The sequence below is a fragment of the Panicum virgatum genome, chromosome 7K, assembly GCF_016808335.1.
Source record: "Panicum virgatum strain AP13 chromosome 7K, P.virgatum_v5, whole genome shotgun sequence".
NCBI lineage: Eukaryota > Viridiplantae > Streptophyta > Magnoliopsida > Poales > Poaceae > Panicum > Panicum virgatum.
The window spans coordinates 24,595,130-24,667,218 of record NC_053142.1 but is presented as its reverse complement, the minus strand read 5'-3'; the positions used below and the strand labels follow the sequence as shown (position 1 = coordinate 24,667,218).

The 72,089-nt window shown below is 47.9% G+C and overlaps 1 protein-coding gene and 1 pseudogene across 1 annotated transcript; one reads left to right on the top strand and one right to left on the bottom strand.

The window, feature by feature from the left end:
• Positions 1 to 1,520: 1,520 nt before the first annotated feature.
• On the bottom strand, positions 1,521 to 5,174 carry LOC120640593. The gene is made up of 4 exons (XM_039916470.1): positions 4,653 to 5,174; positions 4,460 to 4,565; positions 1,926 to 2,029; positions 1,521 to 1,829 (listed from the first exon to the last, which is right to left on the bottom strand). The coding sequence occupies exons 1-4, from the start codon at positions 4,781 to 4,783 to the stop codon at positions 1,826 to 1,828; spliced, it is 345 nt and encodes a 114-aa protein (XP_039772404.1). The 5' UTR covers positions 4,784 to 5,174; the 3' UTR covers positions 1,521 to 1,825.
• Positions 5,175 to 18,902: 13,728 nt separating this feature from the next.
• Positions 18,903 to 57,839, top strand: LOC120640036 (annotated as a pseudogene).
• The last annotated feature ends 14,250 nt before the right edge of the window (positions 57,840 to 72,089 follow it).

Here is a 72,089-nt window from a genome sequence, read left to right as displayed (position 1 = left end):
CAGGGTACCAATGATCAAGGAGGACAAAATTCAAATTAAACTTTGGCTCAACGCACCATGTTCAAATTTGAATTATCTTTAAATTTGAATAAATAAAACTAACCAAGAAATTTCTCCAAAAATATCTCAAAATCTAAAATTATCTAACCATGGGCTAAAATCCTTTTGTTCTCTAGTATCTAGTATAACTTACCAACTTATTTTTCTCATTCTTAATTTTCTACTTTTGATTCACACCCAAGTCCCTTCTCTCGTTTCAGCTAGGTCTAGCTATACCTGTTTTTTTCTTTTCAACCCTTCTCACATCCCACTATAGTTGGCCAAATGGACGGCTCGAAACCCGGCTTGGAAAAGCACGGCCTAGGCGCGGTCTAGCATGATTGCAATAGTGCTCGGGTCAGCCCGGCACGACCGTGCAGGCCATGCCTGGTCTGCCATCCCGGCTCGTAGTGCTAGCTTGGGCATGGCACGACCAAGAGCCAGACTCGATAGAGGCCCACTAACCGCCCACAATCTATCCTTCTCTGTATATATATTCTCTTCCAACCCTAATTTTCACCAACATTTCTCCCTATCCAGCCAGCCAGCCACCAGCCTCCTCCCTCTTTCTTCTCTCTCCCTACAACGCTGACACCGCGTAGCCGCTGGCCTTCTCGCGCTATCGCCAAGGCAGCCGCCGGCCTCTTGCGTCTTGACCGCCGTGTGGCCGTCGGCCTCCCCTCATGGCTCACGCCATTGCCACGGCAGCCAGCCGCCTCCCCTCGCGTTGTTGGTGTGACCTCCACTAGGCGCCGACCTTCCTACATGGCGCGCGCCCCGTCTTCATCACATCGCGTGTTGCCGCCCGCCACACCCCGCGGCAACCTCAAGCCGACACGGGCACGAAGGCTTTGACGTGCTGAGCAGCCCAACTCGACCCTATTATGGGGGCTTAGGGTCGTGCCTAGGCTGCTGAGTCAGCACACCAGGCAACCTAGCACGACCTGACTAACTGATCAGGCTAGATAGGACCGGACCGTATTGTGCTTGGGTCGAGCCGAGTTAGGGCCTGTTCAGGTCTGGCGGCCCATTTGGCCAACTATACGGCCCACTATGAATCTAACTTGAACTCGCCTACATTATTAAGCTCACATCATATTTCTCCTTTCGTTCACATTGCAACAGCAAAACGACATGATTCATGTTGCCGGTTCACTGTGGCAATGGTCGCCCATACATGTCTGGCCACTACATGAAAAAGCCTAATTGGTAACAGGCATAGATTGCTATTGGTAACGTGCATAACGCTTGTTACCCTTTTTGCGTTACTAATGACCCATCGTCGATAACCAATAACAGTCATTTGTAACGGGCATTAAATCAATGCTCATTACCAATAACAAAATATCGGTAACGGACATCAATTACACCCATTACCGATAACAAAACATCGGCAGCGGGTATCAATATGCCCGTTACCAACAACAGTTATAGGTAATGGGAATGGGCATTATGATAATGCCCGTTACCTATGTGGAATTAAAAAAAATCAAAATTTCTTCTATTCCTTTATTATATCCATACACAGTTACATCCATTACCAATGACCATGCAGCCATGCTTCAAAAAAAAAACATCTACAGATCATATAAAGAAAGAAGCCGGCAGCAGATGGTATATGCACTTAGAAAACAGAAAGGATCAGGAACAATACAATACAAGGAAACACATGAATGATGAAACTAGTGAGTTGAAAATGAACTGCCTACATATAAAGAAAGAAGGCATAACATAGTATATGCACTTTCTTGGACACTCAGCGAGCTGAACAAGGCCATCTTCACCATTACCTGCAAATAAAAGGTTGTGTTGGTTTCAAAGAGAACACATTTGTCACTAACAAGTATTGAACTTTTTTTTATAAAAAGATAAAGGTGCAGGCATACCATATATTGCTCAATATAACTACTCCGTAGGTTCCTACAAACTTAAGCCAAAGTGTCTGTGGTGGACTTAGCTTGAGATATTGCATGAGCGATACCAATATCATCTGAAAATGAAAATACATGAGGTGCCCTTTTAACACAATAAAACTATAAAAGTATGCACAAATGCAGAAACCAGTGTCATAAGAAATTGAAAAGTGGACAAAGAACATAAATCTTCAGTGGGTTTGGATTTTGGAATATGGATTGAGAGAGGACTTGGTAGCTAAGCCCATGGATTAATTACCAGATTGTTGAGTGGATCAAACTAAAAGAAATTTTTTCAGAATAAGCAACAAAAGTACTGGTAGTTATTATAAGAATTTCAATGTATTGGTAGTTATTATAAGTTAACTAGGAATCATCACAGCTCTATAATTTGTTACGATCAAAAGTCTTGAGACTTGGCTCATGAATAGAGTATCGTTCATTCATTCATTTTATAGGCACCAGGCATAGGAAAGCAATTTTTACAACTTTCCCCCTTAGTGTTTTTGGTTTCCTAAAAGCAGACAGTGACAACAAATACTAGTGTATCCTGTGAGATAATCAATTAGTGAAGTAGGGAAGTTACACACTGACTCATATATTTCTTAGCATACAACTATGTAAGCAATGGAGAGAAAACAAAAGGAATCCGTACCTGAACCCATGTTATCTAGTCGTCCGACTAATCGCGATTAGTCAGGCTTATCGGTCCGGTGACCCCGATAAGGGACACCGAGTAGGTCTGGGCGACTAGTTTTCTAGTCGTCCGACTAGTCGTCGACTAGTCGCGATTAGTCGCACGATCAGGTTGAAAAACGATCAGACTTGAGATTGTTTTGTGGGCTGTTTGAGTTATGGGCCTCGGCCAGTGATGGGCTGGCAAGGTGGCCCATTAGGTTTTTGGTATATAGAGGCTGAGAGACAGGAATATGGACTATGGGACAGGAATACAGAGTTTTGGACAGTTCACAAATCATCTCTCACAAATAAGTGAAAAATCGACCATTATTGTTGCCTTCATTCTTGCTTTTTATTAAGTAATATGTAGTACATATATCATTATCGGTCCTGGGACACATAGGACGACTAGGCAGACGACTAGGACCGACTAAGCTCGACTAATCGGCCTGATCGACGACTAATCGCGACTAGTCGTCTGATCGGTCCCATGGCGACTAGGTTCGACTAGACGATTTGAAAACATGGGAACCCAATCGTAAAGCAAGATCATGTGTGACTTGTTCTCAGGCATGCCCCTTGGCTCTTGGATGTTAATCCGGTGGTCCAGATTGAAGTTTGCACGGTTTGCACAAAAAGATTGGTTTGCACATGATATATTCCCATTTTAGTTAGCTCCTTTACACTAAGGGAAGTGAAAATTACTTCACTTTGTGTAAACTCTCGTGTAAAGGATATGTGCCCCGGCCCCATACAGTCTAAACTCATTCCGCCTATAATGTAACAGTCTCACACCTACTTCATCCTTAATGGACAACCGTTATGACAATTGATTCGGTGTATTATATGGGTTAGCGAAACCTAACACATTCCAACATAGTTTTAAATAAAAAAATACCCCCTCTGTCCCATGAAGAGTGCAATTCTATGTTTTTCAGACAGATTAATGGTGGCGTGAAAATACTTTCATGCCCTCAGTTGTTTGCCACATATGGTTAGTTTTGGCATGCAATTCAAATCTGATCACTTAATTAGGCAGGTAATTGAGATCCAATCTCTAGAATTGCAATCTTTGTGAGATTTTTTTTTCAAACTCAGGATTGCACATTTTATGGGACCGAGAGAGTACACATGATCTTTAAGGTTTTGTGGTATACCAATTGATCACCCTCAGTGAAGCGCGGACATTAGTGGCTATTATTGTTATAAAACATTATAGACCCAGCTAACGTTACAGCCGGCCGCATGGCCGCCCTTGATTAGGAAATTAATATGTGCCAATGGTACATTTATCTAGAATAACTTTTCTATTCTACTAAATTTGCTTTTTCACGTTTTTTGTTGCTTGGCTGCGCTCTTTTCTTCCACAATCTCACTAGTACTTTAGGCAGCCAATGAAAATGAATTATAAAAATTCTAATCTAAACATTGGCTAATGAAGTAAACTGTTTTGCATATTTGAGAACCACATTATTGCCTAATGAAATTTATTCTTTTGAACAATTCAGAACCATATTTGTTTCCTAATAACACTAATTTGCCTATCTAAAAATAGAACGTTGCCTAATAGAGAATAGTACTTTGCTAACAAAGAATAAAGTAAGAATAATATTGTTCCTAAATGAGAATATTACTTCTAATTTGTCACATTTGCTCATGCATAGAATCTCATATTGAATCCCTAAACATCTCACCCCCAAGGCATCCCATAGCAACCGAGACACGTGGTGGATTCCACCACGATTCAGACCCACCCCAACCAGCACCAGCAACCAGCAAATTGTAGCATGAAGAAGAGAGGATTTGCTTCAATGAGAGACGTCCCTTACCGTCAGGTGGAGGACGTCGACGATGCCGGTCTCGACATCCATCGATTCAACCAGCGGCATGAGGCATCTAACCAGAGGACGCGCAACTCGCCTCTCCACCTCCAATCTGCAGTTCCCAGGGCGCAAAATTGCCGGATCTGAGAGTAATGAGGAAGAATCGTTGAGGGAATAGGACAGGAGAGCGAAGCTGAACCTCGAGGAGAGGAGAGGCGGCGCGAACTCGGGCGTCGTACAGGTGTACACGACGAGGCCTGGATGCACACCATTTGCTGGACTGGTCCGCCTTCGTGCGGTGCGCCCGTCCCGCAGCCCGCCGCGGCCCATGTCATGCCGGCGTGGCGTAGCTCGCCGAGGCGCTCACGGGACGCCACCATGCCTAGGTGGTCCACCACAACATCAGGCCCGGTAAAGTCCTCCTCGGCCTGGACGACCCTTCCGGACTTGCCGGCGAGAAGGTGGAGGAAAACCAACATTGCGCTTACGAAGAGGCACTAGATCTATCCCAGCAGCAATCTGCGCTAAACAAGGAAGCTCTACACACTAACCAAACCCTAACCTGCGGCTCTGCCTTAATTAGAGAGAGAGAGAGAGAGAGAGAGAGAGAGAGAGAGAGAGCGAGCGAGGGGGAGGAGGAGGAGATCTCGTCAACAGTCATCTGAATGTGAGTCGCCATGAATTTGGAAAGCTAGAGCTCGCTGGTGGGAGAAGAAATGGATGCAAGATGAACTGAAGAAGAAAAAAGATGAAGGGGAAATAAAGTAGGCTCCACCATGTGGTGAGTAGCCCGCGGCCCCAGCCACATGTGCTGGTGTGCGTAGAGACGGATTAAAATACGGCCGGCCGAACAACAGTTATTACCAAAAAAATATTGTTTAAATATAATCAAATGTAATCTAGTTTTGAAGATCGCATCGTAATAAAAACACAATGATGCAATAAAGATTAAATTTGAATAATCAATTTGTGAAATGAAACATTTTCTATTTGGGTACGTACCTTGCACGGTAATCGAGACATGCATGCGAGGTTGTGAGCTGCGAGCCTGCTGCAAAGCGTTCATGGGATGCGTCCATGCCAATTCGCGCGCGATAAATAGAAATTGGCGTCGTTGGTGACATTAGCAAATTGTTCGAACTATTTCAGATTAAGTTCATATTTCCACCGTCACATGTATTGCATGGGACTTGCTGGGTCGCTCTCCCTGAGAAGGCTTATCCGTGGAAGGCCAGTTTCGCTCCGGTCCCTTCGGAAAAACTGCACGAATCTTAAAGTATAAGTAGTGATTAAATTAATTTACTACTTCCGTCCCAAAATATAACATTTTTTTAATTTTCCAAAGTTAAATATTTTTATATTTAATTAATAATATCTTTAAAAATAATTATTTTTAAATAGAAAATTACATTTGACAATAGTTGGTTTCATTACGAATAAATTAATATTATTTTTATGTTGTCAATCTTTATATGTTTTTACGGTCAAAGATGAAAAAGTAATATTCCACTATGTCATTCTTGTCATATTCCACTATGTCATTCTTGTCATATTCCACTATGTCATTCTTGTCATATTCCACTCTGTTCTGCCTATCCATTCCGATTCAATATCTGATGAGTTTTCGCCCATCTCCTTTTTTTTTCAATTTCTTCATTTGGAGCAGACCTGATGACAGACACTGAAAAAGAAATCATGGATAACAAAAGGACTGAACACGAGCTCTAGAACATCACATTCGTAGTGGAACACAAATGAACAAGCTTAGCGATAGTGATTATGGATATGGAAACAATGCTTCGAGCTTCAGATTTTGAACATTCAGATCAAAACTACCAAATATGTCTAGTATGCTGATTTCTGTTGCTTTGTCTGCCTGCATTACAATTTAATAGCCGCTGCCGCTGCCAGAGAAGATAATTAACCTAGAGATTGGAATTCTTCGCAAACAAGTCAGGAACAGGATCACATCTCGGAATGTCTAATTAATGTATTTCCATAACTGAAGAAGTCTGAATTTGACGGTTGGTTTACGATTGGACGAGTATATGATGTATTCAGGTTTTAGAACATGAAAAATTCAAGTGGTTCTGTGTATGGCATCACCTGAAATCAACATTTACCTAGGAATTGGTTCTGTTTCCGAAAAAAAAATTTATAACAAGTTTTTCAGTTGTTTGGATTAAGCAGGTATCACAGATCATGGGTAATAAAAGAAACAGAACACTAGTTCTACAGATTCCATGGGTAATGAAAACAATATAACTGAGCAAGCTTTGCGATAGTTATTACCGAAATGGAAACCAAACTTCAAGATTCATGATTTGAATAATCAGATCATCAGAAGTAGCAAATATGAAGTCCAGGGGCTGCTATGCTGATTTCCGTAGCAGTAGTCTGAATGAAAGATGCAAGTACACTTCAATAGCTAGAGAAGATAATCCTGAAGATTGGATTCCTCACCACCAACTCTGGATCACATCTCGAAATCTCTACACTCATGACAGAACAATACAATTCCATAACTGAAGTTTGAGTTTGGTTATTTTACAAAAAAACTTTGAACCATGTTTTGCAGATTTTACTTTTGCACTTGAAGATATGATGTACTCAGGTTTTCAGACATTGGAATTCAAGTGGTTCTGCGTACGGCATCTCCTGAAGTCAAGATTTACCTGAATAGGCGTTGGTTCTGTATCAAGAGAAATGATCTGTATAACATGCTTTTGTGTTGTATATGGATTAAGCAGCTACTGCAGAATTAAGGACACACAGTAGTTTAAGAAATATGATTGCTTTAGAAATACATTCTTTTTATAGTGGCCGTTCATTGATTCCACAAATGAGAAGGGAGAAATTCAAAGCTGGACCCAAACAAGATAAACAGTAGAAACAATTGCACCATGACTAAACCGTAGCGACAATAACTTTGACATTGATAGCAACAGAACAGAACAATTTGTCAATTTCCACTGCTCATGAGAAAGTAAATTTAACCGGTACATGACAATTCAAACAGCAGCAGCTTACAATTTTTTTTAAAAAAAATCGTGTAACAATAAGTATTTCATCTCAAACTGCAAGAATATTAACTCATGGTTCATGTCAGGTAACATGTTTCCAGTTACACATGATTAGCAGAGGTAACGCTAAAAGATCATACGATGGCAAGTCCAGACATGGGAATTCGAAACTTTTTTTTTTCTAAAGAACACTCTGAATGATCAGTCCACACTTGCTATAAAAGAATTTTACTACACTGCACTACTAGCAAGTACTTTGTCCCTACTCCCAATCCTATGATTCAGATGCATTTTTTCTTTGAGTCAATTGGGCCTGCTCGTTACCAAAGATGACAAACACGAATAATCTTTCCATTTATATGAATACTAATCATGAATTTTTATGTTCTTAAGAAGATCACAATTCAATACGCCAATTTCCAAACTCCGCAAGGACAGGAAAAAAAATATATTCAGGAACCAAAATCTTTGCATTCCCGTGATTCAGCATTTCAAGCGACAACCAAACCCAAAGAACAATCGAAGAGAACGCATAACAAATACAAGAACCAAAGATCTCTTCATTCTTTACCATCTACTTCTTGGATCAAAATCCTTCAGTCTTCAAGAATCTTCAGCTCCGGGCTTACCGTACCGTCGGGATCAGATCACCCATCGAGTGCCAGGGGGTGGAGGCTCCCAGCCCGGCGGCACGGTCTCCGAGCGAACGCCAGGGGGGGAGAATCTCCCATCGCAAGGCAGCAAGAAAGTTTCGCGTGTCTTCCGCCGCCGGAGAACGGAGCGGCGGGGCCACAGAGTTGCCAATGGCAGGGAACGTCGTGGAAGAAGCGTCCGGGAGGGAGCGCGCCGCTCCTGCTGGGTGCGGCGGAGCGGCCGCCGGGCGCCGCGTCTTGGCCGAGGCAGTGCTTGTAGTGGGAGCGGTTCTTGCACGCCGTCGCGAGCCGTTATTGGCGGGACTGACCGCAGGCGAGCCAACCTTGGAGGTTGCATCGGTGCTCGGAGGAGCCCTGGCGGGCCGCGGCGAGCAGTTCTTGGTGCGGTTGGCCGCAAGGCACCGCTGCGAGCTCGACCCTCCCTGGGCAGGGGCGCCGGTGTCCGTAGCGGCCCGCGCGTCCCAACGCGAGCCATTCTTGGAGGTAGTTGGCGCCGGAAGCCGCCGCGAGCCACCCTTGCCTGCGGCGCCGGTGGCCGAAGGCGGAGCGCGCCGCGGGGAGCCGTTCTTGGTGCCGGTAGTGGCCGCCGAGAGCCGCGCCGAGGCAGAAGTCGATGGAGCAGCCTCGGGGCGCGCGGAATCGGTCGGCGTGGCAGGAGGAGTGGTCGGCGCCGGATGCTGCGCCTGAGAGGCTGGCGGCTGCGAGCGCCATGGCGTAGGTGCAGCCGACCCGATGAACACGGGCCGCGCACGGTATTGCGCTGCTGTGGAAAGCGGGTGGGAAGCGAGTAGCCGAGCCATCCTCAGGCAGGGTTTTAAAATCCGACGCTAACAGGTAACCGCCGGCCTCCGGTTCCGTTATACCGGTCCGATTTGGCCGGTTACCGGTTGGAATCAGACAAATTCAAATTTAAATTCAAACTTTCCAGTTCAACCGGTTCGTACCGGTATACCGACCGGTTCGATCGGTTTACCGGTCGGTTTGACCGATTTACCGGCCGGTTTGACCGGTTTGCATTCAAATCCAAATTTAAAATCGCATGTGCAACCGGTATACCGGCCGGTTAGACCGGTTTACCGGCCGGTTTGACCGGTTTACCAAGTGGGACTTAATGGGCCGTCTCATTTTTTTCCTTTTCTTTTTTGTTTTAACTTTAAATGCCGAAAAGTATATTAAACGAACGAATTTTTGAGAAAATTTGACACTATTAGATTCGTCGCAACTTGAAGTATTTTTAGGATTTTTTTTAGGAATTTTTCATTTTTTTGAATTCAAATTTAAATTTTGAATTTGGACCGATTCCATACCGGACCAAACCGGAACCGGGCCGGACTGGTTTGACCGGTAACCGGTCAAACCGGACCGGTTACCGACGGTTCAGTTAACCCTGTCCTCAGGTCGAGGCAAGCTTTTCTTCCTGCCGACTCTTTCTTCTTTCTCCGGGGAGCCATATCAAATTTCTTGTGTTTGCAAGGGTGCTGATGGTGTAAAGTATCAGGGGCTTTGATGCTTTTATATAGAGTCGTCGAATTCTTTCTTGGAGCCGTTATGCATTTTGTCATTACCAAAGGGGAATGCTGTCAAGTAGTGTTCATGTGTATTTCATTGGAATAACGGCAAGTCACTCCTTCTAATCTCACAAAATACACACCCTGAATCTCTTATACTATTTGTTATTATCATTTTTAAATAATAATTTCCCAGATTAGAAGAAGCGCACATCTTCCTTTCTAGTCAATTCAAAAGGTTATAAACTAAGTAAAAATGTAAAATAATGGAGGTATATATACTTAAAATTTTGCTTTAACCATGACATGTCTACGTGGCTACCTCCTCTTGCCATGCTAGCATTTCGAGTCAATGGGCCAATTCAAATTTGACACACACATATATAGGAAAAATTTTCTACACTCACTTGTAACTAGAGATGCAAGCGGGCGGGCTTTGCCGCGAACCTGCTGGCTCAGCCCGCACCGCAAAACTGCATAGCCCGCGCCGCAAAACCGCTCTCTTCACCGACGGAAGCACAGCTACAGATCAATTCCTCCCCACGCAAGAAGCAAGCAAATCCACCGGCTCCAAATCTCTGCTCCTTGCACTGCTCGTCCGTCCCTAAATCCAAGCACGAGAACGGTGTAGCTCTCCAATATTCGTGCAGTGCTAGCAAGCACTTGGCTCCCCTTCTTCCAATTCAGCAAAGCATGCCCAATTACTGAAGCTTCTTCTCTACTCCAACGTAGAGCATGGCGGCGGCACCAGCAGCCAGCGCCACTCCAATGGGCGAGGAGTGCAGGGGACTCCCTGATGGCACCGCCGTCAATGCCGACAGTGGTATCCAAGCTCTCGATCGTCCCGCTGGTATTCCTCATCCTCTACGAGGAAACCAGGCCCCAGCGTCGCTCCCCGCGCGGGCAACTCGGGCAGCGGCTAAACCCTAGCCGCCGCCCCCCTTCCTCCCCTTGTCGGCGCTGCACCGCCGCCGGAGCCAGCCTTTGGAAGCCTGCACGGCTTGCTAGGATGGCGGCGGCGAGGCCAAATCACGCGGATCTGGTCACGCCCTTCGGTGTTGCGTGGAGCGCGGCGACCATGGCGGCGCTCGCCGTGCGTGGCAAGGCATGCTCGGGGCAGCATGAGCATGTCCAGCGGTGGAGGTAGCTGCCCCTCGTCATCGGCTTGGTTGCCAGCGGGTCCGGACGGCGCCGGTGCAGGGCCTGGTCGTCACAGCCGCGGCGTCTTGCGAGCGCGTTGCGGGGATCGCTACGTAGCAGCGCCGCCGAGCTTCTTTCCTCAACTTCAGAGACGACGACCGCCAGTGCCTCCCTGGTACCCTGTCCGTGGTGACTATGGGAGAGGCCAGTGGCCTAATCCACCCGACTTAGTTCGGCGTGGGGGGATTGCAGTGGTCGTCCGATGGCTTGCTTGTCCGCCTTGGCAATGATTTTGTCTTTGCAGGAACTTCGGGCGAAAGCTCTACCTATTTTTGTGTCAGGTCAACATCGGCGGCGTTGTTCGGGCGTCGTTTTCCTCCCTTGAGGCGCTGTTATGATGCTCTCTGCAAAGGTCAATAATCCTCTGGGTGAAAACCTAATTCCGGCTTGTCGGTTGCCGGTTGCGCGACGACGGCGTCAACGTCGTGTTCTCCTTGGAGGCATCGCCTTGGAGGTTATGTGCACTTAAATTTATTGTCCAGGCGAGCAAGCAACAGACAATTCAGACATCAAGTTTCTAAGCAGACGAGGTGTTGTATTAGTGTTGCTAAAGAGTTGTTGCAAGACTGAAGCGTGAACGAAGAAGAAGATTAAAGCATAGTCTTCTAGCTTTCTTCTTTCGTTTTAGAGTTCCTTTCTTGTATTTGTAACCCTCATTTTGAGATTGAGCCTAAGTGCTCTTGTAATTCTGGGCTGTATATATCCACCATGTGGATATAGAAGGCCGGTTTTTAACTTTAATCTATAAAAAAAATCCTCTACGAGGTCTCCGGGGCCGTTCGGCATTGAGGATAGCGTGGGCGGGGCGGGGTAGCTCCTTGCCCTCCGTTTGAGGGATTATTTGATCAGTTTTGAATAGTTACGGGATAAAATATCTGATTTTATAGTTCAACCGTTCAAGAGACGAAGTAGCTCTCGATTGTTTGGGGGTCATCTAGACTTATTCCTTATCTGCCCTGTTCAATGAAGTTCGATCTACTTCTCCACGCGATCACTACCGGAAACCGTATGGCACAGCATGGTGCACGGCAAAGCAGCTGAATCCCATAGTGGATGCAACACAGATTCAAGAACCAACAAAAGCCAGAAGAACAGGCCGGCCGATTTCGAGAACTAAATACACTGTTTGATACTGTAGATGCACTGTTTGACACTGTAGACAGAGAAGGCGTGGGAAACAAAGGAGGGAGCAAATTTGCTCTTGCTCCCTCCGCTGTGGTCAGCCTAATAGTTTCGTCTAGTAATCGACACTAGGCTCTCCACGTAGGGCACAGCATGGTGCACGAGACGGAGAGGGAGCGGAGGCCTTGCTCCGTAGTACAGGTCCGGCACCCGCTGCATGTCCACCACTTCCCGCACAGCTTTGCTGGCCGCGCTGTACTTGTAGAGCACGCGCCTGTCGACGGACAGGAGCAGCTCGTCCCCGTCGGCGGCGAGCGGGAGCACCGAGTGCACGACGGGCCGGAGCAGCTCGATCCGGTGCGCCATGGACCACTCGGTGCTCGGCCCGTCGTCGTCGGCCAGCCAGATGTCGACGCCCGTCGCGGTGCGCGCGTGGGCGCAGCACAGCCTCCCGCCGAGCTCCGTGAGGGTGTCGCGGTCGCCGATGAGGCCCTCCGCCGCCAACTGGAAGAAGAAGCAGGGAGGGTTCGGGACCACCGCGAACGTCTCGTCGCGGAGGCAGAACCGCAGCAGCTCCGTCGGCCGCGGGTCGCCCGCGCGGCCGACGACGGCGGTCCAGTAGAAGGCGCCCCGCGTGCAGATCGGCCTGATCTGGGCGACGACGTAGTACGGCGGGTCGTCGGTCGGCTCCCATGATGAGGCGGCGGCGCCGAGCGTGAACACCTCGTGCCCGACGTCGCACTCCATGACCCCTTCGCCCTCGACGACCTCGAGCCGGCGGTAGAAGACCCTGGCCGCCTTGTACGTGTTGCTAGACGGGTCGAAGCCAAACGCCACCGCGCGCCCTCTCATCACGCTGGGGCTGCCCGGCGGCAGCGCGAGGACCTCCCTGGTGGCCGGGTTGCAGACGAAGAGCTCCCCGGAGGCGGTGGGGACGAGGACCAGGCCGTCGCAGTGCACGGGGTCCGTCACGGCGGTGAAGCGGTTCGCGGGCGAGACCAGGGCGAGCATCAGCTCGGCGTCCACGGCGGCGTCGCCGCCGTGGCGGATCCGGCGGAACTCCATCTCCTTGGAGCGGGCCTCGCCCCAGTGGTCCTCCAGGCGGGGCTCGCAGGGCACGTCGAGCACGCACGGCGGCGCCCACCCTCGGGAGAGCTCGATGTGGCGGCGCACGAAGCGCGGGTCGGCGCCATCGATCGCCGCGCGCCACGACCGGCAGACGGACCTGAAGCGGAGGAGGGACCTCACGGGGATTCGCGCGAGCACCTCGGTCACGAGTATGTCCTCTGGGATGGCTGCTGCAGCAGAGGAGGCCAACCGCCGGCGTTTCGCCGGCGGCGTGTGCGGTGTCACTGTCATCTCGATCTCGATCACTGTAGGAGTCCGCGCCGGTATATTAGTTTTTGTTGTGCAGCTGTCGACGTGGTTGTTATGGACCCGTAGAATTTATAATGCATTCAACTAGAAGTGAGGGCATCCGCTGCAAATCGGACTGCTCTTTTTATGGACCGTGCCGGACTCACTTCCGAATTCCGATTAGGAGTTTGTGATAGTAGATCATCATGGTGTTGTTTTTTTTATATCCGAATAGGAGTCTGCGACTCTGCGTAGTTTGTAGAATCGGACTACAGAAATAATTTTTTAGAAAACAAACATGCTTTTTCCTCCTTTGCTCTCTGCTAATGTTTTATAACAGTACTAGGCATCGATGCCCACGCTTCGCCGCAGGCGACCAATCGGTATACCACAAAACCTTAAAGATCATGTGTATTTTTTATTTCAAACCAGCAGAGACGCAAGTGCGTGCGGCACGTGGAACAACCCAAATCAAATTTGGCCGAGTCCGCAACTAAACTTTATAAGCATAGATATATATGTCTTTCACCTCACCATAATTTACTGCTGCTCTAAGTAAGCCTTCCTGCTCCTGTATCTTTGCAGCTTGTGCTTTGTCCAATGTAGGAACAAGATTTGTCCCCTGACGACTTCCTAGCCCATAGCTCTTACGGCAGTCAGCAATTACTTTCTCAGCAGTTTCGCATGCACTCCCAATCATGTCTATTCTAACCTGAATGGAATAATAACAAGTCCATTCTACTTTCTAGATAGCCAATAAATCAAGGAAAAAAAATCTAAATTACTACCCTCAACTATAGCCAAAGTCTAGATAACCCTCTAAACTATCGTTTGGTTTATTTTACCCCTCAAATTATGCTTTTTGGTTCAAATTACCTCATAACATAATTTATCGTTTCATTTCTCCATACATAGGTGAAGTTTTAAGTTGAAATTTTACAAGATGATAGTACACATCATAACACATGTTAGAAAAATATATCGTAATTTTTTATCATTATTGTGATATGTTAGAATATTTAACAAAAATTAAACATTGGAGTTCAAAATTATATGAAAAATAAAGTTGAAAAATTCTAAATTTTTTCTAAAATATGCATCGTGATGTCCACTACCACCTTGTAAAATTTGAGGTTAAAATTCAACTTGTGTATGGAGAAACAAAAAGAACGAATTGTATTACGGGGTAGAATGAACTAAATGACATAGTTTAGGGGGTCAATTGGACCAAGTTATAGTTTAGGGGGTTATCCGGACTTTGGTTATAGTTGAGGGTAGTAATTTAGATTTTTTCCATAAATCAATCAGGTACCACTTGCTATAGTTTTTCATTCTTCATACTGAATTGCTCACCTTTATCTTTTCAATCTGTGTAGGAACAGGTAGATTTGCTATTCCAGACAATAATTGCTCTCTTTTTGTAGTTTCCTCAACTTCCATCTCAGGCAACAGTTTTGATGACAGCGTTACAGGTAGTACTGCAATTGCAGTACTACCTGTAATGCTGTCATCAAAGTTGAAGAATTATGTTGCACCACTTGTACTCACATTATACAAATTGCGAACACTAAATTGCAAGGCATCATGACCAGACCAGTTAAAGCAACCAACCATTTTCCAACATCTTCTTAGATCGACTCTTCATGAGTGACACAACTTGTGAGAAATAAACAAAGAAACATCATACCAAAATATAACGACATTAGCTCAGCTGGCCATAATTCTAGACCTCATTAATCCCTACTACAACAACAAAGAATCGATTTTTTTTCCTCCAAATACATTGAAACATAGATGAATCATAGAGTTGGGAAATGCTGAACCATGAACAGCCAAAGGCTACCTGGTATTCTGGCCGTGTTTAGTTCCCCTTAAAATTCCAAAAAATTTTCAGCGCTGTAGTAATTTCGAACGTTTGACCACTAATTAGAAGTCTTAAGTGTGGATAACTGACAAAACCCATTCCATAACTCCCGGGTGTAATTTCGAGACGAATCTTTTAAGCCTAATTAGGCCATGATTGGACAACATCGTGCTACAATAAATAATATCTAATGATGGATTAATTAGGCTCATTAGATTCGCCTCGCGATTTAGAACCCATCCATGTAAAAAGTTTTATAAATAGATTTTATTTAGTACTTCTAAATGCCAAGATTCCGTTTCCAAAATTTTTGGAAAACGGAACTAAACACAGCCTCAGTCAAATAAGACAATATTTGTTTGATGGATTCGCTTAAACTCAATACAGTTGGTTACTGAACAGAACTCATTAAAATCAACATTTAAGTTAGGGAAAAGTTCAATTTTCACCCCCAAACTATCGCAAAAGTCTGATTTTCAACCTTCAACTACGAAACCGAACAACATAGGCCATCCAACTATCAAAACCAGGCAAATTTGGCCCTTGGGGTGGTTTTGTATTTTCTAAAAAAATTAAATAAACGTAATTAGATTTAAAAAAAATCAAAACTAATTCACTTTAGATCAGAAAAATATGAAACTAGTACCAAAATTTTTCTATAAATGTAATCTATCTATTATTGCCCCATTTCAATCTTAGTTATTAAAAATAATAGGCATAACTGCAAGCAACCAAATATTATGAACATAAAAAAATTAGATCTCAATAGCTCACAAGTCATATGACAATAGATAGGTTATATTTTTAATTCTCACAAAATGAAAAACCACCTTCAAAACCATCCCAGGGGCCAAATTTGCCCGGTTCTGACAGTTGGATGGCCTATGTTGTCTGGTTTTGTACTTGAAGGTTGAAAATCGGATTTTTGCGATAGTTGGAGGGTGTAAACCGGACTTTTTCCTTTAAGTTAAGATGCAAACCGAGAGGGTTTATATTAGGCCAGCCTTAGTGGGAGTTTCATGGGCACAGTTACCTAGACTGAGAACTAGGTAACTGTGCTAGATGTGTTTCATGGTGATGAAACTCTCCTCACATCTCATAAAAATCTATCATTCTCTCTTCTTGCCATGTCTACAAAATTGATGGTATTTAATGTCATGAAACTCCCATTGAGAATGACCTTAGATAATATTTCTTCCCAAAATTACATGCTTCGATTTACTAAAAGGTGTTTCTTGAAACTGCTATCCCTGAACAGGAAGAAGCTCCATTGCACAACTGAATCAGTAAACCCTGAGATTGAACTAGAACATAGCTGACAGAAGGAAAACTATCCTATATATTAGAGAAAACTACATACTAGTTATGATTTCTAGCAAAACTAATCCCACTATGCGCTAACTAAATTAGACACAAAGATAAACACAAATATGCATATCATAAAGGGGGCAAATTGAAGGATATTTCAGAACGGCATACTTGGAGCATTCTCGGCATTGACGTTCCTGGGGTACACTACAAACACCTTGGACACATTCTTAATGTCCTCCACAATGTTGAAGAGCTCCATGCTCACCATCGAGAACTGCCCGAGGACGTCCTGCCTGCAATTCACCATACCACAGGAAGCCAAACCATACCAGTCAGCAATTGCGCAGCGACACAACACTAGCAGATATACCGTAACTAAACCCTAGAATCCCTATCGGACATCAATCGGAAGCCGAGAGGGGGGGGGGGGGGGGGGGGGTGAGTTACCACTTTGGGGAGGTGGTGGGGTTCGTGTGGGGGATGACGTCAAAGTCCTCGAGGATGCGGGAGATGGCCTTGTACAACCCCACCGCGCGCGCATCCCCTCAAGGTTCAGCTGCTGCTGCACCCCGCGCTGAGCCACTCGACACGGGGAGTCGCCCTGCTGCATTGCCGGAGCACTAGCGTGGGAGCGGTGGTGGTGCGGCGGAGTGGAAGGGGGAGGCGACCTCAAATCAAAAGATGTCGAGATCTCCGGGACCGGGGGTCGATACCTGTGAAAGCCCGAAAAAGTGGCACCGCTAGTTTCTGTGCCTGGCTTACACTGACATGTGGACCGGTCAGGTCAGTGCTCTACGCTAGCTTGGGTGTGTTTGGTTGAGCTGTGTTTTTTGAAAAAGTTGTTATGGGCTGTAAGCTGTGGTTCAAAAGCAAACCAAACACACCCGTGTGACTGCTCCTAGTCCTGAATCCAATTTTTCAAGCCGCCAAATTTAAAATTTTAATAAGAACTAAAATCTAACGAAACATAATATAATATTATTGTACGACTCTCACTTGTGTCTATATTACAGTTTTTTCCCCACATATTATACTGAACCGAGTGTATTTTGCTTATTTGAGGCCCTAAATGAATTCAAATAAAAAAACTTATCAACTACAAAGTTTCATAATTTTTTGAGATCTACAACTTTCATTTTGGTAGTTTTTCCATCCGACATCGTTTACGAAATTTAAATTTTACTTTGTTGTGTGCCAGATCTAAGGCACACGACACACGTCAAAATTTTTTATATCAATAAAAATTCTGTAATTGAAATTGATACATTAAAATTATCAAAAAGTTCCAAAAAATCACTAAAATTTTACATGAAATAATTTATATTATCTATTGGCTATAGAAATTTTTTTTGAAGTCAAATCCAAATTTGATGATCACTTTCATTCAAAATCTAACCGCATCCTTCTCAACTCTCTGATTCTTCCTCATAGATGTTTCCATTTGTAAGCATTGTACGTGACAAAATTTTAGAATCCACTCGAATTTTTACCATAGCCTCCACATATGATATCATGAGATATTGCCAAATCTCATAATTTTCAGACTTCATTTGCTTTTTTTAGAATTTTAAAATCATTCCAACACACGTTCGTGGCCGTGTTTCCTAGACAAGATGTTGAAAATTTCTTTTCATTTCACGTGTAAGACCTCAAGTTGGGCTAAATAACATGAGTATCATTTTTCACTAATTTTATTCTATTATTTGAATCACTTGCAGTTCAAATATGACTTGATTCAAAAAATTGCTTGAAATGCAATTAATTAGTTATATATAGAATAAATTTAAAAATGTAACCAATTTTAACTTGGGGTACTACATATTGTATATGATGGATAGAAAAAGTTTCAAGGTGAGAAGAGAAAAAAAAATAACTTTGCCGTGTGCCGAAAATAACACACGGCAAACTATTGATTTTGTCGTGTGCCAAAAAAAAATACACGGTAAAGTATTTGCCGTGTGTCAGCACACGGCAAAGCATGGATTTTGCCGTATGTATTTTTTTGTCGTGCGTTTTCGTGGAGACACACGGCAAAGTGGCTCTTTGCCGTGTGCTCGACAAAAAGCACACGGCAAAGACCTAGGCACACGGCATTCTAGCGATTTTTGGTAGCGACTATACTGAGGTGCGATAAAATAATTCTGCAAGGCCTACTCTTATTTTTTTCAAAATGCAGTTGCCCCATCGCCGTACACCACGGCCGGCGCCGCCGCGTCGAGCTCTCTGCAAGCCGCCCACAAAAAGTTCGACGGCCTCCGAGTTCAAGTTTCGAATTCGAACTGCCGCCTCACGAATCGCAATTCGCAACTAACCCCAATGGGCCACTCCATCAGCCACTGCTGCACCTATAAGAAAAGGCAAAAGGCCCGTAGCGGAGCCCCTGCAACTTCGAAAGTGCACCGAGCGTCCACCATGTCCCGCAAGAAGCTGTTGGCCCCGGCGCCGGCCGTGTCCACCAACGAATGCTCCGGCCTCATGTCCTGCCTCTCCATCCGCCGCCGCGCCCCGCCGCAGCCGGCGCCGAGAGGGGCAGAGGACGCGCTGCCGCGCAGCAGCGACACGCAGAGGGACTGGAAGAGGATGCAGCTATTGGAGAAGGAGATCAGGAGGCTGTGCGAGTGGCCGGGGGGGGGGGGGGGGCAGGAGGAGAGGCCCGCGCCGCCAGGCGCCATGGCCGGGGAGGAGGGCACCGGCTGGGCCGCCGCCGAGTGCTGCAGGAACGGGGCCGCTGCTGCGGCCACGACTACCACTACCAAGAGGTGTGCCAGCGTCGGCATGGGTGTGCAGGATATGGTGAGGCTGGAGGACGGGACCTACCTGCGTGTGTTGGAATTGATCTCGCGACTCGGCCCAAAGGCCGAGTCGGACCCCTTGACCGCGCCTGATCGGGGCGCCTAGCCCGTTATGGCTGGTGGGCCCCCATTGCCAGCGCTATATAGAAGAGGGGTGGGCCCGGGGCACGGCACCAGAAGTTCACCGCCGCTAGAACCCACCCTACAGTTCCCTACCGATCTAGGGTTGCGCTAGGCCGATGGGAAGCACCACCACCGCCGCCACGACGTCCTCCGTCAACCCCGTCGTCGGTCAGTGCCGGTGGAGGCTTGAAGGACGCCGGGATCTACGCCGTCCACCACCACCACCACCGTATCCGCGACTCGCCGACCCGGACTTCCTCGCCTCCATCCTCGGCTCCATCGACGCCATGGCGCCCGCCGGGACGAGCTCCCCTGCGCCCCCTCCTGCAGATGGTCTGCACCTCCCTCTCCACGCCTCCTTCTCTCTCTGTTGCACTAGAAGTAGGGTCGAACTACTTGTTTATATGCCTAGAACTCGTACCCCATACCCGATCTGTCACCTAGAGTTCGATCTACTCAGAAATTCATGAACGTAGAATCTAACAATGGTATCAGATGCCCGATCTAGTGTGTAGATCGGGTCTTTTGGAGTACACGCACCCAGAACACAGAAGGAGAGGAAATCGATCTCGAATTGATCAAGAATCGAATCCTAGAAATCCTGAGAAACCCTAACCCTAGACCAAGAACAGAAAACCGGGAGGGGGGACACCTACCTCCCGACCGGGCCGCCGCCGCTCATCGGCGTGCGGGTCAGAGCCGCGGCCACCACTCGCCCGCACGCGGGTCATGGCCGCGAGATAGAACTGGTGCGCGGACTCGGGCACCGCCGTCACGCCGCTCGACGGCGGTGCGCTCCCACTCGGGTGAGCGCGCACGCCGGCGAGGGGTCCGGCGGCGGTGCCGCCGCTCGCTCTCTCCTCCGCCCGGCCAAAGGCGGCCTCCGCTGCACTAGTGAAGATAAGGGGGAGAGGATCAGAATGATCTAGGGTTTGAAGGGGTGAACCGCCGGCTCTGGTTTTGTCCGTGCGAAGATCGCGGCCAACGGTCCGATCTCGCGCCGAGCAGATCGACGACCAGGGACGGCCGGCGGCGCACGGGCCAGATGAGGCCCAAGAGGGGGCGACGCGCGGGCCGCTGTCCCGGCCCAGGCCTAGGTTGCGGCCTGGGCGCGGGGGCGCACCGCTGCGCACGCGTAGGCCGTGGAGAGCCAGAACTGGCCACGGGCCAAATGAACAGTAACAAATTAGATTTTTCCTTTTTTTATTTCAGAAGCATTTTAGAATATGAATTTATTTAGAATTTGAATCTCTACAAATAAATGCGCCAACATGTATTATTTTTAGAACAGAATTTTATAGAATCATGCTTCTGAAATTTAGAATTTTTACATATTTCTGCTGCAAAGAATTTATTTTGTCTCTATGTTAATTTGAACCAACGAGATAATTGATATAGAGGCATATATAATTTATTTTTCAAAATTTTCAATATATTATGATATTGTAATTTCTGACCAAAGTTGATATTATAATATTATGATTTTGTTCAGAATTTTGTATACATTATATCTTTTTCTGCCCAACGGTGATTTAGATTTAATGTACAGAATATCGCATATTTTAATTTGGACCAAAGTTAAATTTATACATGCATATTATTGTTGTCCTCACAAATTTTTGAATCTGAATTTCAGGTTCAAATACTATGAACCTTTTGAATGGCATCCCAGAATTAGATGGCAGAAACTATGGGAAGTGGTACCAGAAGCTAGAAATCGCTCTGGCGATGGCCAACATAGATTTGGCCATCAGTACGCCTCGGCCACAAGAATCAGAAAAGCCCGTGAGGGCTCAGAATGAAGCTGACGCGACATTCACTGCTCGTCAGAAGAAATATGATGAAGTAAAAACCTTGTATGACAAGGAGATGGCACCGTGGGCGGATTCAAACCGCAAGTGCTTATTGATCATTAAAGGTTCTATCTCAGAATCCATCAGAATGAAATCACTGCTTGCCCCACCGCTACATAATACCTCCAGAAAATAAAGAGTCAGTTCACTAGCTCTGTCAAAGCTTATGCTGCTATTCTTGCAGAGCAGCTAATTACAAAAAAAAATACACTGGTGGTGGAATCAGAGATCATATCCTAGAGATGAGCCACATGGCCAATAAACTAGCGACAATGGATATGCCCTTACCAGAATTGTTTCTTGTCCAGCTTGTTTTCAAGTCCCTTCCAAAGGAGTTTGCGACTTTTCACGTCAATTACAACACTTTTCCAGAAAACTGGGACATTGAGAAGCTGATTGCCATGTGTGCTCAGAAAGAAGCAAGGCTGGAAAATGCCAATGGTGGTGGTGAACTTGTCTTTCAAGTCCAGCACCAAAAGAAAAAGAACCTCCAAAAGAATTACCAGAACTACAAGAGGCCCTTCCCGCCAAGCAAGAATCAGCATGAAAGTGGTCCTTCCAAACCACCTCCACGCGAAAAAGAATGGTCAGACTTCCCAGTTGATAAAGACCAGTGCCTCAAATGCAAGAAAAGAGGGCACTACAAGAGGCAATGCCCAGAATTTCTGATGGAGCTATTAAAGAACGGTGAGGACACCATTACTTTTGTAGATGAATCCTTGTTTTTGAATTATGATAAATCCACTTGGTGGATTGATTCTGGAGCAACTGTTCATGTTGCTAATTCATTACAGGGGACAAGTATGAGCCAGACCCGGCCAAGAGGAGGAAGAAGAATTAAAGTGGCGAATGGAGAAGAAGCTAAAGTTGAAGCCATAGCATATTTTCATTTAGAATTACATAATGGCTTTGTACTTCATTTGAAAGATGTTCTTTATGTACCTTCGCTACAAAGAAATTTAATTAGTGTGTTTAAGTTGGATGATGATTTGATTACTTGTCATTTTGGAGATGGCAAGTGTGAGATACACTTTAATAAAGAATGTGTTGGTCTTGCCTTCCGACAAGACAAGTTGTAATTACTTTCATTATCTAAGAATGTTAATGTTGTAAGTTCTAAGAATGAGAATTCCTCCTCATGCGGGAATGGCACTAAGAAACGTAAAAGAATTGATGCAATCTCATCGAAATTATGGCACTGTCGATTAGGCCATATTTCGAGGGGGAGAATAGAGCGCTTAGTAAAAGCATCAATTCTTTCACCGTTAGAATTTTCAAATTTAGAACAATGTATCGATTGCATTAAAGGAAAATACGTCAAGAACATAAAGAAAGGCGCCAAACAAAGTGAGGGAATTTTAGAAATAATCCACATGGATATTTGTGGACCATTCCCTGTCACTACTGTAGATGACTATGATTCATTCATAACATTTACATATGATTATTCCGTTGTGGCTATATTTATCCAATCAACGAATGATCAGAAGCGTTGGATAAATTTAAGATATTTAAAGCAGAAGTAGAAAATCAACATGATTTAAAGATCAAGATTGTTAGATCCGATCGTGGGGGAGAATACTACGGTCGGCATACCCCGTATGGCCAAGTTCCTGGACCTTTTGCAAGATTCCTAGAGAAAAATGACATAGTTGCCCAGTATTCCACACCGGGCGAGCCTCAGCAGAACGGAGTGGCAGAAAGAAAAAACCGTACCCTTATGGATATGGTAAGAAGCATGATGAGCTACTCCACGCTACCGATTAACTTGTGGATGGAGGCGTTAAAAACCGCTATCTACATACTTAATCGCGTGCCAAGTAAATCGGTGCCGAAGACACCGTATGAACTGTGGACAGGAAGAGAACTCTCGCTCAATCATTTTCAAGTGTGAGGCTGTCCGGCTGAGGCCAAAGTGTTTAATCCAAACATTGGGAAACTAGATCCCAAGACAGTCAGTTGCCATTTTATTGGCTATCCAGAAAAATCGAAAGGGTATTGTTTTTACTGCCCTGACAGACATACGAAATTCGTAGAAACAAGACACGCTGCTTTTCTAAGAGATCAGATGATCAGGGGGAGCATTGTAGCCAGAAAAATCGATCTTGAGGAAAAGCGGGTATTCGTCTCTACTTCGATGACTCAAGAACCTTATTTCTGCTTACCTGTGGCTGTGGCACCAGCACTATAGAACACTACAGTGCCAACGTCTGTTATTAGTTCTCCTAACGTGGCAGCGAATGAGAATGAGGATTTCATTCCTCATGCTCAACCAGAACCCATTGTTGTGGATGAGGGGGAGCAACAGCAGCCTCCTGTACCAGAAATACCAGTTGCACTGGCCCCACAAAGGCCACAAAGAATTAGAAAATCTGCTATTTTTGATGATTACGAAGTCTATAATAGCGAAAAAAATACAAATTGAAATGAAATCATCCAAGTGGTTTGCAGCCATGGAAGATGAAATGAAATCAATGAGTACCAATAAAGTTTGGGACTTAAAAGAAATTCCCAAAGGAGCCAAAACAGTCGGCTGCAAGTGGGTCTACAAAACGAAGTGTGACTCCAAAGGGAATATAGAAAGATATAAGGCGCGACTCGTGGCAAAAGGCTTCACACAGAGAGAAGGAATAGATTATAATGAGACCTTTTCTCCGGTCTCATGTAAAGACTCTTTCAGAATAATAATGGCCATAGTGGCTCATTATGACCTAGAATTGTATCAGATGGATGTGAAGACGGCATTCCTGAATGGAATCTATATGAAGACGTCTATATGGCACAACCGAAAGGTTTTGTTGTGGAAGGCCAAGAAAATTTAGGGTGCCACCTAAAGAAATCAATTTATGGCTTGAAGCAAGCCTCAAGGCAGTGGTACTTGAAATTTGATGAAACAATAAGAAAGTTTGGATTTAAAGAAAATAAATAGGACAATTGCATCTATGCAAAATTTAAGAATGGGAGATTTATCTTTCTTATCCTGTATGTGGATGACATCCTGCTGGCTAGCAGTGATGTTAATCTACTATTGGAGACAAAGAATTTTTTGTCCTCGAATTTTGATATGAAGGATCTTGGTGAAGCTTCATTCGTTTTAGGAATTGAAATTCACCGAGATAGAAGAAAAGGGGTATTAGGATTGTCACAGAAAGCATACCTAGAAAAAGTATTAAAGAAATACGGTATGCATGCGAGCAAGCCCACACGTGCTCCAATAGTCACGGGCGATAGTTTCCGGAAACATCAGTGTCCCAAGAATCAGTATGAGCTCGAGCAAATGAAGGCAGTGCCTTATGCTTCAGCTGTCGGAAGCTTACAGTATGCACAAGTATGCACTCGCCCTGACTTAAGTTTTTTTACCGGGGTACTTGGCAGATACCAAAGTAATCCAGGCACAGAGCACTGGAAGATGGTAAAGAAGAGTATGCTATGTGAGGGGCACTACTGGCCTCATGCTAACGTACAGAAAACCAGAATCTATAGAAATAGAAGGATATTCAGATTCAGACTTTGCAGGAGATGTAGATGACAGAAAATCCATGTCTGGATACATCTTTACTCTTGCAAAAGGAGCAATATCGTGGAAGAGCTCTAAACAGTCAGTAACAGCAGCTTCCACGACATGCAGAATTTATAGCACGTTACAAGGCCTCCAGGCAGGTTACATGGCTTAAGAAATTTGTACCCGGTTTAAGAGTGGTCGACAGTATAGAAAAACCACTGAAGTTATACTGCGATAATGAACCAGCAATATTTTACGCTCATAACAACAAGTCGAGTGGTGCTGCCAAACACATCGATATAAAGTTTTATGTTGTTAAGGAGCAAGTCCAGGATGAAATAATTTGTTTAGAACATATCAGAACAGACAAGATTTCAGCGGATCCGCTTATAAAAGGCCTACCACCCAATGTGTTCAGAGAACACTTAGCCGGCATGGGTTTAAGGGAAAGCCTATTATTCCTGGACGAAGAGTGGCCCAAAGAAAAGAATTTTGTTTCAGACCGGAAAGGTAATTGTGGCTGTTAATCTGACAGTAACAATTGTCATAACGAGGCACGCCCTATACACTGATCTGTGATGGGATGATTGTTATCGCCATAAATTAACAGAGTTAATTAATGGGCCGCAAGCGAGTTGGGCTTGAAGCAAGGATTAAAGAAGGCTTGAGAATCGGCTCCTGTGTGAGTATCTGGGCCGTGCAGGCCATGTATCTTTAGATTTAGTTTGGATTAGAGATAGAGTCCGATTTGGATGCGTTAGGTTTAGATTGTTTCCCAATTCTCTGGACTATAAATATGTACCCTATGATATTCGTAAGAGAAGGAACGTCATCACTTTTTGCAACAACACCTTGGCGCAACGCCGCCCCTAATTCTAGGGTTTCATCCAAGTAAGCGCCATGCTGCCCTGATCATCTTCTTGCGATCAGGGCAGCATTGTTCTTGCCTTTACCTTGGTATTACTCGTACTGAAGCATTTTTGATGGCGAGTAATGCTAGTTATCTCGATGTTCATAGCATGATTTTTAGTAAATCCATCATGCTCTTGTTGTTCACCATCTACGAATATCATGTTTTCTCTATGCGTTCATGCTTTGATCTTAAGATAATTCTCGTTGCGAAGGATTAGTTGCGTAGAGATAACACCTTACTTCTTTTCTATCTAGTAGATCCAATCTGTAATGGTTTATTCTTATTTTATAAGGATTAGCTCAATATCTGCTAGGTTAGGCCTTGCAAACGGATTGGATATTCCGGTGATGTAATAGATGCTTTATTCTAGCCTTGATAGGGATTGTTTCGGGAATTAGGCTCTTGCTAGTTCTTAGGCCTCTGTTTTTTGTTATGGTTTAGTTATCTGTTATATTCGCTAGGCCTAGTTATGTGTAACACCCGGTTTATAAAAGGACATAAATCGAGCAATCATATACGTGCCAGGATCAAGTCACATGTATATACAACAGAATGAACAGTATATCATAGCACATATCACGTAAAAAGATATAATAAAGCGAATACGAATGTTATTTATTACATTAATGACAAAAATGTCTGATACAACGGAAGCGTAGAATACATAAACGATAACTCTCGCCGGAAGCTGAGCAGGGCGCCACAGGGACGTCGACTGGGAGACAAATGCCTAGAAGTCCTCGTAGTCCTGGTAGCGCTGAGCGAACTCCCTCTTTTCGGCAGGAACTGAGCAGCAGTAGCGTATCCAAGAGGAAAAAGTAGAGAAGAGGCAAGGGTGAGTACACAACTTGTACTCAACAAGTATAACACAAACTATGAGGCTCTAAGGTTGGCTGACTGACTGCATTAGCTTTTAAGTCTTGGCAAAATTTTATTAAAGCTATTTACTACAAGTTGATGAATTATCATAAACCCAGTTACATAGTAATTAATCAAAATTAATCATGTTACTACTGAGAACCAAACCGAAACCACCAAGGTAACCCCGAGAGGCACACCCCCGTCGGAAGGAGTTAACCCCACTAATCAAAAGGAGGATCTGGGCCGCTCATGACTGTGAGCACGGCTAGTATAACAGTTTTACACTCTGCAGAGGTTGCACATCTTTACCCACAAGTCGTGAGCTACGCTAGTTGTTCATCACACTTCCTTAGGTGAGATGACTAGCGACTCATTACGAGGCCGTTACAAAGGGCACGTTGGTAAGGTGTAACCGCTAAGGATTCAGGCAATGCAACGATGGTACCCACCTCGAGGGGTACACAGACCAAGCCCCGTAGCCTAGGCACCATTGAAGCTTGACTCCCCTCTTGCCCCGTCGGTAAGTTACTCCCGAACCAAAATGGCCTAATTAGTAAGCCAAGACCGTCCCATTCCAGTCTTGTGGTAGCGCTGTTGTCCCAGGTTGTCGCTCTATGAACCGGTCCTTATGGAGAGTGGCCAACCCAGCAGTAAGCACCGTGCTGGCCCCCTAAACCATGTTTCTAACAAAAACCAATTTTAATGAGAAGTGAGCCACTCAAGCCACACAGAGGGCCACTCTCAGAATTAAGTTGCATATACCATTAATCAAATTAATTAAAAAGGACCAAATGTGTTATAGCGCGGCACCTAGCACAACTAACCAAAATGCAACCCAAAGGATATATATAAAGGATATAAAGTGGCTAGGAATGTCCTTATAGGCATACAGTATGAAAATGCAGTATGAAAATGTATTTAAAGTGATAGGTGTTGTTCATATTATACTTACCTTCCTCGTACTATTCCTGCTGCTGCTCAAACTGGTCAGAAGACGGCTGCTCCGGGTACTGGTACTGGGGCTCCTCCGGTAGCTCAACGTCTACTCACGAACACATGGCCAAAACAAGGCACAATAATAAGCATACAAGCAAACACTAACAAAAGCTAAGAAACAGTACATCAATACATAAAACAGCACACTAAACTAATCTAAAGCTATTCTATGCGTTACAACGATCGCGTGGACATAAAGAATGCCTAAAACGGAGCTAAAACGCAAAATCTAGGCCAAAAACAAGTTCTAGGGGCTTATCTGCGAGAAAAACTAAGTTCCAGGGGGTTTTCTGCAAAACCGAGGGCCTAAATGTAAATAAACCTTAGTTTTAGGGGCTATCCTGCAAAACCGACGGCTCAGGACAGCGGGTAATATTTCTAAAAAGGTCAGGGGGGTCTGTGCAAGATTTTGGGCCAAACTGTAATTAGTTTTCTGTTTAGATGGACCGCGGGTTAAATTCAGAGAACTCCGAGGTCTCTTTAGCAAAGATTCAAGGGTGAAGCGGTACGGGTGGATCTGCTCCATTGGATCGAGATCGGGGGGCTCACAACGAAGGGGTACGGCCTTCTAATCCTACGCGTTTACTCTGAATCTAACGGCTGGAAGCCATTCCGCGCGTGGGGGCGGCGGCGCTCGCCCGCCGGTGGCTCTGTCCGCGGCGGCGCGACGCGAAGCTCGCCGGAGAAACAAATCCGACGCTCCCAGGGTTGGTTCGGGCTGTAGTTTGGCCGTGCAGCATGAGCGCGGCATGGCTAAATCACCTGGGCGCTTAGGTCTACGGATTGGGGCACGGGTGAGGCTCGCGGTGGTGCGGGGCAGTGCTAACTCGTCATTGTGCGGTGTGCAGGCCGTTCTGTGGCCCGGACGCACGTGTAGCAGGGTCGGGTGACTTGCGCAAGGCACGGTATGCTTGTGCAGGGGTCGTGCGGGGTGCAGGGATGCAGGCATCCGCTACGGCGGAGCTGCTGCGGCGAGACGCCGGCGTGCGGGGTCCAGGCACCTAGGTGCACCACGGGCTAAATTATCTAGCGCAAAAGCGAGAGAAGGTCGGGTTAGTGCTCACCGGGGCTCGGATCGAAGAAGGCGAACGGCGCAGAAGGTCAACGTCGTGCTCCGGCGGTGGCGCGGCGGGTCCAAGCTCGGCAAGTCGATGGCGCACGGGGAGAGGCCGCGTGGATGGCTCCTTGAGCGTCTGCTCCGGTGGCAGCTACGCGGGGTCGTCCTACGAGACGACCAAATGGGTCAGTATGGCCGGTATAGGGTTGACGGCTGGGAGCATCGACGAGGAACTCACCGTGGGCGGCAGGGCAGAGCTCCAACGGTGGGACGGCATTGCGCTAGATTCTAGGGGAAATTGAGGTGGGGATACGGTTTGGGGAGGTGCAGGGCGCGTTAAGAAGGCGATGGGGGGGATCCTCGGCGTGCGAGCCGCGGGAATTGCGGTGCAAAGATTTCGAAGCGGACGCGGGATAGAGCAGATCCGATTCCCGGGTTGGCTTCTAGAAGAAGGGCGCGGCTAAGTTGGCGCGGTTATCGGGAGGCTGGTGCGCAGGGTGTAGCGGGGCCAGCAGCAGGGGGAGAGGCATGGAGCGGCAGAGGCCCAGAGAGCAGAGGGAGTCCGACGAGGTTAGCGGCAGAGGAAGGCGAAGGTTCTGGAGTGTGGGGCCAAGACGTCAGCGAGAGGGTGCGCGCGAGCGCGTTGAGGCGAACGCACCGTGACTCGGGCCAACTGGGGAGCGGGCTGGGCCGGTGGCGCGCGCGCGGTGAAGCGGGGGCGTGCTCTAGTGGGAGCAGGCCTGTGCGGGGCTTTTGCTTCGTGGGCTGAGCGGATCGCGGGGCAGGCCGGGGTGGTCGCCTGGTGGGTTGAGCGAACTGGGCCGACTGCGACTGGGCTGCGGTTTTGGGTTTGAGTTTGGTTTTTTTGGGTTTTCATCTATTTCTCTCCCTTCCGAAACCCTATTCAAACTCAACCAAAACTAGTTGAATTCAAATTTGAATTTGAATTCAATGCTAACACTCAAACAATTAAAACAATGCACCTGCATGAATGCAACAACAAAATTAAACCTATGATAAAATATTAATTACTTGAGGAATAAAATTGAATTAATTGCCATACTAAACACAATAAACCTTAGAAATTTAAGTAAAGCCAATTAAATTTATTATAAAATACTGAAATTTAAACTAGGGTGTTACAGACCCTACCCCCTTAAAGAAATCTCGTCCCCGAGATTTAGCTAGGGCTGGCTAGCAAAGAGATCTGGATATGTCTTCCTCAGCTCATCTTATCGCTCCCATGTAGCCTCAGCTTCACTGTGATGACTCCACTGAACTCTGCACATCTTGATGCGCTTGTTCCGAGTAACCCTTTCTGATGTCTCCAGAATCTTCACCGGATGCTCAGTATAAGTCAGATCTTCCTCAACTTCTAACCCATCCAGTGGTGCCTGCTCCTCGGGTACTCGCAGACACCTCTTCACTGAGATATATGGAAGACATCGTGAACTCCTGAGAGGCTGGTGGGCAACTCCAGGCGATAAGCAACTTCGCCTTTCCTCTCTAACACCTTGAATGGACCAACATACCGAGGTGCTATCTTCCCCTTGACATTAAACCTGCGGATTCCTCTCATCGGAGACACCTTCAGGTATACATGATCACCAACACTAAAAGTCAGGCCTCTCCGTTTGCCATCTGCATAGCTCTTTTGCCTGCTCTGTGCAATCCTCAGATTTTCTCGCACAGCCTGAACCATCTACTCTGCATCATCTATGATCTCAGGGCCAAAGAGCTGCTTCTCACCAATCTGATCCCAATAGAGAGGAGTCTTGCACTTTCTGCCATACAATGCCTCAAAGGGGGACTTCTTCAGACTGGCCTGATAGCTGTTGTTATATGAAAACTCAGCATAAGACAGGCACTTATCCCAACTAGTACCATACTGAATGGCACAAGCTCTCAGCATATCCTCCAACACTTGGTTGGTTCTCTCTGTCTGCCCATCTGTCTGAGGGTGATAAGCCGTACTGAAACGCAGCTTCGTATCCAACGAATCATGGAGCTGCTCCCAGAACCGAGAAGTGAACTGAGACCCTCTATCTGATATAATCTTCTTGGGCACACCATGCAAGCAGACAATCCGAGAGATGTACAACTCTGCAAGTCTAGCACCGGAGTAAGTAGTGTTCACTGGAATGAAGTGAGCAACCTTCGTCAATCGATCCACTACTACCCATATAGAGTTGTACCCTTTCTGAGTACGAGGCAATCCAACAATGAAGTCCATAGTGATTTCCTCCCATTTCCACTCTGGAATCTTCAAAGGCTGTAACAGACCTGCTGGCCTCTGATGCTCAGCCTTGACACGCTGACAGGTGTCACAAATAGCCACGTACTCTACCACTGAACGCTTCATCCCATACCACCAGAAACGTTCCTTCAGATCATAATACATCTTCGTGCTGCCTGGATGAATAGAGTAAGCTGTATCATGGGCCTCACTCAGAATCAACTTCCGGAGATCATTCACATCTGGCACACAGATCCGGTTCTTATACCACAAGGTACCCTGATCATCCTCTCTGAAGTGTGGGGCCTTGCCCTTCTTGTGCAACTCACGGATCTCCTGCAGCTTCTCATCTTCTTTCTGATGCTGCCTGATCTCTGACGAGTCGGTACTGCCTCAAATGCTGCACTGGAGGTATGATGCAAGAAGCCCAGACTCAACTGCTCGAACTCCTCGCATAACTTTGGAGGCATCTAGAAAGCCACGGCCATGTTGACATAGCTTCTTCTGCTCAGAGCATCTGCTACAACATTGGCCTTGCCCGGATGATAGTGAATCTCCAGGTCATAGTCCTTGACCAACTCTAGCCATCTTCTCTGCCGCATGTTCAGCTCATTCTGCGTGAAAATGTACTTGAGGCTATTGTGATCAGTGTAGATATCACACTGCTGCCCATACAAGTAATGCCTCCAAATCTTCAGAGCATGCACAACTGCGGCTAACTTAAGATCATGAGTGGGATAATTTAGCTCATGCCGACGTAACTGCCGTGAAGCATAAGCAATCACTCTGCCCTCCTGCATCAGGACACACCCAAGACCATCCTTCGAAGCATCACAATACACCGTGAACCTCTTGCTCTGGTCTGGCAGAGTAAGGACTGGCGCCGTAGTCAACCTCTTCTTCAGCTCATCAAAGGCCTTCTGACGCTCATCAGTCCATATGAATGCCACATTCTTCTCCAGCAAGGAAGTCAAAGGTTCGCGATCTTGGAGAAATTCTCAATGAACCTCCGATAATATACTGCTAAGCCCAAGAATGACCTGACTTCCTTTACTGTCTGCGGTGTCTCCCACTCGAGCACATCCTTTACCTTGCTCGGATCAACAGCAATGCCTCCCTGAGAGATAACATGACCGAGGAATGGAACCTCGTCAATATAGAATTCACACTTGCTAAACTTGGCATACAACTGATGCTCCCTCAGTCTCTGCAATACAAGTCTCAGATGCTCCTCATGCTCTTCTTCTGTCTTGGAGAAGATCAGAATATCATCAATGAAGATCACCACGAAGACATCCAGATAGTCCATGAAAACCATGTTCATCAGATGCATGAAGAAAGCCGGGGCATTAGTCAAGCCGAAGGACATGACCGTGTACTCATATAGCCCATACTTGCAGGTGAATGCCGTCTTCAGAATATCCCCAGGACGGATCCTCAGCTGAAAATAACCCGAGCGAAGATCAATCTTCGAGAATATATGAGCACCTCGAAGCAAATCAAAGAGATCCTCAATACGGGGCAGTGGATGCTTGTTCTTGATGGTAACTGCATTCAGCTCCCGATAATCGAACACACATCCTCTTCGAGCCATCCTTCTTATCTACTAGCAACAATGGAAAAGCCCAAGGAGAGAAGCTGTGACTGGATATAGCCCTTGGCTAGCAACTCATCAATAGTCTTCCTAACTTCCTCATGCTCTATAGGTGCCATGCAGTAGGGCCGCTTTGCAATAGGAGCTGTGCCAGGCAAGAGATCAATAGAAAATTCGAAGTCGCGTTCAGGCGGCATACCTAGCAAATCATCCGGAAAGACATCCGGGAATTCAGACACCACGCGAATACCATCCGTGGGTCTAGCCTCCATCTGATGAAGAAATCCCGAGGGCTCTGAAGCACTGACTGTCACCTCTTGGCCATCAGATGCTGTCAAGTGAACTGCCCCGATGGGCACAATCAATTCTGACTCCCCACTTGGCAAGAGTATCCATTCCCAGAATCACATCAATACCCTTGATGTCTAGCACCCTCAGATCAGCACTGAACGTTGCCCCCCTTATCGCTACACTGACTCGGGGGCAAACAATATGGGATCTCAACTCCCCTCCTGGTGAAGAGACTAGCAGACACTTCCTTAATGCAGTGGTAAAGAAACTATGCTCCTCAACATATGACTTGGTGATGAATGAATGAGTAGCACCAGTATCGAAAAGCACTGTAGCTGGATGGGAGTTGACCATGAACGTACCAATAACCACGTTAGGAGCCTCAGCCGCTGACTCGGCCGTCACGTGGTTCACTCTGCCCTGTGCTGGCGCCCTGGGCTGAGCTGGGTGCCCCTGCTATCCCGCCTGCGCCTTCCGGGGGCCAGTGTTGGCGTAGTGCCCCGGCTGGCCGCAGTGATAGCACACGCGAGGAGGTGCTGGAGCCTGCTGTCCAGCAGGAGGAGCTGCCTGCCGTGGAGCCTGAGGTGCTGGCGGAGCTAGTGGAACACGAGCCGGAGGTGCCGGTAACCTCTGGCCCTGACCTGCCTGCTGCTGCTGTCGAGGCGGGTACTGCTGCGGCCTCTGCTGGTACTGCTGGGGAGGCTGGTACTGCTATTGCTGGTACTGCTGAGGAGGCTGGAGGCGAGGACGAGTGTTGCTGCCGGAAGCAACGGGAACGATCTTCCTCTTCTTGTCCTCCATCTCCAGGTACTTGCGCTCCGTGTTGAGCACGCTGTCAACCAGATGGTTGAAGTCGTCGAAGCGGAGGTTGAGCAGCGCGTACTAGAGGTAGTCCTCAAGACCCTCCATGAAGTGCTCCTGCTTCTTGCGGTCATCCGCAACATCGGCAGGGGCGTAGCGAGCAAGCTGCAGAAAACGATCACGATACTCCGTGACCGTCGTAGTCCCCTGAAGTGAAAAAGACAGATATATATAGCGAAGGATTAATTCATGACTCGGAAGGATAGAACACGGGGGTATTAGCTCAAAAGGAAACACTGAATGATTATATCTGAGATTACCTGCTTCAGTGCAAGGAACTCCTTCTGCTTCATCTTCATAACGCCCGGGGTGACGTTGTGACTGCGGAACCGCTCCCGGAACTGGAGCCAGGTAAGAGCCTCGCGATCCTGAACTGGGTGGGACTCCCACCAGTCCAAAGCTACCCCTCGCAGCTATCCTGCTGCGTACAGGACTCGCTCCCGATCATCGCACTGGGCGATGTCCAGCTGGCGCTCCACTGCACGGAGCCAGTCGTCTGCCTGAAGTGGGTCAGATGTGTGAGAGAACGTCGGCGGGTGATCCCTCAGGAACTCAGCACGCCTGTCGCGAGTCTGAGGCGGTGGAGGAGGCGGCGGCTGAGCGTGGATCTGCTGCAGTGCCTGAACAGTGTTGTTCAGGGTGGCCATCATCTGCATTTGGAGCTGAAAGAACTGCTCCGGAGTCAAGGGTGGAGGCATCGACATCCCGATACCCTGGTTGTTCTGACCCTGCTGCTGACCAGAACCGGAACTGGTGCTCCTGGTGTTCACCATCTGATTTGAACAAAAGATGTATGAGCAAAGATATTGCAGGAATAAATTCAGATGGATACGATATTTTTCTGCAAGAAAGGCTTAGACATGATAAATTAGACAGGATAGAGTGGACGGTTTTACCCCCAACGATCTAACTCTTTTATTAATTAGTTAACTTTAACTTAAAACTGATTTTCATTAAACAAATTTAAACTACTAAGCTATGCAATCATTCAAAAATCCAAATCAAACATGTAGCATAATAACAAACAGACAATTTTCACAACTTAGCCGAGTTTAACATCCGACTCTACTAACCACAACGCGTCATGGAACGTACTATCGTATTATTATAAAGGGGTCATCTAGCTTACACCTATGATGGTCAGACGACTTACTCCAGGTCAGAATCTACGGGAAACTATTTTATGGAGAGAAAACAAAGCAAGACGAGTGAGACACTTGGAATTCAAGGGGTATAATAGCAAAATAGCTTCAGCAGACAAGGCTGAGAGAGAAGAAGACTTAAAACTCCACCAGTTCTATCTAGGCTTTCGTCCTACAGTCGATATGGCTCTGATACCACTCTGTAACACCCGGTTTATAAAAGGACATAAACCGAGCAATCATATACATGCCAGGATCAAGTCACACGTATATACAATAGAATGAACAGTATATCATAGCACATATCACGTAAAAATATCTAATAAAGCGAATACGAATGTTATTTATTACATTAATGACAAAAATGTCTGATACAACGGAAGCGTAGAATACATAAACGATAACTCTCGCCGGAAGCTGAGCAGGGCGCCACAGGGACGTCGACTGGGAGACGAACTGCCTAGAAGTCCTCGTAGTCCTGGTAGCGCTGAGCGAACTCCCTCGCGTCGGCAGGAACTGAGCAGCAGTAGCGTATCCAAGAGGAAAAAGTAGAGAAGAGGCAAGGGTGAGTACACAACTTGTACTCAACAAGTATAACACAAACTATGAGGCTCTAAGGTTGGCTGATTGACTGCATTAGCTTTTAAGTCTTGGCAAAATTTTATTAAAGCTATTTACTACAAGTTGATGAATTATCATAAACCCAGTTACATAGTAATTAATCAAAATTAATCATGTTACTACTGAGAACCAAACCGAAACCACCAAGGTAACCCCGAGAGGCACACCCCCGTCGGAAGGAGTTAACCCCACTAATCAAAAGGAGGATCTGGGCCACTCATGACTGTGAGCACGGCTAGTATACCAGTTTTACACTCTGCAGAGGTTGCACATCTTTACCCACAAGTCGTGAGCTACGCTAGTTGTTCATCACACTTCCTTAGGTGAGATGACTAGCGACTCACTACGAGGCCGTTACAAAGGGCACGTTGGTAAGGTGTAACCGCTAAGGATTCAGGCAATGCAACGATGGTACCCACCTCGAGGGGTACACAGACCAAGCCCCGTAGCCTAGGCACCATTGAAGCTTGACTCCCCTCTTGCCCCGTCGGTAAGTTACTCCCGAACCAAAATGGCCTAATTAGTAAGCCAAGACCGTCCCATTCCAGTCTTGTGGTAGCGCTGTTGTCCCAGGTTGTCGCTCTATGAACCGGTCCTTATGGAGAGTGGCCAACCTAGCAGTAAGCACCGTGCTGGCCCCCTAAACCATGTTTCTAACAAAAACCAATTTTAATGAGAAGTGAGCCACTCAAGCCACACAGAGGGCCACTCTCAGAATTAAGTTGCATATACCATTAATCAAATTAATTAAAAAGGACCAAGTGTGTTATAGCGCGGCACCTAGCACAACTAACCAAAATGCAACCCAAAGGATATATATAAAGGATATAAAGTGGCTAGGAATGTCCTTATAGGCATACAGTATGAAAATGCAGTATGAAAATGTATTTAAAGTGATAGGTGTTGTTCATGTTATACTTGCCTTCCTCGTACTATTCCTGCTGCTGCTCAAACTGGTCAGAAGATGGCTGCTCCGGGTACTGGTACTGGGGCTCCTCTGGTAGCTCAACGTCTACTCACGAACACATGGCCAAAACAAGGCACAACAATAAGCATACAAGCAAACACTAACAAAAGCTAAGAAACAGTACATCAATACATAAAAATAACACACTAAACTAATCTAAAGCTATTCTATGCGTTACAACGATCGCGTGGACATAAAGAATGCCTAAAACGGAGCTAAAACGCAAAATCTAGGCCAAAAACAAGTTCTAGGGGCTTATCTGCGAGAAAAACTAAGTTCCAGGTGGTTTTCTGCAAAACCGAGGGCCTAAACGTAAATAAATCTTAGTTTCAGGGGCTATCCTTGAAAACCAGCGGCTCAGGACAGCGGGTAATATTTCTAAAAAGGTCAGGGGGGTCTGTGCAAGATTTTGGGCCAAACTGTAATTAGTTTTCTATACAGATGGACCGCGGGTTAAATTCAGAGAACTCCGGGGTCTCTTTAGCAAAGATTCAAGGGTGAAGCGGTACGGGTGGATCTGATCCATTGGATCGAGATCGGGGGGCCCACAACGAAGGGGTACGGCCTTCTAATCCTACGCGTTTACTCTGAATCTAACGGCTGGAAGCCATTCTGCGCGTGGTGGCGGCGGCGCTTGCTCGCTGGTGGCTCTGTCGGCGGCAGCGCGACGCGAAGCTCGCCGGAGAAACAAATCTGATGCTCCCGGGGTTGGTTCGGGCTGCGGTTTGGCCGTGCAGCATGAGCGCGGCATGGCTAAATCACCTGGGCGCTTAGGTCTACGGATTGGGGCACGGGTGAGGCTCGCGGTGGTGCGGGGCGGTGCTAACTCGTCGTTGTGCGGTGTGCAGGCCGTTCTGTGGCCCGGACGCGTGTGTAGCAGGGTCGGGTGACTTGCGCAAGGCACGGTATGCTTGTGTAGGGGTCGTGCGGGGTGCAGGGATGCAGGCATCCGCTACGGCGGAGCTGCTGCGGCGAGACGCCGGCGTGCGGGGTCCAGGCACCTAGGTGCACCACGGGCTAAACTATCTAGCGCAAAAGCGAGAGAAGGTCGGGCTAGTGCTCACCGGGGCTCGGATCGAAGAAGGCGAATGGCGCAGAAGGTCAACGTCGTGCTCCGGCGGTGGCTCGGCGGGTCCAAGCTCGGCAAGTCGATGGCGCACGGGGAGAGGCCGCGTGGATGGCTCCTTGAGCGTCTGCTCCGGTGGCAGCGACGCGGGGTCATCCTACGAGGCGACCAAACGGGTCAGTATGGCCGGTATAGGGTTGACGGCTGGGAGCATCGACGAGGAACTCACTGTGGGCGGCAGGGCAGAGCTCCAACAGTGGGACGGCGTTGCGCTAGATTCTAGGGGAAATTGAGGTGGGGATACGATTTGGGGAGGTGCAGGGCGCGTTAAGAAGGCGATGGGGGGGATCCTCGGCGTGCGAGCCGCAGGAATTGCGGCGCGAAGATTTCGCGGCGGACGCGGGATAGAGCAGATCCGATTCCCGGGTTGGCTTCTAGAAGAAGGGCGCGGCTAAGTTGGCGCGGTTATCGGGAGGCTGGTTCGCAGGGTGTAGCGGGGCCAGCAGCAGGGGGAGAGGCATGGAGCGGCGGAGGCCCAGAGAGCAGAGGGATTCCGGCGAGGTTAGCGGCAGAGGAAGGGGAAGGTTCTGGAGTGTGGGGCAAGACGTAAGCAAGAGGGTGCGCGCGAGTGCGTTGAGGCGAACGCACTGTGACTCGGGCCAACTGGGGAGCGGGCTAGGCCGGTGGCGCGCGCGCGCGCGGTGAAGTGGGGGTGTGCTCTAGTGGGAGCAGGCCCGTGCGGGGCTTTTGCTTCGTGGGCTGAGCGGATCGTGGGGCAGGCCGGGGTGGTCGCCTGGCGGGTCGAGCAAACTGGGCCGACTGCGACTGGGCTGCAGTTTTGGGTTTGAGTTTGGTTTTTTGGGTTTTCCTCTATTTTTCTCCCTTCCTAAACCCTATTCAAACTCAACCAAAACTAGTTGAATTCAAATTTGAATTTGAATTCAATGCTAACACTCAAACAATTAAAACAATGCACCAGCATGAATGCAACAACAAAATTAAACCTATGATAAAATTTTAATTACTTGAGGAATAAAATTGAATTAAATGCCATACTAAACACAATGAACCTTAGAAATTTAATTAAAGCCAATTAAATTTATTATAAAATGCTGAAATTTAAACTAGGGTGTTACATTACGTGTAGGATGTTCCGATCTAGCGGTGAAGCTCTTACTGTCGTGGGTTGGATTAGCTAGATTTAATTGAAGCAAGTTTTTCATAATTGTTTGCTTTATCCACTGATATCTGGATATACAGATCAGATCTAACACCGGGACTTGATCGGTTCTTTGAAAGCCGATGCAAGAGTCGTCCCGGAGAGCCGACCACGGCTCGGACTAATGTTTACACATGTTTGTGCATGCAGGCAAATCGTTTAAAGTACGTTCGCACCTTCCTGATCAGGTATAGGTCAGGTGGCACGCCTTACACACTCCGGAATCTTCGGCGTGTGCCGGATTGCGGGCCGTTGTCCGAGGAAGCAGTGCATGCCAGCGCCCCGGCGACCTCCCGGCTCTTCGTGTTGCCTGTCGCTACTTGCCGGTGGGTTTTGACCGACATCACATTCTGGCACGCCCGGTGGGACCTTCATCAACAACAACGCCCGCCGCAGAGATGACTGGACCTCAAGACCAAGCTCCCGTTCCGCCGGTCACCAAACCTGTCACGTATGAAGAGCTGACTCCAGAACACAAGCAAAAATATGATGAGGTCAAAGCTCAGTTCGAAGCCGATCTCATCGGCTCTTTCGAGAGGACCCGCAGCCACGGCGTCAGGTGGAAGGGGTTCTCACCAGAGGGCGCTCTCGACAATGTTGATCTGTTCGTGCCGTCAGAGGAGCGCACCAGGGCCCTATGCCAAGAGATGAATTATATGGTGGCTCACATGCTTCATCGGCACTCAGAAAGCCTGGTGAACGAGCTCGAGCGCGTGGCACATCGCGTTGTCCAGGAGGTGATCAAGAACCAGTACTCCCCATCGGGACCAGTCCTAGGGAGCCACAGGGGGGAAGCTGCATTGCAATCTAGGCCGCCAGTATTGTACTCGCTTGCGGCAGTAGGACCACAGAGTTCGCCGATCTACGTCATCTACAAGATCGGCGGTGACCTTGGGGAGGGACAGTTCCTAAGCGAGCCGCTCAAAGAGATCCCGCACAGCTACACGTGCATGTACATACCTGACATTATCAACCCAACACGCATGGGGCAGCTGGTGAGTACAGGGGCCGCAGGGGCAGATGCGGAGAAACAAGCATGGCTGGCGAAGTACGCTACTGGGCCGAGTGCTGAGCCCTCGGCCCCAGGAGTTCTTAGTGTGGAGCAGGTCAGTGCAATACTAAGGGACCAGTTCGGCATCCTGCCCAAGAGAAAGGCGATCGGCTATTGCAAGCAATATCCAAGTGATTACGACTTGATCCCGTTGCCACCCAAGTATTGGCTCCCGGAGTTCACCAAATTCAGCGGATCAGAAGGAGCCAGCTCCATTGAACATGTGAGCCGATACCTGACGCAGCTTGGGATGATTTCAGTATCGGATCCTCTGAGGGTCTGTTTCTTCTCCCAGTCTCTCACGGGTTCAGCTTTTGGATGGTATACATCACTGCCCCTAGATTCGATCCGGACTTGGAGGCAGCTTGAAGATTAGTTCCACACCCAGTATCATTCAGAGGCTACTGAAGCCGGGATTGCCGACCTCGCCCAAGTCAGGCAGAAGCGAGGGGAAAGTGTGTCAGAGTATGTACGACGCTTCAAAGAGGTCAAGAATCGATGCTACTCGTCGCGCATAACAGAAAAGGAAGCGGTTGATTTGGCAGTTCTGGGACTTGCTAAGCCGATCAAGGATATGGCTTTTCAGTTGGAATTCACCTCTCTGGCACACATGGTGCAGAAGCTTACGGCGTATGAACACTATCACCCCGAGCTGTACCAGGAAAAATTCAAGTGCCATGTCAATATGGCCCAAGCAGATGATTTTGATGATTCTGACAGGGAACATGAAGTGGCTGTGGCAGAGTGGACCCGGGGGGGGGGGGGGCAAACCCCGTCCCGTGCAAGTGGGTCAAACAGAAGGGGCTTGTGAAGGGCTTTGACTTTGACGTGGCCAAGGCAGAGCAGATATTCGACTTACTGCTCAAGGAGAAGTAGTTGAAGTTCCCAGAGAATCACAAGCTGCCAACGGCACATGAGCTGCAGGGAAGGTTGTACTGCAAGTGGTACCACTCGTTCACCCATGCCACGAATGACTGCAAGGAGCTGCGTCGGCAAATCCAATCGGCTATCGAGCAAGGCCGATTAATTCTGGCCCAACACACGATGAAAGTGGACAGTCAACCATTCCCACAAGCTAACATGGTGGAGCTGTCGGATCTTGGACCTGAGGGCCAGAACTTGGCGTTCCAGATCAACATAGCGGGACCCATGTGCCGCCATGTCGAGCAGAGGAAAGAGGCCGCTTCTAGCAAACGGCCCCAGGATGAACACGAGCCGGAGCAGCAACATGTTACTGAAGAGCAAGTGCGTCACATCCGCAATCAATTCCCAGCTTCTAATCGGCTTCTGGAAAAATACCAGTATCAGTACAAGTTGCGCCGCCGATATGAATCGGAAGAGGAGGAGTATGAGCACCGCATTGGGAGAACGCTAGGGAGACGCCAGGCTATACACGACCACTACCATTGCCCATTCTTCAGGTACTGTTGGAATTCAGGCATGAGCTGATTGCCTACTATCGATGATTGCTTGGAGTGCAGGCCTCGGGGACGCCATCCAGGCGAGACGTCGGTGTTCCAGTGCTTGGGGCCCAAAACACGTCACAACGACCATGTTGAGCGGCCATCCAGGGATGATCTTGAGCTAGAAGAGGAAGACAAGTATCATCGTCCATGGTGGTGTCCTGACGGGCTCAGCCGCTCACAGAAGCGCCGAGTGCAGCGCCTACGCAACCTCGAAGAGGTAGAAGCAAGGTACCTCGACGTGCTGAGGAAAGCACGTCCGGATCTCGCGGAGCAAGTTAGGCACCCGCGAAGGGTGGAAAGGCATCCTCCAAGGAGGGAGTGGCGCCCCAAGCAGCCAAGAGCCGATGAGAAGCCATCGGCTGATGTGAATATGGTGTTCGTGCTCCCGTCGGAGTTTCGGGCGCCCCAACCGGAGGAATCGGCCATCGCGCAGCTAGATCTCGGCGCACAGCCGATCATCTTTGAGAAGCCCAAGGAGAAAAGCTACAAGCACCTGAAGGGATTGTATCTCAAGGGCTTCATCGATGGCAAGCCTGTGAACAGGATGTTAGTCGACGCTGGCGCCACAGTCAATCTGATGTCGTACTCATTGCTGCGCCGATTGGGTCGTTCTGCTGTTGATCTTATCAAGACCAATGTGATGCTCAATGATTTCAACGGTCAGCCGTCGGAGGCACAGGGTGTCCTCAATGTGGAGTTGACAGTTGGCCGCAAGACCGTCCCAACTTCGTTGTTCATCGTCAACAGTAAGAGTACATACACAGTGCTGCTTGGGAGGGATTGGATTCACGCCAATTGTTGTGTTCCTTCCACGATGCACCAGTGTTTGGTCCAGTGGGATGGCGATGAAGTGGAGGTGGTCCGTGCAGATGATTCCAGCAAGGTTTTGCTTGCAGACATGAACGCCTGGGACGCGGAAGTGCAAGAGCCGATCTCAGGGATCGCGCTGGAAGACTGTGATCGGATTGAAGCGACAAAAAACGGGCTGAGGCTGGTCTTATCCAATGGCCTCACAGAGTAAACACATCCTGGCAAGCTACGAAATCCAGCAAGATTAGAGAGGCCGGTCCCAGCGACCGGCCCCAAAAAATGAGTAATATATATTTGGAGTTAAAATTGTTACATTATGTACAAACAATGGCCTGCTCTAGTAGTTGGTCAGTTGCTGAGCATTTAGTTTTGAATAATAATGGAAATATAGGAACAGCCAGCCCGTGCGGTTGGCCGGAAAATTTTTCTTGTTATCTCCCTGTATTTGCTGTCGATGTCGATCTTTCTGACGGCGGCAAGTTAGGATACAGATTTACATCAGCTGACGATTTGGAGGAAGTTGATATCGGTCCCAGGGACAAGGCGCGACCGACGTTTATCAGCAAAAGGTTAGACCCGATTTTGCGTGAGCAGATGATAACACTGTTGAAGGAGTACCGGGACTGTTTCGCATGGGATTATACTAAGATGCCCGGCCTGGATAGAAACATTGTCGAGCATAGGCTCCCGCTTAAGAAGGGATTTCGGCAGTTTCAGCAACCAGCATGTCAGATGAAGGCCGAAGTCCTAGAGGAGGTTAAGAAAGAGGTGCAAAAGATGCTGGATGCAGGATTCATCAGGCCATGTCGGTATGCGGAGTGGATCTCCAGTGTGGTCCCTGTACAAAAGAAAGATGGCCGATGGCGAGTCTGCGTGGATTTCAGAGACCTCAACAGAGCAACGCCAAAAGATGAGTATCCGATGCCTGTTGTGGAAACATTGATCAACGCAGCGGCCGGTCATAAGATGATGAGTTTTATGGATGGTAATGCCGGCTACAACCAGATTTTTATGACCCCAGAGGATGTACACAAGACCGCGTTCAGAGTACCAGGCGCGGTCGGGTTGTTCGAGTACTTGGTTATGACCTTTGGATTGAAAAATGCCGGTACAACGTATCAACGTGCCATGAATTATATTTTTCATGATCTCATCAGCAAGTTGGTAGAGATCTACATTGATGATGTCGTGGTCAAGTCCACGAAGGCTGGGGGACATCTGGAAGACTTGCGTCAGGTCTTGGAGCGGACTCGAAGGTTTGGGCTCAGAATGAACCCAAAGAAATGCGCCTTTGGTGTATCAGCCGGTCAGTTCTTAGGATTCCTGGTGCACTGAGCGGGGAATCGAGATCGGCTTGAAAAGTCAAGAAGCTGTAAGGAAAATGAGGCCGCCTACTACGAAGAAAGATTTGCAGAAGCTCATCGGCAAAATCAACTTTGTCAGATGATTTATCTCCAATCTGTCTGGGTGCATCGAGCCGTTCATGGGTTTGGTGAAAGTCAAGTCTGACACTGAGTTTCGCTGGGGGGCAGAGTAACAGAAGGCTTTTGATGAAATCAAAGAATATCTATCGAGGCCTCCAGTGTTGGTTCCACCCCAGCAAGATAGGCCTTTCTACGTGTACCTGTCCGTGTGTGACACTTCCATTGCTTCGGTATTGGTTCAGAAGCACGACGGCCAGGAGAGGGTGGTTTTCTACCTCAGCTGGCGCATGTTAGATGCCAAGACCAGGTACCTCGATATTGAGAAGCTTTGCCTCTGTTTATTCTTTACATGCACAAAGCTTCGTCATATTTTGCTCTCGGCGGAAACGATTGTCATCTGCAAATCGGATGTTATAAAGTATATGCTGTCGGCTCCAGTTCTGAAAGGCCAGCTCGGGAAGTGGATGTTTGCATTGTCAGAGTTCGATATCCGATATCAGCCTGCGAAGGCAGTCAAAGGACAGGCACTGGTGGATCTCGTGGCAGACAGGGTCAGCACCGATGTGGCTGCACTATTTATACATGCCTGGGCCATGTTTTTTGATGGATCGGCATGCGATGATGGGTGCGGTGTGGGAATTCTGTTGGTATCACCTCGAGGGGTGACTTATTCTTTTTCCATCAGGATGACTGCTCCATGCACCAATAATTTGGTAGAGTATGAAGCCTTGTGCAGAGGGATGGAATTACTCCTGGAAGCTGGTGCAGAGGCAATGGAAAATATTTGGAGATTCGAAGCTCGTGATTTCTCAACTCACGGAAGAGTATAGATGTGTTGACGCTCCTTAGCACCCCCGATTTATATACCGCAAGCACACGGTTTCGTGTAGCTTTTCCCTCAGAGTATTCCCCCAAGGTTTATCAATCCACGGAACCAAAGAGACAAGAAACAACCTACTAGCATAGAGATTCCTTTGTGTTGAGATGGTGAAAAATGAATCTAATCTATTAAAAATGACAAACACCGAAGATAGCAAGAGAAAGTTAAAGATAACCAATCTAGATCACCTAGATCATGCATTTGTTGTAGTTCCAGCTAGATGTAGTAAAGTAAGATAGATGTGAATCTCAATGAAAAACATCTTTAAACTCAAAATCTCCAATCTGATCCCTTGATACCCCACCTACTTAGTGGCAACATCCTGTCACGACGCCACCCCTTTGGACAAAAGTACCCTGAAGCAAGTCGAACCCCCTTTGGTAGTTCCGCCATGAACCTCTAGCCACAATGACTACAAGATCATGCTAAGCGATCTATCTCGATAATAGATCTAGGATGAAGCAAACCTAAAGAAAAGAACAAAATTGAAAGAGAGAACATGGTCGCTAAACATTCGGAATCACAAATAATTTCACCATGAATGATTGTACATCACAAGATCACAACCGGGGCCCTACCTTGATCTTGATGATCCTAGCTCTAGAACTCCGACGTGGTCTTCCTTGCAAGTTTCCCACATCGGCTAGGGAAGCCCCTAGACAACTAGCATGACCCTCGGCTCTCCGAGAGGTGTCCCTCAATCTTCTCTGCTCCTTGGCGTCGTCTCCCGAATTGATCTCTATGTGAACCTTGGGGAGGGGTCTTTAAATAGCCTCAGGAAACCCTAGGCAAAAGGGGAGGCCGAACCGACCTAAAAAAGGGTTGGGCCGGCCGGCCCAATGGGCCTAGGCTGGTCGGCCTGGCTCATTCCTTCGCCGTCTCGTGTCCTTCTTTCTCCCCAATTCTCCTGGAATCTTCTAGAGTTTATGCCTTTCACGACTGCACCCCATTAGACGTCGTTATCTTCGAGATTTCTTCGAGGAAAAGGATAGGATGAAAAATCCTTCCTTAAATATCTCTTTGCTTTGCTTAGCCCCGAAGTATCTTGATCTTATCTTGTGGGCTTTGTCCTTTGGGCTTCATTGGAGGGTGGATGTGCATGAACGGGCCTCTAATCATCATGGCCTTCGGTCCTTTATTCGGGATTTGGCCTTTGTCTTTCTTCGTGTCATCGCGTGATCGTGGGCCTCGTCATTTCATGCTCCAAAATTGGTCAAAAACCTGCAAAAACGAAGTACCTCCAAAATATATGTGCAAACGCGAAAATGACCAATAATAGGGCTGAGGTTAGGATGGTTAGTGATTCTGATATTAAATTCATGCCATTATCAAAGTTAAACAGGGGATAAAATGGATACTTAAGGAGCGCCAACAAGGTGTGAGAGTGAGGCTCTTTTCCCGATATGGATGCAGTGCCGCGAGTTGATGTCACAATTCAGGTACATTAATTTCAACTGGATACGCAGAACTTTGAACAATGAAGCCAATGATTTGGCACAGTTGGCTTCCGGATACAAGAGAACGGCCGATGGGATCGATGTGGAGGTTCAGTTTCTAGAACCTGGAGACTGGAGAGCCGATATCTTCAATTATTTGAAGGATTCGGCTCGGGGGGCACCCAGAAGGATAAGACTCAAAGCTATGAAGTATGTTCTGATTGGGGACGACATGTTCTACAGGTCTTTGGAAGGATTGCTGCTTAAATGTCTGGGACCTGCATAGTCGAATCGGCTCTTGCATGAGGTTCATGAAGGAGCCTGCGGCACTCATCAATCGGCTCATAAGATGCAATGGCTGATTAGGCGATCGGGGTATTACTGGCCTACCATGCTTGAAGATTGATTCAAATATTACAAGGGATGTCAGGCATGTCAGAGATTCGGCAAGATTCAGATGGTGCCGGCATCAGTAATGAATCTTATTATTAAGCCATGGCCGTTCAGGGGTTGGGCCATGGATATGATCGGCCAGATTAACCCGCCGTCTAGCAAAGGCCACCAATGGGTGTTAGCTATTACAGATTATTTCACAAAATGGGTAGAGGCGGTACCCATGAGATCGGTGACGTCAAGAGATGTGATCAGTTTCGTCAAAGACACATCATTCATATGTTCGGGATTCCTCAAACCATTACGACCGATGGAGGATCGGTCTTTATATCGGAGAAATTTAGAAAGTTTGCCGATGACACGGGGTTCAAGCTGATCAGATCATCCCCATATTATGCCCAGGCTAATGGACAAGTGTAACACCCGGTTTATAAAAGAACATAAACCGAGCAATCATATATGTGCCAGGATCAAGTCACACGTATATACAAAAGAATGAATAGTATATCACAGCACATATCACGTAAAAGATATAATAAAGCGAGTACGAATGTTATTTATTACATTAATGACAAAATGTCTGATACAGAGTATGCGGAAGCGTAAAACATATACGAAGTCTCTCGGAAGCTGGGCACCACAGGGACGTCGACTGGGAGACGAACGCCTAGAAGTCCTCGTACTCCTGGTAGCTCCGGGTGAACTCCCTCGCGTCGGCAGGAACTGAGCAACAGTAGAGTATCCCCAAGAGGAAAAAGAGTAGAGTAGGCAAGAGTGAGTACACAACTTGTACTCAACAAGTATAACACAAACTATGAGGCTCTAAGGATGGCTGACTCAACTGTATTAGCTTTTAAGTCTTGGCAAAATTTTATTAAAACTAATTACTACAAGTTGATGAATTACCATAAACCCAGTTACATAGTAATTAATCAAAATTAATTATGATACTACTGAGAACCGTACCAAACCAAGCCACCCGGGGAAACCCTCCTAACCAAAGGAAGATAACCCCACTAATCAAAAGGAGGATCGGGGCCGCTCATGACCGTGAGCACGGCTAGTATACCAATTTTACACTCTGCAGAGGTTGCACATCTTGACCCACAAGTCGTGAGCTACGCTAGTTGTTCATCACACTTCCTTAGGTGAGATGGCTAGCAAGCACACTATGAGGCCGTTACAAAGAATCTCGTTGGTAAGGCGTAACCGCGAAGAGTTGGATCGGCGACGATGGGGCCCACCTCACGGGGGTACAAGCACAGGTACACAAACCAAGCATAGACCAAGCCGGAGGAGCAGGGACCATTGAAGCTTACCACCCTTTGCCCCACAGGTAAGTTACTCCAAACCAAAAAGACCTAATTAGTAAGCCAAGACCGTCCCATTCCAGTCTTATGGTAGTGATGTTGTCCCAGGTTCTCGCTCTATGAACCGGTCCTTATGGAGAGTGGCCAACCAAGCACTAAGCACCGTGCTGGCCCCCTAAACTATGTTTCTAACAAAAACCAATTTTAACGAGACGTGAGCCCCTCAAACGGGCCACTCTCAGAATTAAGTTGCATATACCATTAATCAAATTAATTAAAAAGGACCAAGTGTGTTATAGCACAGCAACCTAGCATAACTAACCAAAATGCAACCCAAGGGATATATATAAAGGATATAAAGTGGCTAGGAATGTCCTTATAGACGTACAGTATTAAAATGCAGTATGAAAATATATTTAAAGTGATAGGTGTTGTTCATGTTATACTTGCCTTCCTCAAACTGCTCCTGCTGCTCAAAGTTCTCAGAAGGTGGTGGCTGCTCCGGGTACTGGTACTGGGGCTCCTCCGGTAGCTCAATGTCTACTGACGAACACATGGCCAAAAACAAGGCAATAACATAAACATACAAGCAAACAAAGGCTAACACTAAGAAGCATTACAACAATACATAATTGCAGCAAGCAAAACTGGTCTAGAACCATTCTACGCATTACAATGATCGCGTGGACATAAAGAACGCCTAAAACAGAGCTAGAACGCGAAAACTAGAGCAAAAACAAAGTCCAGGGGTTTAACTGTAAGAAAAACAGAGTTTCTGGGGGGTTTTCTGCAAAAATGAGGACCTAAACATAATTAACGAGTAGATCTAGGGTCTAACTCGCAAAAAGGCAAGGGTTGGGTGGCGGGTTCGATTTCTAAGAAGTTCAGGGGGTACATGCAAAGTTCTGGGCCTAACTAGAAATACTTTTGCACTATTAAGGACTGCGGGTTGATTCAAGGAATACCCAGGGTCTCTTTAGCAAATAATCCAGGCCGAACCGGTATCTTTAGATATCGGCCGTTGGATCGCGATCGCGTGGCTCTGGTTTGATGGGATCCGGATCTAATCTTGCGCGTCGGTTCCAGATCAAGCGGTCGGGGTCATTTGGGCGCGCAGCCGGCGGCGCGGCTTGCCAGAACAGGTGTTCCGCAGCGGGGCAGCGCCAGACTTGGCCAGATTTGGCCGTCCGGGGGTCGAATCGACCCACTCTTGGGCCTGGGACATTCTACGTGAGATGCGTGATCCACCTGGGCCAAGATCTGGGCATGAGAGAGTCTGTGGCGGCGCGAGCAGTGACGGCGGCGGCCCTGCGCGGCGAGGCTTGCCGGCGCAGGCCGTTCGGGCTGTTCCAGGGCCTGTTCAGCGATGCAAAGGGTGCGCGTGTGTAGGCTGGGTTAACGTGAACCCGAACTAGGGATCGCGCAGGCTCGGGGTGCTCTGCCAGGGGTGTGCCACGGCGGGGTCATGGTGTGTGCAGCGGCAGGAACGCCGGCGTGCGGTGTACCGGCACCTAGGGTGTGCTACGGCCGAATTTAACTAGAGCAAAAGGACGGGGAGGTTCCAGCGGTGCTCACCAAGGCTTGGAATCCAGCAGGGAGGCAGTGCAGCACGTCAGCGTCGATGGCGGGCGGCGGCGCACGGGCGGAGCGTCGTGATCGGGTCGCTGGAGTGGAGTTCCGGCCTTCTGATCCCCTCAGTTCGACTCCGGGAAGACCTGGGACGGTGCAGCTAGGGTTAAGGAGGTCCGTCGATCAATGGCGGCAAGGAATTGGGGCGGCGGCCGAGCTCACCTGAGGTTCGTCTGGGTGAAAATTTCGGCGAACCCACGGGCTAGGGTCGGGGCCAGCGGCTTGGGGGCGGACCTGGTGCTCAGACGGAGCCCCGGTGGGGGTTATTAGTGGCCGTGGTGAGGTGGGGCGCCGAGTGCACGGCGGCGCAGAGGCGTGGCACGGCGGAGCAAGGAGGGCGGCGCTAGGGTTACAGTGGCGGCTGCGGGAATAGGAGATGGGGCGCTGGGGGTCACGGTGTGCGTTTAAAGGGGGCGCCGGGGGTCTCGGCGTGCGGGTCGTTGAGGGCGCGGGCGAGATTCTCGGCGAGACGTTCGGGCGGACGCTGTGCGCTGGAGAAAGAAAGGGAGGAAGGAGGGCGATGACAGGTGGGGCAGCTCAGTCAGCCTCAGCGAGTTGTGCGCGCGGCGACTGGAAACGCGGCTGACGTGTGGGGCGGGGCTGTCAGCGAGACGCAACGAACGCTAGCGAGCGCGCGGGCTGCTCCGCGTGGGCTGAGCGGAATGCTGGCTGCGGTGGGGAGGAGGCCAGAGGCAGGACGGACGCGTGGCGCGGTGCAGGCCGAACACGGGGAAAGGAGAGAGAGCGGAACGGGCTGGGCAGCTGGCGCCTGGGTGCGGGAGCGGCGTGCGGGGCAGGCCGGGGGATCGGCACTGCTGGGCCAAGCGCGGGGTGAGGTAGGGGAAAAAGAGAGCTGGGCCGCGGGGCTTGGGTTGCCATTTGGGTTTTGGGCTGGAAACTGGGTTTGGGTTTTTCTAACTCCACTCCTTTCTATTTCTATTTCCACACCACTCAATCTATTGAATTCAAATTCAAATTTGAATTCAACCCTAGCACTCAAACAAATAAAACAAAGCACCAGCATGAATGCAACAACAAATTTAAACTTAGACAAAATTTAATTACTTGTGAATCAAAAATTAATTTAAATGCAAGAATAAACATATAAAACCTTAGAAAATTAAATAAAGCCAATTAAATTTATTATTAAATGCTGGAATTTAAATTAGGGTGTTACAACAGGCTGAAGCATCCAACCAGAGCCTTATCAAGCTGATCAAGAGGAAGATCGATGAATATCCTAGGCGCTGGCATGAGGTGTTGTCAGAGGCTTTGTGGGCATATCGAATTTCGTGTCATGGATCCATCAAGACGTCACCATACCATCTGGTCTATGGTCAAGACGCTGTATTACCATGGGAGATCACGGCCGGATCAAGGCGTGTTGAGTTTCAGAATGATCTATCGGCTGAAGAGTATGCAGCCTTGATGAACGATAATGTGGAGGATCTTACAGAGCTAAGACTTTGGTCACTTGAGAAGATTAAGGAAAATAAGGCTAAAGTCTCTCGTGCATACAACAAAAAGGTCAAGCCGAAAGAATTCCAGGTTGGAGACCTAGTTTGGGAGGCAGTGTTACCATTGGGAACTAAAGATAGAAAATATGGCAACTGGTCTCCAACTTGGCACGGACCGTACAAGGTTGATCAGGTTTTGCTTGGGAATGCATACATGCTTGAGGAATTGGATGGTGTCAAGTTTCCTATGTCGTTCAATGGCCAACACCTCAAGAAGTATTTCCCGAGCATGTGGGAAGGCGAGTGATAAGAGACGATGAGATCCATCTGGCTGCATTATAAAAGGCCAATACGTTGAGTTGGCCAGTAAAAAAAATTGAAATAGGCCAACACGTTGAGTTGGCCAGTAAAAAAAGAGAAAGAAGGAAAGGCCAACACGTTGAGTTGGCCGGTAAAAAAATAAAATAAATATATATGAGAAGCAAGACAGCCGATGTGCAACCATCGACTTAAGATGTTTTTAATGAGTACAAGTTTCAGGTTTAACAGGCAACATTAAATGTTTTCTGAATTGTTCTGCTAGTTCAGGAACTCTTCTATGGCATGGATGGCTTCTGCGCGTACGACATCGGCTCTTGCGATGGTCGCTTCGTCATCTTTGTCATCACCTGTTACTATATGTTGGATTAAGGTGCTTATCTCTGCAAACTCTGCCCGTATCTGCTCGGTCATTTCTTGGGCTTCTTGCTTGGAGTTTGCAATCGAGGCTTTCTCTTCTTGGATCAGTCTTTGGGTGGTGCGGACCTTTTCTTCTAGTTCCATCAGTTCCTTTTCCAGGAGGTTGAGCCGCCTTTTACTCTCGGAGATGTCAGCTTTAGCATCCAGAGTTGCTTTCTTTTGGTTTAGCAGTTTGCACTTCTGAGCAATGTCGGCTTTCAGAGGGATCTGAGAATGACGTAACTCTATTCTCTGTTGCGCTGATTTCACTTCTGCCCAAAAGAAGGGAAGATGGCCGGCTGGCCAAAGCTTGACCCGAAGTGACTCTGGGAGTTGGGATTCTATCTGGTCGAGGATTTTCTGTATTTCTCTGGAGTCATCGACCAGGGTACTGATTGGAGCAGAGAGCAGACCCTTGATGAGTTGAAGCTGGTCTGCCAGGTTAGCCGATTGCTATGGAGTTGATACTTTTACTCCAGGGGTAGTCAGACCCATTGATGCTGGGTCGAAGGAGAGCAAGTTTGAAATATCAAAGCCCTGTGAAAATATTGGAGTTAGTTTAAGGGCAAAGTGCATTAGTGGAGTTATCGGCTGGTTTAGAATTGGCTTTTGTAGTGTTATCTGTTCTGTAAAAGAAGTAATGGTCGGTCCAAATGCGATCGTTTCAGTTGAGTTTGAGGCAACGACAAGGGCATTAGCTATGTTGGCCTGTTCGTCACGCGTCTCCACCAGAGCATCAGGAGTTGAAGATGATTCATGTTATTCTGGGCTTTCAGTACTGGGGATGTTTTCGGCTGTGTCCTGAAGATAGAATTACGGTCAACCAGAATATATATGCATGAGGAAGAAGTTTCAGGAAAGATAAATTATCTGGTTGGAGTTAGATTCTGATGGACTCGGGGTAGGTTGTGCTATTTTCTTGATGATTCGTCTCACGATGATCTTCCTTTTCTTAGTCGGGACCCCGGGGGCAACATTTGCAGAAATTTATCTCCGCTTAGAAGCCGACTGGAGTACGTCCGGCTGAACAGTCATTAATACTTTCTTCATCGATGGCGATCCCTTACAAAAAAGAACATCAGGGCAGTTGGAAGGAAGTGGAATGGTTCCCCGTTAATGGTCATAGGTTCTGACCCATCTTGTTGCTTTTAGAGAGGTGAGCAAGGATTAGCCTAGTAAAGGGATGGAGGATTTAGAGAGAATAAGTGCATAGATTCAGTACCTCTTCTTCGGGGACCATATATTTAGGATTAATTTGCTGTAGTTGTGGGCCTAATGCTTTTCTGAATACATGAGTTTTCTACATTTCCCACCAAGTGTTGAAGCCGATTGACAAGGAAGTAAAAGATAGATCGGCTGGTATTGGAATATGGAGATTATCAAACATGATGTAGCATCTTGAACTGGTAAGACCGTCAAGTACATCGGCTCTATGCTCCACCAAGTGGTGAATATGGAAGTGGGGAGAGACTTGTCCTAGGCCGAATTGCCGAGCTGCTATGACCGGTTGATAGGTTTCATAACCTGGTTTGATGATTCTGTTGGAAGTGCTTATGCCAACAGGGAGGAAGCCGGGTCGGATCATTAAGAGTACAAATGCCGAGTGCTGTCGTCATCGGCAAAACTATCCAGCCTAAAGGCAGTTGGGTTCTCAAAGGCTTCAGATTCAGTGAATGGAAAATAAACGGGATTGTCTAGGCCTTTGTAGAAAATTCTAAACCAGTTTACTGCATCTGTTGAGTTTAGTTTACTGCCAGGAAGACTGAATAGAGCTTGGCCATAGCTGGTGCATCTAATTGGATTGCCATTCTCATCAGGGAAGGAATTCTTGGTTAGGCTTTGAAAGTTTGGGATCTGATGCTGAAAATAGAGTTGTGCCCATAACTGAATAAACCACCAAGGGCCTCCAGTTTTGAGTTTCTTTTGGTTGAGCAAATTAGTTGACATCAAATGGAGATATCTGTATGTTTCTCCAAGGAAAAGTTTGCCTAGGCCGGTGCGGTTGCCATGGGCCAGATGGTAGGCCAAAGGAAGGTAATTCTTAGTTGGAGCTAAGGAAGCACCACAGAAAATGAAATGTTCTAGCCAGAGATTTAAGAAGGCTGTGTGTTCCTTTTTAGTTACTGAGCCTTTTGTCTTCATGTGCTGATTCATGTAAGTGCTCCAGTTTGTGCAGTCTGCCTTGGATGAGAGTTTGAAAGGGACTTCTGCCATTCTGTGAGCAGCAGGATTGGGAGATTCGATGTCAAGGCCAGTGATCATGGTAACGTCTAGCAGAGTAGGGGTCAAGGGCCCGTGACCAAAGAGAAAGCAGTTCAGAGCGTTAGACCAAAAATAGCCGATGGTCTTCTAAAGGTTTTCATCTTTGTTGAGAGGAGACAATGATAAACTAAGTGCATCAGCTATGTCTAACTCCTGTCACAAAGGCATATGAGCTTTTGCTACTCTGCTATACCATGCTTTCAGGTGGATTGGGCCAGGCTCTTAGGCAGTCAGCCCAGGAGTTCAGATCAATGTTTTGACTTACGAAAGGGATCCTATTTGCTTCACATGAGATTAAATCTGTGGAATTTTCATAAGTTCGTGGGCCAAGACAAAAGGATTTGGGATTGGAAGGATGCGGTAGAAGGGTGTCTGACACCTGAAGTTCAGAGATTCAGAAATTTACATGTGGTGTCATATTTCAGAGTATAATTTATTAGAGGCTTAACGAGCTGAAGAAAGTTAAAAGGGCAGGCTGAATATTACCTTCAGCCCGTAGATTGCCGCATCATCGGTTGCAGAATTCGTTGTCTGAGCTGCAGAGTCCGCCATGGTTCAGATCTGCTGACTTAGGGTTTGGTTGTTCTGCGGGTTCTGATTCGAATTCTGGATGCTTGGAGGGTCTTTACTCGAACTTATAGAGTGGGATTTTCGAATTGCCCTCGGATTTGGAGTATCTATTTCGAGTTGGGTTCAAAGTGGAAGTGGTGTTCTGTTCTTATGTGGGTTGCTGCCAGTTTGAATTTTATCGGCTCTTGGATATTAATGAAGCCTGATGCGGTGCCATCGGCTTTTTGGGGATGATTCAAACAAATGAGATTAAGGGATAATAAACTTCATTAAAAGTTGGATTTTTACAGAAAAGCCGATTTGACAAAGGAAGAATCCTTCGGCTTTACAATACTACTTCTACATTACTACCTACATCTACTGCTCGTAGGTACCTAGTACCTACGGCGCTTGTGGCTTCGAGCCGGCGCATCTCCGCTGTCGCTATCGTCGTCGTCGTCGCTAGCGCCGTCAAAGGCGCTGCTGCCGCCGTCGGTCTCGGTGTCGCTACTCCGGCCGCCGCCGCCGCTGCTTTCTTCCTCGCTGTCCTCCTCGGAGGACCCGAGGAATCGGAAGGGCTTTCCTCCCATCGGGTCGTCGCTGCTGGAGGGGGAGCCGATCTCCTTTTCCGAGGAGGAATCGGCTCCAGTCTGGGAGAAGTCTTCTTCGCTGCTGCTCTCCAACTCCTCCTGGAACAGGAGTTGGAGGTCTTCGCCTTCAGTTTGGGGCTCGTCGTCTTCGGAGGCGATCCCGAAGTCGAACTCCTCTGCATCCCAGTGTAGAGGAGCGAGCGCCTCGTACGCCGCCGCCGGGTTGTACTCCGGCGTTGGTTCCCGACTCTCAGGAATGGAGTCGAGGGAGGAGGCAGAGAAGTTTGAAGAAGATGGGGAAGAAGGAGGGGAAGAAGAATAGCCGATGGAGTTGGAGCCGGAGGAGGAGGAAATCGCCATGGCTACTGGCTAATGAAGGTTGGGATTTTCTGCGCTACATGGCTTTGGGAGGAAAATGATTTTGCCATGAAAGGAGTCGATTTGGGATGAAATTAAATAGTAAAAAAATAGAAGATGGATCGGCAGTTTCATGTTCTACGAGGAGCCAGTTGCAGAGACGTTGCGTCTTCCTGGGTGGTTGCAGTGTGTTTTAATGAGCATTAACGGGAAGATGAAGCGACGGAGTGGTTTTGGAATTATCATTGCCAAAACCAGGGGGGCATGTCTTATCGCCATAAATTAACATGGTTAATTAATGGGCCGCAAGCGAGTTGGGCTTGAAGCAAGGATTAAAGAAGGCTTGAGAATCAGCTCCTGTGTGAGTATCTGGGCCGTGCAGGCCATGTATCTTTAGATTTAGTTTGGATTAGAGATAGAGTCCGATTTGGACGTGTTAGGTTTAGATTGTTTTCCAAGTCTCCGGACTATAAATATGTACCCTATGATTTTCTTAATAAAAGGAACGTCATCACGTTTTGCAACAACACCTTGGCGCAACGCCGCCCCTAATTCTAAGGTTTCATCCAAGTAAGCACCATGCTGCCCTGATCGTCTTCTTGCGATCAAGGCAGCAATGTTCTTGCCTTTACCTTGGTATTACTCGTACGGAAGTGTTTTTGATGGCGAGTAATGCTAGTTATCTCGATATTCGTAGCATAATTTTTAGTAAATCCATCATGCTCTTGTTGTTTACCATCTACGAATATCATGTTTTCTCTATGCGTTCATGCTTTGATCTTAAGCTAATTCTCATTGCGAAGGATTAGTTGCGTAGAGATAACACCTTGCTTCTTTTCTATCTAGTAGATCCAATCTGTTATGATTTATTCTTATTTTATAAGGATTAGCTCAATATCTGCTAGGTTAGGCCTTTCAAACGGATTGGATGTTCCGGTGATGTAATAGATCCTTTATTCTAGCCTTGATAGGAATTCTTCCGGGAATCGGCTCTTTCTAGTTCTTAGACCTCTATTTTTTTGTTATGGTTTAGTTATCTGTTATATTCGCTAGGCCTAGTTACGCGTAGGATGTTTCGATCTAGCGGTGAAGCTCTTACTGTCGTGGGTTGGATTAGCTAGATTTAATTGAAGCAAGTTTTTCATAATTGTTTGCTTTATCCACTGATATCTGGATATACAGATCAGATCTGACACCGGGACTTGATCGGTTCTTTGAAAGCCGATGCAAGAGTCGTCCCGGGGAGCCGACCACGGCTTGGACTAATGTTTACACATGTTTGTGCATGCAGGCAAATCGTTTAAATCACGTTCGCACCTTCCTGATCAGGTATAGGTCAGGTGGCATGCCTTACATTCTCCAGAATCTTCGGCATGTGCTGGATTGCGGGCCGTTGTTCGAGGAAGTAGTGCCTGCCAGCGCCCCGGTGACCTCCCGACTCTTCGTGTTGTCTGTCGCTACTCGCCGGTGGGTTTTGACCGACAACAATGATTTAGATGAAAAACAAGAATAAGAAACAAGAAGAGATCAAGGGGGAGAATGTTGGGATTGATCTCGCGACTCGGCCTAAAGGCCGAGTCGGACCCCTTGACCACGCCTGATCGGGGCGCCCAGCCCGTTATGGCTGGTGGGCCCCCATCGCCAGTGCTATATAGAAGAGGGGTGGGGCCCGGGGTGCGGCACCCGAAGTTCACTGCCGCCAGAACCCACCCCACAGTTCCCTACCGATCTAGGGTTGCGCTAGGCCGACGGGAAGCACCACCGCCGCTGCCACGACGTCCTCCTCCATCAACCCTGTCGTCGGTTAGTGCCGGTGTAGGCCTGAAGGGCGCCGGGATCTACGCCGTTCACCACCACCACCGGATCCGCGACTCGCCGACCCGGACTTCCTCGCCTCCATCCTCGGCTCCATCGACGCCATGGCGCCCGCCGGGATGAGCTCTCCTGCGCCTCCTCCTGCGGATGGTCTGCACCTCCCTCTCCACGCCTCCTTCTCTCTTTGTTGTACTAGAAGTAGGGTTGAACTACTTGTTTGTGTGCCAAGAACTCATACCCCATACCCGATCAGTCACCTAGAGTTTGATCTACTCAGAAATTCATGAACGTAGAATCTAACAGCGTGAGGTTAGGCGGGTGCGGGTCGGGCGGCCATGGGAGAGGCTGGCCGTGCAAGTGTTGCGGCCCATCGTCCCCTTGGACGCGGCGAGTGCGTCAGTGGTGAGCTCGATCAACACCGTGATTGGTGAATTGTGCTGTGCGTGATCATCAATTGTCCCATGTTTTTGGTCTCACAAAGAAATGCATCCATTGTCCCCTATTTTTGGTCTCACAAATGCGACGCCTTCGCCAGGTTCTTGACAAGATGGCAGCGATGAGGGCCGAGGACCAGTGCAAGTTCCTGAACCAGATGATGCCGCTCAAGGACATCATCTGGGATCCGAGTGAAAGGTATGCCGCCATCAGGGACCCTATGATCGGGCTCATCGAGGCGTCGCAGCAGAGGAAGGATGGCGCAGTGAAGCAGGAGATGCAGGGGCTGCACGCTGCCGGGACCTGAGAAGAACCAGGGGTAGAACCACTTGACGTGCGGCACGTCCCGCTTGCACAAGTTCTGCTAGCTCTGCCTCGGCGACTGGGACAAGCACGCCGGCGACAACTACCACTGCAACCACTACGCGGCGGACCGGGCGGAGTTCACCGGCGAGAGGGCGCAGCGACGGCAGGGCCGGGCGTCGCTGGAGCGGTTCCTGCACTACTACGAGCGCTGGACGGTGCACGTGGCGTCGTTGGCCATGGCACGACAGGACCTAGATGGGCTGCGCGGCTGTGGTGTCAGGCTGGACTGGTTCGCTACCGCCGTGGGCGTGCCGCCGACGGAGCTAGACTTCGTCGCGGAGGCGTACGCGCAGGTCGTCGAGGCGTAGCGGGTGCTGCGGTGGATGTACGCGCACGTGTACCACCTGGACCCGACGCGCGACAACATTGAGTTCTGCGAGTACCTCCAGGGTGTGGCCGAGGGGTCGCTGGAGCGGCTGCACCACCGTGCGGACTAGTAGAGGAATGAGCTCAGAAAGAATGTGGAAGTCTACACCGTCGCCTATCTGTTGGTGCCGATTCGGGGCCAACACACGAATGAATGCACCATCCACCAAGCTCCTCCTGATGTTCAGTTCCCACAGGCACCCACCGCGGCATCAGAAGAACACGTGATGTTGTTGTGTCCCAATTCTAGTCACTCATCAGAAGAACTCGAGAATCTACAACAATACAAGAATTTCATGAATGATCTTTCTATCAGATTGGAAGGAGGATGGCTCCCTCGAGAGACTCTCCCATATGGCTCCCTACCGTACTTGTTCAAACACCAATTTCTACTCTGATTCGGAAAAGAATTAGGCGGTTCAAACCTTGAGGGAAGGAGCTCTTAAAAGGGTTTGGATCTCCGAGGCAGCATTCGACTCGGAGAAGAAACCAGAGTTGGATCAGAACTCCATCACATATGGTCCTTTAAATAAAGAACCTCACGTCGCCTTGCATCAGAGTGCCGCCAACAAGTTGCTAACTCCTTCGACTACTCCAACAGTGACATCCGCAACATCATCAACATTGGGCGTGACGCCCGCACAATGATTATCAACAGAAAGAAAGAAAGTGAAGAAGCAGAAGCATACAGCCAACATCCAACTATCGATTACCCGACAACAGCGAGTGGAACTTGAACAAACGCCACCACATCCATCCTACACTTCCATCTCCGAAAGAAAAACCAAAGAATACAGCCCCATTAGCTCAAGATCGCCTTCACGGCAGGCTACACACTCGGTGCTTCCTACATCCCAAGTTGAAGCACTCGACCTTCCAGTGCATCACTCTGCGCAAAACTCTGGGAGCTCCTCTTCTTCCCGCTGACGAGGGCGCAAGCGCACAGTGAAGATGGGAACCCTACTATAGTTACCATAAGTTTTTACAGTAATAGTAGTTCTACATTACCCGAATTCCTGCACCGTTTACAACGGCTGTTTTTCGTTACCCCATAATATTTGGTTAGGTTATGAAACACCCGTATCGAGTCAAGTACTTTTTCTACTGGCGAATACTCTTTAGTCAAATGGTTCAAGTTCAAACCGACTCAGTTTTCAAACCCCGATTTTTCTCTATCTTTGAGAAAAATTAGGATGGTTCAAACCGAGTTAGGTTCAAATCCCGACTGACTCCCGTGTGATTATCAAAACAGTTGGATGGTTCAAACCGACTTAGGTTCAAACCCCAATTTTTCTCTATTTCAGAGGAAAATTAGGATGGTTCAAACCGAGTCGGGTTCAAACCCCCATTCAAAAATCAGGTGGTTCAAACTTTTTCAAATTTAAACCTAATTTAAATTACTCTTGAGCTGTATCGATAAATAATGGGTTGTATCTTCAAACTTACCGACTAGCTCTGGTATTCGCTAAACCCTTTGGGGTTTAAGGCATCAAAACCTAATAGTCTCAACTTACCGACTGGCTCTGGTATTCGCTAAACCCTTTGGGGTTTAGGGCATCAAAACCTAGCAATCTCAACTTACCGACTGGCTCTGGTATTCGCAAAACATTTTGGGGTCTAGGGCATCAAGACCTAGCAGTCACAACTTATCGACTGGATCTGATATTCGCTAAACCCTTCGGGGTTTAGGACATCAAAACCTAGCAGTCTCAGCTTACTGACGGGCTTTGGTATTCGCTAAATCCTTTGGGGTTTAGTAAACCTAGCAATCTCAACTTTCGGGTGCGGCTGGCCTCGAGCAGACGGCCCCGGGCGGCGCAGGCGGACGGCCCTGAGTTGCGGCGGGATGTGGCGGCGGCAGAGCGGATGGGCTCGGCGGGCCCGTGATGGGCTTGCCGTTTTTTTAATTTTTTATTCAATTAACCGAGGCGGGCAGCAAACCGTCTCGGGTAATGCCACATTAACCGTGGCGATGACTCCGAGCCAATTGCAAAAACCTTGGATAATGCTTTTTGTCCGCCTCGATTAAATTTTGTATAGTAGTGACAGGGTGGATGCAGCCGCTCACCGCGGAATTCTGAGCGGCACGCGTAACATTCTTGCCTTCCTGCGCGATGGGCCTCTGCAGCCTCGCCGCTTGTGCTTCTTCGCCCACGCCCCGGACCAACTGCGTGTGCTACCGGCGCAACAGTCCTGCCCCAGGGGCGCTGGCGCCGCGGACTCCTACGACGGCTCCCTGCTGGCTGCAGCCCCAGGCGTTCGAGAGCGACCTCACCAAGAGCATCACGCCCACCAGCACCCTCATATGTCGCGGCCAAACCTAACACATTCCAACATATTAAATAAAAATACATATGATTTTTAAGGTTTTGTGGTATACCGATTGGTCACCTGCAGCGAAGCGTGGGCTAGTATATAAAACATTAGAGACCAAAGGAGGAAAAAGCGTGTTTGTTTTCCAAAAATTTGTTTATTTAGTCCGATTCTACAAACCACGCAGAGTCGCGGACTCCTATTCGAATAAAAAAACAACACCATGAGTCCATGATGATTTATTATCACAAAGTCCTAATCGGAATTCGGAAGTGAGTCCGGCACGGTCCATAAAAAAAGCGAGTCCGATTTTTAGTGGATGCCCTCAGCCCCTCACATCTAGTTGAATGCATTATAAATTCTACGGGTCCATAACCATGCCGACAGCTGCACAGCAAACTAAAATGCCGGCGCGGACTCCTACAGCGATCAAGATGACAATTAAGGCACTCCCAATGTAGACTTAAAACTCTACGAGGAGTTTGCATTAGGACTGCCCTGACACCGCACATTCCCGCTGGCGAAACGCCGGCGGCTGGCCTCCTCTGCTGCAGCAGCAGCCATCGCAGAGGACATACTCGCGACCGAGGTGCTCGCGCGCCTCCCCGTGAGGTCGCTTCTCCGCTTCAGGTCCGTCTGCCGGTCGTGGCGCGCGGCCATCGACGGCGCTGACCCGCGCTTCGTGCGCCGCCACCTCGAGCTCTCCCGTGCGCGGGCGCCGCCGTGGGTGCTCGACGTGCCCTGCGAGCCCCGCCTGAGGACCACTGGGGCGAGGCTCGCTCCAAGGAGATGGAGTTCCGCCGGATCCGCAACGGCGGCGGCGCCGCCGTGGACGCCGAACTGATGCTCGCCCTGGTCTCGCCCGCGAACCGCTTCACCGCCGACTGGACCGCCGTCGTCGGCCGCGCGGGCGACCCGCGGCCGACGGAGCTGCTGCGGTTCTGCCTCCGCGACGACTCGACGAGACGTTCGCAGTGGTCCCGAACCCTCCCTGCTTCTTCTTCCAGTCGGCGGCGGAGGGCCTCATCGGCGACCGCGACACCCTCACCGAGCTCGGCGGGAGGCTGTGCTGCGCCCACGCGCGCACCGCGATGGGTGTCGACATCTGGCTGGCCGACGACGACGGGCCGAGCACCGAGTGATCCATGGCGCACCGGATCGAGTTGCTCCGGCCCGTCGTGCACTCGGTGCTCCCGCTCGCCGCCGACGGGGACGAGCTGCTCCTGTCCGTCGACAGGCGCGTCCTCTGCAAGTACAGGGCGGCCAGCAAAGCTGTGGAGGAAGTGGTGGACATGCAGCGGGTGCCGGACCTGTACGGAGCAAGGCCTCCGCTCCCTCTCCGTCTCGTGCACCATGCTGTGCCCTACGTGGAGAGCCTTGTGTCGATTACTAGGCGAAACTATTAGTTCTCGAAACCGGCCGGCCTGTTCTTCTGGCTTTTGTTGGTTCTTCAATCTGTGTTGCATCTCGTGGAGAAGTAGATCGAACCAGGATTTTCAATTTTGTTTGACAAAAAATTTCGGACATGGCTAAAATCAGCGAATTTCGCGAAATTTCGCGAAATTTCGGCCGAAATTTATTTTTAGACTATTTTTAAAAATACTTTTAAATATATTTATATTATTATTTCCGAAATTTTTAAATTTCGGATGGGGCCGAAATCAGCCAATTTCGCGAAATTTTGCCGAAATTTTGAACACTGGATCAAACTTCACTGAATAGTGAGATGAGGAATAGGTCTAGATGGCCCCCAAACTATTGAGAGCTACTTCGTCCTCTGAACTATTGAACTACAAAACTAGATATTTTACCCCGCAACTATCCAAAACCGTTCAAATAATTCCTCAAATGGTTTGAACAGTGATTTTGCCATGCTGGCCGCTGATGTGGATGATGATGTGGCAATGGCCCACAAGTCAGCCACCCTCTCTTCTCTCCTCTCCTCTGCTGTTTGTGCTCATGCTGTTACAGGGCACGGCCATGGCACCAGCAGCAATGCTGCACGCGTTCTGACGAGGCTGGCGGCCAACGCAGAGCGGTAGCACGCGCACAGGCTCCATGGGATGACAAACCCGACAATTAGGGGACTCAAACAGGGGCGGCAATGACCAGGTGGGAGTGCTCACCGTTGTTCATTGGGCGGCTCGGGCTCGCCGGCACGACGATCCTGGACCAGACATTGGAGAGGTCGACCGGTGGCATTCGCGGGCTAGGCCTCCAGGAATGCCGCCTTCTTCGCGCTGTCCGACCAGGTAGCGATGCCGACACGAGCCTGGCGTTCTCGGCATCGAGCGTGACACCGCTGCGGAACCACACGAGAACCGACCGCACGCTCCACGCGGCGCAGTCGTCCTCCATGTCCGGCCGTACCGCAGCGCGCCACGCATGGTCGCAGTCGTCAGCGAGCAGGAGCCGCAACTTCTACAGATTGGCGTGCAGATTCGAGAGCCCCAACACCACCTCGTCGAGCACCAGCCCATCCATGTCGTGGAGCGCACACCGAGGAACACGAGAAGCAGGCCGGCAACTAGGACGGTGTAACGAACATGGCACCATTTATGCTATTTCGAGTGATTTTGGTGATCGAATGACAACACAACACTTGGACTAATATGATTGTTAAGATGACCATTCTTAGGCTTTTAGGTTCAAGTGATGACAAAAAGAAATAGAAGATAGGCGTAGTAAGGCCCGAAGGGCCGCCCCTATGGGGCATCGGTACATCCGATGGTTGTCGGAAGAACCGACGCCATGACAGAAGGGAATTGAAGCCAAGTCAGTTTATAGTCACCGGTTGAACCGACGGTCCAAGAAAGGGCATCGGTGCATTGGGCGTCCTATGTTGCAGAGACGATGTCAAGTGCCCAGGAGAAGTTTCTTCAGCACCGGTTCAACCGACGGGGCATCGGTGCATACCATCGGTGTAATGACGTCAGCGCACAGGAAAAGATTTTTAAGCACCGGATGAACCGGTGATGCATCGGTACAAAGCATCGGTTCAACCGGTGGTCACTGCGTCAGCTGTCAGAAGTTCAACGGCTACTTCGTGCTTAGAGTGACCGGATGAACCGACGCTACCCATGCCAGAGGCATCGGTTCTTCCGGTGATACGCAGTTTTTCAGCTGACCGTTGGAGCAACGGCTACAAGACTTGGTGGCCTATATATATGCCTCACCCCGGCCATTTGAAGCTTGCTGGAGTTGCTGGACATCCCACATACGCCCAAGAACATCTCCAAGCCATACAAAAGCATCAAGATCATATCCTTAGCCCTTAGCACACTTTGAGAGTGTTGTGTAAAGGATTAGCTCTTAGTGAGTGAGATTGCAAGGCTTCGAGCCTTTGTGCTGTGGTTCATTAGCGAACCAAAACAAGAGCTTGGTGCGCCGGCACCTTGGAGCGTGAAGCTCGCCGGCAACATCATCGACCCTCCGACTTGGTGTGGAGCGGCGACGACATTTTTGTGCGGGGGACGTGGAGACCACCATCCTTTGTGGAGAAGCTCCTTAGTAGAACCCGGGGCCAAGGTGACCGTGATTGTGTTCACGGAAGAGACTTGGTGACCGAGTAGTAATACTCTTAGTGAGTGCTATAACAACGTGGATGTAGGTGTGCCTTTGTGGCTAACCGAACTACGGGATAAACACCCGCGTCAAGAGTTTGCTATCTCCTATCCCGCTCTTTAAGCTTCCGCATTTCATACTAGCAATTTGTGTGACTTTACTTTCATAGAATAGTTTCTTGATAGGAAAGGCTATAGGTTGCTAAACTCTTTTGGGATAGTGGTTTTCACACTAGAACAACCTAGTTGCACATCTAGATAGCATGTTTTAGTTTAAGTTTTGTGCAAACTAGTTGGAGCCATAGCTCTAAGTTTTTATTAGTGCCTAATTCACCCCTCCCCCTCTTAGACTAGAGCACCCGATCACTTTCAGACGGCCTCGTGCCCCCATGCCGGAGCGTCGAGAATGATTTGATGTCATCGCCGCAGCGACGTCCACAATGAGGGAGAGAAACGACGCTAGCAGCGGCATCGGCGAGATGGCCTCACACGGGCAAAGAGGATAGAGGGGGGGAGAGAGATGGCTGACATGTGGGCCACCACAACATCATCATCCACGTCAGCATCCATGGTAGCAAAACCATTTGTGGGGTTATTTGATAGGTTTTGGATAGTTTAGGTACCCGATTTTGTAGATCCAAAGGTAAATTAGTCTGCCCTCAATAGTTTGGGGGTTATGTAGACTTATTATGCGTAGAGGAGCATGAGGAAGAGCAAAGAGCACCGTGTTTTCACATATCAATATCAATGGCTGCCTTTTCGTAGACCTATGGCCGGATATCTGAATACATGATGATTTCTAAAGAATTGTATATATCACCCTTATAAATTGAGGTCATTGTTTAAGCATGTAATGCTTTGTACTATGTTGTAGACTTGTGGTCGAACAATATAATCGTTCATGTCCGCTTCACCACTACGAAAAGGGTTTGTAAGAGCGGTTGAAAAAATATTTCTAAGGGCGGATGCGGTACCCGCCTTTGAAAACGTACTCATTTCCAGGGGTAGGTCAAACCCTCTCCCGTGGGTGAGGGGGTGATCCGCCAGCTGCAACCATAACCACCTCCACGCGTGGAGGCACAGCCATGCATCTTCCCACCATACTCGCCATCCATTGAACCGCCGCCGTCGCTGTTTCGATCTAGATTTGTATGGGGAGATCATGGGATCGAGAGAGAGGCCCAAGCGTTTCACGGTAAAGGAACAATGCAAATTGTGGATAGGGGGTTCACGGTAAAGGAACAACGCAAATTGGATAGGGGATTCAGTTGAGAGCATTTCAGTCGATTCAATGATGCTCATACGAGAATTTAGGGTCTATTGCTGGCACGGAGCTGCGCCGCCCCATTCTGGACTTCCAAGAGCTCACGGGCCGAGACCGCCCCCACGAGGTGATTTGAAGACGTGCCCTTGCCCCTTCACCGCCGGTGGCCACTCCGGCCCCGGCGTCCATCTTCCATTCACCTGCGCTTGCTCTTTTGCCATGGATTTTTCTCTGCTGGACTTTCGTCATGGTTCTGCTTTTGCGAAAAAGGTACACCATTTGCTCCACTCCTCGGTGGTCCCCTCAACTCCGGATGATGCAGCCAGTTTTTGGATGATTATTGCCTCTTTCAGCCGTTCGAAATTCCGTCTTGATTTGGTTTCTGTAGAACTCATTCTTGAATCAGTGTTGGGCGGTTTGGCTTCTCTTTTCTCTGTGGTAGAAATTGATCAATGGGTGTTTAAGTTCTGTGTTGCCTCCTCCAAAGTGGGTTTTATGATCTACGCCCTCAAATCCTTTGCCTGTACGGATTTCAAAATTCATTTTCATCTCTGGAATGAATTTGGTCTTTCGCAAGCAAAAGCTACTGTTAGAGTGGATCATACGAGTGATTTCCAATGGATTGAGGTTCAGTCTAAGCGTTCAAAGAAGTCAGTGTCAGCTTTTGCAAAGGGTTCTACTTCACGGATCCCACCTCTAACGGGTAGCAATGCTGTGCCGGTGGGTTCTCCTCGAACACAACCCCCTAATTATTTTGTGCAGCCTGGTCGGATTTCTGCTTTTGCTAGACTGAATTTCAGTAATATCACAGATTCAGTTCTTCGGAATTCTTCAGCCTGCTCAGTTCAACAGAATTCTCCTGGGCAGTTTCAAACTAAGCAGACAAAATCTACGTCTGTGGCGAAGAACACGGACAATCTTGGCTTTAATGAGATTGATTTGTCGCTAAATTTGGGGAATCCAGGTTTAAACAAGACAATTAATAGGATTGACCTCAATCCTCAAGTGGATTTGAACAAGCAGCCCATGGGCCGGCCTCATTGTACACGTTGTCTTTCCAACAAGCATAACCGGCCCTTGTGTCAATCACGAGTTCGTTGCTCTACTTGCTTTTGTTTGGGTCATATTGCCATTCATTGCAGGTTCCCGCCTCGTTTTCTGGGACTTGTGCTATCTGATAACCTGCCATCCTTCCCAGGATTGGATACAACAAATTTTCCTTCTTTGCATACTTGGTTTGGCGAACACCTCTCACTGCCCTCTGGTCCCCAGTGTCAGAGTTTCCCTTCTTTCTCGCTGCTTGCCCATGAACCTGTTGATGACCAAAAATGTCAATAGACAATACAGATCGGTCTGACCGGTACGCCCTAGCGGTCTGACCGGTCAGACGCTATAGTCGGTCCAGCAGCAGCCGACCGGTCTGACCGGTAGGCTCGACCGGTCCAAGTGGAATCCGAATACAACTAGGGATTTTAATAGATTTAGATCTTGTAATAGGATTTTTTGCGGGATAAGTCCACCCCACCCTATAAATATAAAAGGTCACGACCGATTAGGGTATCCAATCGATCAAATATACAACACTTTTATCTTTTTACTTTTTTTTTTGCCCTAGTTTTTTCCCATCTACTATCTGCTGTTCCTCCTTCGTCTCTACATCGATTGAGAACGTTCTAGGTGGCCTGCCGACCCTAGAACAACCCTGCGTATGCCTGCCCCGACGGGTCCTTCCCGGGCGACGTTCATTGGTTTCACCGCCGGCCTGCCCGGCGACAACCGGTCTGACCGGTATACCCCACCGGTCTGACCGGTCTGAGCATCGGCGCTGCGTTGTGCCGTCGCTCGCTGCGCGTTCTAGCGCTTTAGTGTGTTGGCCCTAGTTTTGCGCCAACATACTTTTTGGCGACTCCGCAGGGGAAAAGAAAAAATAAATCGGCTGCCATGGCCGGTATTTCTAAACCTGGTGATATTGATGCCGCCAACATCCAAAGGCCCAATGTTCAACAACTTCCGGCCGAGCATCAGGGGATTCTTGATGACATCCAGAAGAAGATCAGAGAAGAGAAGGAGAAAGAGATCCAGAGGCTAGAAGAAGAAGCCATGAAGCAGTACATCTCGCACTTCTCCATCGACCGACAAGAGAAGGTCACGACGGATGCCGGCTTCGATGACAGCGAACAACCCGTCCTTAATTCTGAAATAGCTAATGCTATAGATGATGCTGTTTCTTCTCATGCAAATAATAAGTTGGAATTTATTGGTCAAAATATGCATGATATGTTTGATGATCGCTTTAGCCGAATTGAAATACATCTTGGTATGAAGTCTGTCGGTAATAATGCATCTACATCTAATACCGATAAGACAATGCATGGTTCGGCAATTCCAACTAGTAATGCTATTGTGATTAATTCAGCTAATTAGTGAAACCAAACTAATTATAATGCATCACCTAGTGCAAATGTGCCATATGGGGCAGCAAGTTCGTTGCGACATTCTACACCGCCGAACTTTGCTCAACATCATGGCACACCTAATATAAGTCGGCCTATGGCTGATGATTTTGGATCTGGCAGCATTAAAGATGAAGTGATTAAAATATTTAGACGAATTTTTGGTATTCATCCAAAAGGTAGATGCCGATCATACAAGAGACCATACCCTGATGAGTACAAGCATGTTGCATATCTGCAGGGTTTTAAAATTCCTGATTTTGTTAAATTCACTGGTGATGATAGTATAACTACATTAGAGTATATCAGCCAATTTATCATACAATGTGGTGAAGCTAGTACTAGTGATATTTACAAATTGAGATTATTTCCTTTATCTCTATCGGGTGCTGCATTTAGTTGGTTTATTTCATTGCCACCCAATTCAGTTCGCACATGGGCCGATTTAGAGCAGAAATTTCATGATTATTTCTTTAGTGGTGAAACTAAATTGAAATTGTCACATCTTACATTGGTTAAGAAAAAGATACATGAAGGTGTTTCTGAGTATATTAGAAGATTTAGAGATACTAGAAACCGATGCTATAGTTTGACAATTTCTAATAGAGATTTAGCTGATCTAGCTTTTGCTGGTTTACTTAATTTTTATAAAGCAAAGCTAGAGGGACAAGAATTTCTAGATGTTAGTCAAGTCTTGCAAAAAGCTCTGGCTAATGAAAACCGAGCTAAAGAAGCTAGATATTCTCAAAAGTCCAATGAAAAACCTAATCGTTCTGTTTATGTGCTTGAGTGCGATTCTAATTGTTCGGACGATGAAGGTAAAGATGTATACGCTGCTGAATTCGTTTGGCCCTCCAATGATAAACTTTGCATTTGTGGTTCTCTCAAGCCGATTCACAAAGATCGGCAAGAAAGGTTTACTTTTGATGTATCCAAATGTGAGAGAATATTCGATGAATTATATAAGAATGGATACATCAAGATGTCGCATGTCATACCGCCGCTTGAAGAATTAAAGCGGCAAGCTTATTGCAAGTTTCATAATATTTTTTCTCGTGCGACTAATGATTGCAATGTGCTTCGAAGACAAATTCAATCGGCTGTTAATGAAGCCGAATAATTATTCCACAAATGAAAGTGGATCAGAATCCTTTCCCTGCACATACCCATATGCTTCAATTGAGCAATCCTAAAGTGTTAATTCGGGCAAATCAAGCCGAATTAGCAAAAGGAAAAAATATAATTATTGGTGAAGAGAGATCTGAGTCATCGAAATATCATCAGGAAGCTCCAGCAAAGAAGATCCTTGAAGATTCATTGAAGAATTCAGCGCTCGGGGGGGGGCAAGAACAGAAGAAAGACATCAGTTCTGCTCAGACCGGTCTGACCGGTCGGGAAACCGGGCTTACCGGTTACTCTGGGAGTTCTGGAAAAAATTCTAGAAACAATAAGAAAAAAGAAAGACCGAGTTTTAAAGAACTCTTGGCCAAATATGAGAAGGAATGAGTCGTCCAGAAGCAGAACGGACGGCCAGACAAAGCCAAAGATACAAAGGCATCATCGTCTCAAGAGCAATCAAGTTTAAGTCAAGGTAATTCATTTAATGGACCGATTGCTCCATGGTCTTTCTAGTATCCTTGTTATATGACTTTGGATTATAGTAGGATGCACATGCAGTCATATTATATTCATGGGAAAATTCGATTCATGCCACCACAACTCCGTGAAATTGGGTTTCACGTTGAAAATCATGCCACTCAATGGCATGGATTTCAACATGAAATCAAAAATCGTGAAATTGTAGTGGCATGGATCCAATTGACCCATTTTCATTATCCTCCTATATATCCAAGTTTTACTTCACAAAGACCGATTTGCGATAATCTGGTCAAAAAGGACATTGATTGCAGCAAGGAGTGTGAGAAGAACATAAAACAAGATTCAAAATATCTACAGCCGAGGTGGTGTCCCTCAGGTTTGTCTCACACACAAAAGAGGTGGCTGCAAAGGATGCGCAAGAAAGAGTCCATGGAACAGCAAGCAGATGTTGTACCAGCAAGGTCGGCGACCATGAAGCAGGTATGGAGGCCTAAGCAAGTTGTTTCGTCATCAGCCTGAAGAAGAAGCAAGATACGGCCGATAAATTGTTATCGCCCTTAGTACAAAAAAATGGCCGATGTATTTATCGCCATTAGACAATTATGGTCCAGAAGAGTGTTCTTTGGCACGCAATCTTTGCCAAAGAACAGGACGACATATGTTGATGACCAAAATTGGCATTCGACAATATAGACCGGTCTGACCGGTACGCCCTAGTGATCTGACCGGTCAGACGCTGTAATCGGTCCGGCAGCAGCCGACCGGTCTGACCGGTAGGGTCGACCGGTCTGACCGGTCCAAGTGGAATCCGAATACAACTAGGGATTTTAATGGATTTAGATCTTGTAATAGGATTTCTTGCGGGATAAGTCCACCCCACCCTATAAATATAAAGGGTCACGGTCGATTAGGGTATCCAATCGATCAAATATACAACACTTTTATCTTTTTACCCTTTCTTTTGCCCTATCTTTTTCCCATCTACTATCTGCTGTTCCTACTTCGTCTCTAAGTTGATTGAGGGTGTTCTAGGTGGCCTGCCAACCCTAGAACAACCCTGCGTACGCCTGCCCCGACGGGTCCTTCCCGGGCGATGTTTGTTGGTTTCGCCACCGGCCTGCCCGGCGACAACCGGTCTGACCGGTATACCCGACCAGTCTGACCGGTCTGAGCATCGGCATTGCGTTGTGCCGTCGCTCGCTGTGCGTTCTAGCGCTTTGGTGTTTTGGCCCTAATTTTGCGATTCCTTCAATCGTGCAGCAGCTTCACCGCCCATGCCCCTCCAGCCCACCACCACATTCTACTCCGTTGGCCTCTCCATTGACTACACCTCGTCAGTTTTCTACTTCCCCCAAGCTGCTACAGTAACCCATTCATCCAGGGGTTTCGGAGGTCCCAAGATCTCAAATGGCATTTCATTTTGTTGATCCCATGCCATTCCTCCCTCGAGGGAGTAATCGAGTTCATGTGGAAGGACGCAAGCCTATGACTCAGGCGATTCTTGGTGGTGCCAGAAGGAGCAACAATGATTTTGCGATTGCTATCATTGAGCCACTTCCAGAGTTACAGGTATCATTCACTTCCATCAGAGAATTGCTAGATGACTTCCTTTGCAATCATAGACAAGTTGGCTTCAGAACAATCCAACCTTGCCCGCTTGGTCAAGCATACATCAGATTCAACTATTTTCATGATTGCGACTTCCTGATCCAAAATAGTCCGCATCCATATGGGAATTATAAATCACTTTCAAGGCTCATAATAAAGGATGGAATAATAAAACTACCTCAATGCAATATGATGTTTGGCTTATGCTGCTGGGTTTCAATGTTGACTATTGGGACCATAAAGATGTGGAGAAAGCCGTTTCAGATTTTGGTACTTTGCTAGTTTGGGAAGAAGATCCGAGTCATCTCTCTAGAATAATTGTTAAGGCTAGTGTAGTTGACCTGACAGAAATTCCATGGTTTATTGTGTGCTCGGAGGGTGAGAATTTTGAAGGTAAATCTTGGACAACTCAGTGTGAAATTTTACAGGCAACACTCCTGGGTGGAGGGCCACCGGATGAAGAGGACCCTCCAAATGGACCAGATGACTTGCAGCCTCACCTGTTTGAGTTTTTTGGTTTTGGTCAACCTGGTCATGGGCCTCATGCCAATCCACCAGAAAATGGTAATCAAGTGGGTAATAACAATGCTGAGGATAATGTTCAGGACAATAACCAAGTTAATCAGCCAATGGAGGTAGAAGGTTGGGGTTTGTGGCCAGAACATCAGCCTGTAATTGGGCCACAACCTGGTGAGCCTTTCTTGGAAGTCAATGATTTGGTACAACCTCAGGAAAATGGCATTGACTTGAATGAACCTTTGGAAGAAAATTTGGGAGGTATTGAGGAATGAATCCAGGCTGCAGATAATCTAGATGCTCAAGAGTTAGCTCAACCTCAACAACCTGAATTGATTTTTGACGAAGGGATTTTGATGGAGGGAGAAAATCCTCCTACAGTTGTCCAAGATTTGAATTAGAATGTTGAGGTTTTCATCCTACTGGAACAAATCAATCTTGATGATATTGATGAGGAAGCATTGATGGATCATGACTCAGATGAGGAGTTGCCACAAGAGAATATCCAGGTGGGATTTGTAGAACTGATAGAACCTGCGGCTGACCCAGTTTTCTTTGGCCGTTTTCAGAATCAACCCAAGCACAATGCTGAGGCAGTGAGACTCTAGGCCAAGTTCCTTGCTCCAGGCCCCTCACTTCATAATGTTCTTATCCCTCATCCTTGGACTGATTTCTTTACTGCACTCTTACTCAACCCTTCTAGCTTTAACTGGGCAAAGCAATTTCTCTCATCCCAAGCTTGGAATCTTCTGTCTGCTAATAAACCTGGAGTGGCTTTCTCTTTACCTACCACTTGCCCAGTCAAGTTAGATTTGCCTTGCCTGCAGGAACTTCATATCCAAGATTTCTCTACCTCTTTGGAAGATCCTCCTGAGC

Excerpts from the sequence above, each read along its gene's own strand:
- LOC120640593 (XM_039916470.1), bottom strand. The coding sequence starts at position 4,783 with ATGGGCCGCGGCGGGCTGCGGGACGGGCGCACCGCACGAAGGCGGACC. Across the intron at positions 4,566-4,652 it reads CCGCCTCTCCTCTCCTCGAG|ATTGGAGGTGGAGAGGCGAG; the intron begins GTTCAGCTTCGC and ends TGGGAACTGCAG. Across the intron at positions 2,030-4,459 it reads TCGACGTCCTCCACCTGACG|ATGATATTGGTATCGCTCAT; the intron begins GTAAGGGACGTC and ends TTTCATTTTCAG.